The sequence below is a fragment of the Mesoplodon densirostris genome, chromosome 12, assembly GCF_025265405.1.
Source record: "Mesoplodon densirostris isolate mMesDen1 chromosome 12, mMesDen1 primary haplotype, whole genome shotgun sequence".
Classification (NCBI taxonomy): Eukaryota; Metazoa; Chordata; class Mammalia; order Artiodactyla; family Ziphiidae; genus Mesoplodon; species Mesoplodon densirostris.
The window spans coordinates 29,959,415-30,031,503 of record NC_082672.1 but is presented as its reverse complement, the minus strand read 5'-3'; the positions used below and the strand labels follow the sequence as shown (position 1 = coordinate 30,031,503).

At 38.9% G+C, this 72,089-nt stretch overlaps 1 protein-coding gene and 1 long non-coding RNA gene across 3 annotated transcripts; one reads left to right on the top strand and one right to left on the bottom strand.

The window, feature by feature from the left end:
- Positions 1-25,672: 25,672 nt before the first annotated feature.
- LOC132500030 (uncharacterized) lies at positions 25,673-63,603 on the bottom strand. Its single transcript, XR_009533956.1, has 3 exons — positions 63,426-63,603; positions 32,021-32,098; positions 25,673-26,425 (listed from the first exon to the last, which is right to left on the bottom strand). It is a non-coding gene; the product is annotated as an uncharacterized LOC132500030 (long non-coding RNA).
- On the top strand, positions 62,739-65,771 carry TCF21 (transcription factor 21). 2 transcript variants are annotated; one of them, XM_060114821.1, is made up of 3 exons: positions 62,739-63,437; positions 65,210-65,307; positions 65,441-65,771. In XM_060114821.1, the coding sequence occupies exons 1-2, from the start codon at positions 62,988-62,990 to the stop codon at positions 65,297-65,299; spliced, it is 540 nt and encodes a 179-aa protein (XP_059970804.1). In that variant the 5' UTR covers positions 62,739-62,987; the 3' UTR covers positions 65,300-65,307; positions 65,441-65,771. The 2 variants fall into 2 exon arrangements, with proteins under 2 accessions (XP_059970804.1, XP_059970803.1); XM_060114820.1 differs by having other exon boundaries at positions 65,210-65,771.
- The last annotated feature ends 6,318 nt before the right edge of the window (positions 65,772-72,089 follow it).

The window sequence follows — 72,089 nt, the reverse complement described above, 5'->3', positions numbered from 1 at the left end:
AAAAACAGAACTATCATATAATCCAGCAACTCTACTCCTGGGTATACAGAGCTTCCTTGACTCACAACAGGGTTATGTCCTGAAAAACCCATTGTAAATTGAAAATATCCTAAGTAGAAAATGAATTTAATAAACCCAACCTGCTAAACATCATACCTTAAACATGCTCAGAACACTTACATTAACTGACAGTTGGGCAAAAGTTATCTACAACAGAGCCCATTTTATAATGAAGTGTTGCATATCTCATGTAATTTAGTGGATACTGTACTGAAAGTGAAAAACCGAATGGTTGTATGGGTAGAGAATCGTTGTGAGTATGCTTGCCCTCATAATCGCGTGACTGACTGTACTCTGTGGTTGCTGCCAATGCTCAGTATCACAAGAGAGTGTCACTCTGCACATGGCTAGCTGCGTGTCTTCTTTGAAAAGATCAAAATTCAAATGTGAATCACTTTCACACCGTCATAAAGTTGAAAAGTCTTAAGTGAAACCATTGTAAATTGGGGACCTTCTATATATCCAAAGGAATTCAAATCACCACCTCCAAGAGATATCTGCATCCCATGTTCATTGCAGTGTTATCTACAATAGTCATGACATGAAAACTAACTAAGTGTTCACTGACACATGAGTGGATAAAGAAAATGGATATGTATGTGTGTGTATATATATATGTATATATACAGATATATATATACACAATGCAGTGAAAGGTGGGGGAATTGGGTGAAGGTGGTCAAAAGGTACAAACTCAGTTATAAGATAAATAAGTCCTGGGGATGTAATGTACAGTCTGGTAACTGTTGTTAACAATGCTCTGTTGTATATTTGAAAGTTGTTGAGAGTAGTAGTAGGATCAATAACCATATTTTTTACTTAGGAATAAAACCCATTTTTAATTTCAGAAGTGACTTGTTTGGAGACTTCCGGGTAAGATGGCGGAAGAGTAAGACGCGGAGATCACCTTCCTCCCCACAGATACACCAGAAATACAGCTACACGTGGAACAACTCCTACAGAACACCTACTGAACGCTGGCAGAAGACCCCAGACCTCCCAAAAGGCAAGAAACTCCCCACATACCTGGGTAGGGCAAAGCAGAGAGATTCCCGCACAGAGGAGCGGTGCCGAGCGGCACTCACCAGCCCGAGAGGCTTGTCTGCTCCCCCGCCGGGGCAGGCGGCGCTGGAGCTGAGGCTCGGGCTTCGGTCAGAGCGCAGGGAGAGGACTGGGGCTGGCGGCGAGAACTCAGCCTGAAGGGGGCTAGTGTGCCACAGCTAGCCGGGAGGGAGTCCGGGGGGACTCTGGAGCTGCCGAGGAGGCAGGAGACTTTTTCTTCCCTCTTGGTTTCCTGGTGCGCGAGGAGAGGGGATTAAGAGCGCCACGTAAAGGAGCTCCAGAGACGGGCGCGAGTCGAGGCTGAAAGCACGGAGCCCAGAGACGGGCGTGGGACGCTGGGGCTGCTGCTGCCGCCGCCAGGGGGCCTGTGTGTGAGCGCAGGTCGCTGTCCGCGCCGCCCTTCCGGGAGCCTGTGCAGCCTGCCACTGCCGGGGTCCCGGGATCCAGGGGCGGCTTCCCTGGGAGAGCGCACGGCGCGCCTCGGGCTGGTGCGGCGTCGCGCCGACCTCTGCCGCTGCAGGCTCGCCCCGCGCTCCGTGCCCCTCCCTCCCGCCCGGCCTGAGTGAGCCAGAGTCCCCGAAGAGGCTGCTCCTTTAACCCTGTCCTGTCTGAGCGAAGAACAGACGCCCTCCGGCGACCTACACGCAGAGGCGGGGCCAAATCCAAAGCTGAGACCCAGGAGCTGTGAGAACAAAGAAGAGAAAGGGAAACCTCTCCCAGCAGCCTCAGAAGCAGCGGATTAAAGCTCCACAATCAACTTCATGTACCCTGCATCTGTGGAATACATGAATAGACAACAAATCATCCCAAATTGAGGAGCCAGGAGTCAGTGCTGTGCCTCTGAGGTGGGAGAGCGAACTTCAGGACACTGGTCCACAAGAGACCTCCCAGCTCCACATAATATCAAACAGCGAAAATCTTCCAGAGATCTCCATCTCAACACCAGCACCCAGCTTCACTCAACGACCAGCAAGCTACAGTGCTGGACACCGTATGCCAAACAACTAGCAAGACAGGAACACAACGCCACCCATTAGCTGAGAGACTGCCTCAAATCATAAAAAGTCCGCAAACACCCCAAAACACACCACCAGACGTGGACATGCCCACCAGAAAGACAAGATCCAGCCTCATCCACCAGAACACAGGCAGTAGTCCCCTCCACCAAGAAGCCTACACAACCCACTAAACCAACCTTAGCCACTGGGGACAGACACCAAAAACAACAGGAACTACGAACCTGCAGCCTGCAAAAAGGAGACCCCAAACACAGTAACATAAGCAAAATGAGAAAACAGAAAAACACACAGCAGGAGAAGGAGCAAGATAAAAACCCACCAGACCTAACAAATGAAGAGGTAATAGGCAGTCTATCTGAAAAAGAATTCAGAATAATGATGGTAAAGATGATCCAAAATCTTGGAAATAGAATAGACAAAATGCAAGAAACAGTTAACAAGGACCTAGAAGAACTAAAGACGAATCAAGCATCGATTAAAAACACAATAAATGAAATAAAAAATACTCTAGATGGGATCAATAGCAGAATAACTGAGGCAGAAGAACGGATAAGTGAGGTGGAAGATAAAATAGTGGAAATAACTGCTGCACAGCAAAATAAAGAAAAAAGAATGAAAAGAACAGAGGACAGTCTCAGAGACCTCTGGGACAACATTAAACGCACCAACATTCGAATTATAGGGGTTCCAGAAGAAGAAGAGAAAAAGAAAGGGACTGAGAAAATATTTGAAGAGATTATAGTTGAAAACTTCCCTAATATGGGAAAGGAAATAGTTAATCAAGTCCAGGAGGCACAGAGAGTCCCATACAGAATAAATCCAAGGAGAAATACACCAAGACACATATTAATCAAACTGTCAAAAATTAAACACAAAGAAATCATATTAAAAGCAGCAAGGCAAAAACAACAAATAACACACAAGGGAATCCCCATCAGGATAACAGCTGATCTCTCAGCAGAAACTCTACAAGCCAGAAGGGAGTGGCAGGACATACTTAAAGTGATGAAGGAGAAAAAGCTGCAACCAAGATTACTCTACCCAGCAAGGATCTCATTCAGATTTGATGGAGAAATTAAAACGTTTACAGACAAGCAAAAGCTGAGAGAGTTCAGCACCACCAAACCAGCTTTACAACAAATGCTAAAGGAACTTCTCTAGGCAAGAAACACAACAGAAGGAAAAGAACTACAATAACGAACCCAAAACAATTAAGAAAATGGGAATAGGAACATACATATCAATAATTACCTTAAATGTAAATGGACTAAATGCTCCCACCAAAAGACACAGACTGGCTGAATGGATACAAAAACAAGACCCATATATATGCTGTCTACAAGAGACCCACTTCAGACCTAGAGACACATACAGACTGAAAGTAAGGGGATGGAAAAAGATATTCCATGCAAATGGAAACCAAAAGAAAGCTGGAGTAGCAATTCTCATATCAGACAAAATAGACTTTAAAATAAAGACTACTAGAAGAGACAAAGAAGGACACTACATAATGATCAAGGGATCAATCCAAGAAGAAGATATAACAATTGTAAATATTTATGCACCAAACATAGGAGCACCTCAATACATAAGAGAAATATTAACAACCATAAAAGGAGAAATCGACAGTAACACAATCATAGTAGGGGACTTTAACACCCCACTTTCACCAATGGACAGGTCATCCAAAATGAAAATAAATAAGGAAACACAAGCTTTAAATGATACATTAAACAAGATGGACTTAATTGATATTTATAGGACATTCCATCCAAAAACAACAGAATACACATTTTTCTCAAGTGCTCATGGAACATTCTCCAGGATAGATCATATCTTGGGTCACAAATCAAGCCTTGGTAAATTTAAGAAAATTGAAATTGTATCAAGTATCTTTTCCGACCACAATGCTATGAGACTAGACATCAATTACAGGAAAAGAGCTGTAAAACATACAAACACATGGAGGCTAAACAATACACTACTTAATAACGAAGTGATCACTGAAGAAATCAAAGAGGAAATTAAAAAATACCTAGAAACAAATGACAATGGAGACACGACGACCCAAAACCTATGGGATGCAGCAAAAGCAGTTCTAAGAGGGAAGTTTATGGCAATACAATCCCACCTTAAGAAACAGGAAATATCTCGAATAAACAACCTAACCTTGCACCTAAAGCAATTAGAGAAAGAAGAACAAAAACATCCCAAAGTTAGCAGAAGGAAAGAAATCATAAAAATCAGATCAGAAATAAATGAAAAAGAAATGAAGGAAACGATAGCAAAGATCAATAAAACTCAAAGCTGGTTCTTTGAGAAGATAAACAAAATTGATAAACCATTAGCCAGACTCATCAAGCAAAAAAGGGAGAAGACTCAAATCAATAGAATTAGAAATGAAAAAGGAGAAATAACAACTGACACTGCAGAAATACAAAAGATCATGAGAGATTACTATAAGCAACTCTATGCCAATAACATGGACAACCTGGAAGAAATGGACAAATTCTTAGAAATGCACAACCTGCCAAGACTGAATCAGGAAGAAATAGAAAATATGAACAGACCAATCACAAGCACTGAAATTGAAACTGTGATTAAAAATCTTCCAACAAACAAAAGCCCAGGACCAGATGGCTTCACAGGCGAATTCTATCAAGCATTTAGAGAAGAGCTAACACCTATCCTTCTCAAACTCTTCCAAAATATAGCAGAGGGAGGAACACTCCCAAACTCATTCTACGAGGCCACCATCACCTTGATACCAAAACCAGACAAGGATGTCACAAAGAAAGAAAACTACAGGCCAATATCACTGATGAACATAGATGCAAAAATCCTCAACAAAATACTAGCAAACAGAATTCAACAGCACATTAAAAGGATCATACACCATGATCAAGTGGGGTTTATTCCAGGAATGCAAGGATTCTTCAATATACGCAAATCAATCAATGTGATACACCATATTAACAAACTGAAGGAGAAAAACCATATGATCATCTCAATAGATGCAGAGAAAGCTTTTGACAAAATTCAACACCCATTTATGATAAAAACCCTGCAGAAAGTAGGCATAGAGGGAACTTTCCTCAACATAATAAAGGCCATATATGACAAACCCACAGCCAGCATCGTCCTCAATGGTGAAAAACTGAAACCATTTCCACTAAGATCAGGAACAAGACAAGGTTGCCCACTCTCACCACTCTTATTCAACATAGTTTTGGAAGTTTTAGCCAAAGCAATCAGAGAAGAAAAGGAAATAAAAGGAATCCAAATGGGAAAAGAAGAAGTAAAGCTGTCACTGTTTGCAGATGACATGATACTATACATAGAGAATCCTAAAGATGCTACCAGAAAACTACTAGAGCTAATCAATGAATTTGGTAAAGTTGCAGGATACAAAATTAATGCACAGAAATCTCTGGCATTCCTATATACTAATGATGAAAAATCTGAAAGTGAAATCAAGGAAACACTCCCATTTACCATTGCAACAAAAAGAATAAAATATCTAGGAATAAACCTACCTAAGGAGACAAAAAACCTGTATGCAGAAAATTATAAGACACTGATGAAAGAAATTAAAGATGATACAAATAGATGGAGAGATGTACCATGTTCTTGGATTGGAAGAATCAACATTGTGAAAATGACTCTACTACCCAAAGCAATCTACAGATTCAATGCAATACCTATCAAACTACCAATGGCATTTTTCACAGACCTAGAACAAAAAATTTCACAATTTGTATGGAAACACAAAAGACCCCGAATAGCCAAAGCAATCTTGAGAACGAAAAACGGAGCTGGAGGAATCAGGCTCCCTGACTTCAGACTATACTACAAAGCTACAGTAATCAAGACAGTGTGGTACTGGCACAAGAACAGAAAGATAGATCAATGGAACAGGATAGAAAGCCCAGAGATAAACCCACGGACATATGGTCACCTTATCTTTGATAAAGGAGGCAGGAATGTACAGTGGAGAAAGGACAGTCTCTTCAATAAGTGGTGCTGGGAAAACTGGACAGGGACATGTAAAAGTATGAGATTAGATCACTCCCTAACACCATACACGAAAATTAGCTCAAAATGGATTAAAGACCTAAATGTAAGGCCAGACACTATCAAACTCCTAGAGGAAAACATAGGCAGAACACTCTATGACATAAATCACAGCAAGATCCTTTTCGACCCATCTCCTAGAGAAATGGAAATAAAGACAAAAATAAACACATGGGACCTAATGAAACTTCAAAGCTTTTGCACAGCAAAGGAAACCATAAACAAGACGAAAAGACAACCCTCAGAATGGGAGAAAATATTTGCAAATGAAGCAACTGACAAAGGATTAATCTCCAAAATTTATAAGCAGCTCATGCAGCTCAATAGCAAAAAAACAAAGAACCCAATCCAAAAATGGGCAGAAGACCTAAATAGACATTTCTCCACAGAAGATATACAGACAGCCAACAAACACATGAAAGGATGCTCAACATCTTTACTCATTAGAGAAATGCAAATCAAAACTACAATGAGATATCATCTCACACCAGTCAGAATGGCCATCATCAAAAAATCTAGAAACAATAAATGCTGGAGAGGGTGTGGAAAAAAGGGAACACTCTTGCACTGCTGGTGGGAATGTGAATTGGTACAGCCACTATGGAGAACGGTATGGAGGTTCCTTAAAAAACTACAAATAGAACTACCATATGACCCAGCAATCCCACTACTGGGCATATACCCTGAGAAAACCATAATTCAAAAAGAGACATGTACCAAAATGTTCATAGCAGCCCTATTTACAATAGCCCGGAGATGGAAACAACCTAAGTGTCCATCATCGGATGAATGGATAAAGAAGATGTGGCACATATATACAATGGAATATTACTCAGCCATAAAAAGAAATGAAATTGAGCTATTTGTAATGAGGTGGATGGACCTAGAGTCTGTCATACAGAGTGAAGTAAGTCAGAAAGAGAAAGACAAATACTGTTTGCTGACACATATATATGGAATTTAAGAAAAAAATGTCATCAAGAACATAGGGGTAAGACAGGAAGAAAGACACAGACCTACTAGAGCATGGACTTGAGGATATGGGGAGGGGGAAGGGTAAGCTGTGACAAAGTGAAAGAGCGGCATGGACATATATACACTACCAAACGTAAGGTAGATAGCTAGTGGGAAGCAGCCGCATGGCACAGGGAGATCAGCTCGGTTCTTTGTGACCGCCTGGAGGGGTGGGATAGGGAGGGTGGGAGGGAGACGCAAAAGGGAGGGGATATGGGAACATATGTATATGTATAACTGATTAAATTTGTAAAATAAAAAAAAAAAAAGAAGTGACTTGTTTGTGATTATTTTTTAACATAAGTTCATTGATTACTACCAACTTTTTCTAAGCCTTCAAAACTGCTTGCTGCCCTGGTGTTTCAAAGTTAACTTATATTTCTTTTTTTTTTTTTAGGTAAAAAGCAGGACTCTCTCCAGAGTTTAAGATGAACAGCAGACTCACATTTTTTGGTAGTCAAGTACCACTTGTCTCTATGCCTGATACCCACAACATAAAAATTAATGATTGTAATGATATTAGCCAATGTCTTAAGAATATCATTAATTCAATGGATGATGTTGAGAGTAATGACATTCCAAGACAATACATTATAGAAGGAGGAAATAAGCCAAATACTGAACAAATAACCAATTTTTAACTGTCTAATATATACAGAGGTTTTAACGAATGACTAGGTCATCTTTGTAGGAACCCATCTCAATTATTAAATAATATCCAATAAACTCCTTCCTTATTCAGTTTGGCTTTGTAAATGTTTATTTGTATAAATCTAAAGTAAGCCAAAGTGCAAGAATATACAATAGGGAAAAATCAGTTTCTCTAATAAAAGTTATTGAGAAAACTGGATAGCTACATGCAAAAGAATGAAACTGGACCACTTTCTTACACTGTATACAAAAATTAACTTAAAATGGATTAAAGACCTAAATGCAAGACCTGAAACCATAAAACTCCTAGAAGAAAACAGGTGGTATGCTCTTTGACATCACTCTTAGCAATACTCTTTCAGATATGTCTCTTCAGGCAAGGGAGACAAAAGCAAAAATAAGTAAATAGGACTTACTCAAACTAAAAACTTTTGCACAGGAAAAGAAACCATCAACAAAATGAAAAGGCCACCTAAAATGAAATGAAAAGGCAGCTAAAATTTCATGGCTGGTCATTTCAATTGTTCCCCTGAATATATTCTTAAACTTTTCATCCTCCTACGCTTTGTTAGATTTGCTAGGACAACTTCCAACTATGGTTAAGTGTATATTTCCAACATTTCAAACCACCCCACCTCCAGCTGAACATACATGGAGAAAAATACACAATTATGTCAAATCTCCAACAGCTCTTTACCCATCCTCACTCTCAGTGGGTGACCTTGGTTACTATTTTAATGAGAAAAATAGAAGTAATCAGAAGTTCCACAAGCTGTCACTCCAACTGTGTATTTCCATCATATATCCACATACTTTCTTCTATCCTGTTTTTATAAATGAACTGTATGAGGTCCTATCAAAGCTCAACATCCCCATTTGTGTACCCTTCTCAACTATTAAATGTGGTCTCTCCAGCAATTCTCCCCTCTCTCTTCTGCCTCATCAATTGTTTCCCTCCATTTTGGATTATTCCCATCAGCATATCAATAAGCTGTTACTTCACCCAACATACTAGAAAACATTTTTGACCCTATTTCCCTTTTCAGCTATCATTTCTCTTCTCCTCATTATAGGAAAGCTCTTTGAAAGAATTACCTACACTTGCTATCTTACTTTTCTCCTATCATTCTCTCTTGAACCTGTCTTATTCAAGCTTTCCTCCCCACTTAAACTGCACCTGTCAGGGTCATCAGTGACCTCCACATTGCTGCATCCAAAGGTCATTTCTCAGTCCTCACCCCCACTTGACTTACAAGCACTGTAGGACACAGATGATCATCCTTGAAGGACTTTTTTCACTTTGCTTCCAGGACACCACACCTCTTGGTCTTGCTCCTATTTTACTGATTACTCCCTCTCAGTCTCATTTGTTAGTTGTGGGACTACTCCAGAGCTCAGTTCCTGGACTTCTTATCTTTTCACTCCCTTAGTAATTTTGCTCAGTCCCAGACTGATGACTCCCAAATGTGTATCCTGAGTCTATATCTCTTCCTTGAACTCTAGCCCCTTATATCCAACTGGCAATTTGAGAGTTCCACATGGATGTCTAATATGCATCTCAAAAATCTTACATACCAAAATTGAACTCCTGGTTACTCCATACACATCCAAAACTTACAACTCTAGCAAGTGTCCCCAATTTAGTTATTGCCAACTACATTTGTATTAGTCAGGCTAAGCTGGCTTATGCTGCAGTAATAAGCAACCTGAACATTTTGCTGGCTTCCAACAACAAAGGTTTATTTCTTGATACATATCCTCTGTGTGTATCCTGCAGTTATAATGCACAATGGCTTTGTTCTAGGAGCCAAACTGATAGAGCGTGCTTTAGTTGGAACATTGCTGGTTTTGTGAAGAAGGAAAAATGATGTGGCAAGCCAAGTGCTGGCTCTTAAACCATCTACCCACTTATTATGGGTCAAGCAAGTCACATGGCCTCCCAATTTCAATAGGACAGAGACGTATTATTCTCCCACTGGAAGAGACTCTACATTTAAAGAAACTGAAATATTTGGTAAACAGTGAAACAATCTATCCCACCAGTCCTCCAGTTACTCCAGCTGAAAATTTGGCTACTCTCTTTTTCTCAAATCCAATCCATCAATAAATCAACAAATTTATAAATCACTTAGTGCTAGCATCCTGGCTCAAACCACCATCTATTGATTCCTTACTGGTCTTCCCTGTAAGACCAGTAAGAGACAGAGAACAGGGACTTCCCTGGTGACACAGTGGTTAAAAATCTGCCTGCCAATGCAGGGGACACAGGTTCGAGCCCTGGCCCGGGAAGATTTCCATATGCTGCGGAGCAACGAAGCCCGTGCGCCACAACTGCTGAGCCCACGTGCCACAACTACTGAAGCCTGTGTGCCTAGAGCCCGTGTTCTACAACAAGTGGAGCCACAGCAATGAGAAGCCTGTGCACCACAACGAAGAGTAGCCCCCGCTTGCCACAACTAGAGAAAGCCCGTGCACGCACAGCAACAAAGATCCGATGCAGCAAAAAAAAATTAATAAGTAAATAAATAAAATACACAACAGAAAAAAAATAGAAAGAGAGAACAATGACTGGATTAGTTAATAATCAATAAATGTTTATTTAATGAATAAATTAACTAGTGAGACAAACCAGGGAAAGTTGAAGAACTCCAGCAGGGCTTGATGTAATTTAAAGATGTAATGAAAACTATGGTAGACATTAATAAATATTGTGCAGTCACACAGACTCAAGTGGCTTGCCAAGTTATTTGTCTTGAGTTAGAGAAAATAAAAATAATCTAAGTGGAAAAATAAAATAAAAAACACCAAAAGTGTTATTTCTAAAACTATTTTATTAATGATCAAGGCAAAACAGTAAACTTGCCTATTTGATTTAATACAGACTGCTTAATTTAAATCCAAATTTGAAAGTGTATATATTTTAATCCTTTATCTCTACCAAAGCAAAAAGGTAATATACCATTTCATAAATAGCTGTACCATTCTTGGTAGAAATCAAAACTCATTTTACCTCTGACTCCACATTAAAAGGAAAGCCTTTCAGCCAGATTAATTACCTGCTTTCTAGTGTGACTTTGCCCTCTAGTAGGGTTTCTCAACTTTGCCATTATTCACATTTGGGGATGAGTAATTCTTTGGTGTAGGAGGCTAACCTTTGTATTATAGGGTGTTGAGTGGTATCCCTGACCTCTACCCACTAGATGCCAGTAACACATCCCCAGTTGTGACAACAAAAAATGTCTCCAGACATTGCCGGATATCCCTGGGGGGAGGAGGGTGTTCATATCAGTCCCAGTTAAGAATCATTGCCATAGAGCTGTGATAAGACTATAAAGTGAGCACTCCTGTATGAACTCAAGCTCTAACCCATGAAATGCATTGTGGGATTATTATGGAAATATTAGACCAAAGCAAGAGAGCAGATCTTACATATATGATTTAAGGAAATACTGAAAAGTCTTCCCTTGAAAAAAAGCATCCCTGATTTTTTTTTTCCATAGCATTACTTTGCTTTGGCATTTTAGAAAGAAGTTACCTGGAAAGTAAAAGTTATTATTAAGCCATTTTGGTCATAATGCTTTAATGACAGTCTGGGAACAGAGCTCAGGATGAAGAAAAAGACAAAAAAAAAAAAGTTTTAACAGGGAGAAAGAAAGGAAAGTCCACAACATGAGAAGAAGGAGGCTCTGCAGTAGGGAACCTTATTTATTTAAGGAAATACACAAGGTCTTTGTTAATGGTGAGAAATAGAGGATGAACCTCGGAGGGAAAATTCTATTTGTTGACAATATTTAGAATGGTTCTGCACAGTAGCACCTACTTAGGAAAGAGTAAAACTGAAATAATCAGTTTAAAATAGCATGACAGTTTTGAACGACATTAAATAAATTTTACCATTATTATGGTCTGTGCTAATACTTCAAGTTTAATAACTGAAAATGAAATTATTAAAAAGTAACTGGAACTCAGACATAAAAGCATTAGTAAAGTCTGAAATACATTTTTTGTGGTAGTTTTTTTTAACATCTTTATTGGAGTATAATTGCTTTACAATGGTGTGTTACTTTCTGTTGTATAACAAAGTGAATCAGCTATACATATACATACATCCTCATGTCTCCTCCGTCTTGTATCTCCCTCCCACCCCTCTAGGTGGACACAAAGCACCGAGCTCATCTCCCTGTGCTATGCGGCTGTTTCCCACTAGCTCTGTATTTTACATTTGGTAGTGTATATATGTCCATGCCACTTTCTCACCTCATCCCAGCTTACCCTTCCCACTCCCCGTGTCCTCAAGTCCATTCTCTATGTCTGCATCTTTATTCCTGCCCTGCCACTAGGTCCTTCAGAACCTTTTTTTTTTTTTAAGATTCTATATATATGTCTTAGCATATGGTATTTTTTTCTCTTTCTGACTTACTTCCTTCTGTATGAAAGTCTCTATGTCCATCCACCTCACTACAAATAACTCAATTTCGTTTCTTTTTATGGCTGAATAATACTCCACTGTATATATGTGCCACATCTTCTTTATCCATTCATCTGTCAATGGACATTTCAGTTGCTTCCATGTCCTGGCTATTGTAAATAGTGCTGCAATGAAGATTGTGGTGCATGTCTCTTTTTGAATTATGGTTTTCTCACGGTATATGCCCAGTAGTGGGATTGCTGGGTCATATGGTGGTTCTATTTTTAGTTTTTTGAGGAACCTCCATACTGTTCTCTGTAGTGGCTGTATCAAGTTACATTCCCACCAACAGTGTAGGAGGGTTCCCTTTTCTCCACACCCTCTCCAGCATTTACTGCTTGTAGATTTTTTGATGATGGCCATTCTGACCAGTGTGAGGTGATACCTGATTGTAGTTTTGATTTACATTTCTCTAATGATCAGTGATTTTGAGTATCCTTTCATGTGTTTGTTGGCAATCTGTATATCTTCTGTGGAGAAATGTCTACTAAGGTCTGTTGCCCATTTTTGGGTTGGGTTGTTTGGTTTTTTGATATTGAGCTGCATGAGCTGCTTGTATATTTTGGAGATTAACCCTTTGTCAGTTGCTTCATTTGCAAATATTTTCTCCCATTCTGAGTGTTGGCTTTTTGTCTTCTTTGTGGTTTCCTTTGCTGTGCAAAAGCTTTTAAGTTTAATTAGGTCCAATTTGTTTACTTTTGCTTTTATTTCCATTTCTCTAAGAGGTGGGTCAAAAAGGATCTTGCTGTGATTAATGTCATAGAGTGTTCTGCCTATGTTTTCCTCTAAGAGTTTTATAGTGTCTGGCCTTACATTTAGGTCTTTAATCCATTTTGAATTTTTTTTGTGTGTATGGTGTTAGGGAGTGATCTAATTTCATTCTTTTACATGTAGCTGTCTACTTTTGCCAGCACCACTTATTGAAGAGGCTTTCTTTTCTCCATTGTATATTCTTTCTTTTTTTTTTTTTTTTTTGTGGTACATGGGCCTCTCACTGTTGTGGCCTCTCCCGTTGTGGAGCACAGGCTCTGGATGCACAGGCTCAGTAGCCATGGCTCACGGGCCCAGCCACTCTGCAGCACGTGGGATCCTCCCAGACCAGGGCACGAACCCACATCCCCTGCATCGGCAGGCGGACTCTCAACCACTGCGCCACCAAGGAAGCCCTCCATTGTATATTCTTGCCTCCTTTATCAAACATAATGTGACCATATGTGCGTGGGTTTATCTCTGGGCTTTCTATCCTGTTCCATTGATCTTTATTTCTGTTTTTGTGCCAGTGCCATATGGTCTTGATTACTGTAGTTTTACAGTATAGTCTGAAGTCAGGGAGCATGATTCCTCTAACTCTATTTTTCTTTCTCAAGATTGCTTTGGCTATTCGGGGTCTTTTGTGTTTCCATACAAATTGTGAAATTTTTTGTTCTAGTTCTGTAAAAAATGCCATTGGTAGTTTGATAGGGAATGCATTGAATCTGTAGATTGCTTTTTGTAGTACAGTCATTTTCACAATGTTTTTTCTTCCAGTCCAAGAAGATGGTATCTCTCTCCATCTGTTTGTATCATCTTTAATTTCTTTCAGCAGTGTCTTATAGTTTTCTGCATAGAGGTCTTTTGTCTCCTTAGTTAGGTTTATTTCTAGGTATTTTATTCTTTTTGTTGCAATGGTAAATGGGAGTGTTTCCTTAATTTCTCTTTCAGATATTTCATCATTTTTATATAGGAATGCAAGAGATTTCTGTGCATTAATTTTGTATCCTGCTACTTTACCAAATTCATTGATTAGTTCTAGTAGTTTTCTGTTACCATCTTTAGGATTCTCTATGTATAGTATCATGTCATCTGCAAACAGTGACAGCTTTACTTCCTCTTTTCCTATTTGGATTCCTTTTATTTCTTTTTCTTCTCTGACTGATGTGGCTAATGCTTCCAAACTATGTTGAATAATAGTGGTGAGAGTGGGCAACCTTGTCTTGTTCCTGATCTTAGTGGAAATGGTTTCAGTTTTTCACCATTGACAACAATTCTGGCTGTGGGTTTGTCATAGATGGCCTTTACTATGCTGAGGTAAGTTCACTCTATGCCTACTCTCTGGAGGCTTTTTATCATAAATGGGTGTTGAATTTTCTTGAAAGCTTTTTCTGCATCTATTGAGATGATCATATGGTTTTTCGCCTTCAATTTGTTAATATGGTTTATCACATTGATTAATTTGCATATACTGGAGAATCCTTGCATTCCTGGGATAAACACCACTTGATCATGATGTATGATCCTTTTAATGTGCTGTTGGATTTTGTTTGCTAGTATTTTGTTGAGGATTTTTGCATCTATGTTCATAGTGATATTGGCCTGTAGTTTTCTTTTTTTTGTGGCATCTTTTTCTGGTTTTGCTATCAGGGTGATTGTGGCCTCGTAGAGTGAGTTTGGGAGTGTTCTTCCCTCTGCTACATTTTGGAAGAATTTGAGAAGGATAGGTGTTAGCTCTTCTCTAAATGTTTGATAGAATTCACCTGTGAAGTCATCTGGTCCTGGCTTTTGTTTTTTGGAAGATTTTTAATCACAGTTTCAATTTCAGTGTTTGTGATTGGTCTGTTTATATTTTCTATTTCTTCCTGGTTCAGTCTCAGAAGGTTGTGCTTTTCTAAGAATTTTTCCATTTCTTCCAGTTTGTCCATTTTATTGGCATATAGTTCCTTGTAGTAATCTCTCATGATCCTTTGTATTTCTGTAGTGTCAGTTGTTACTTCTCCCTTTTCATTTCTAATTCTATTGATTTGAGTCTCCTTTTTTTTCTGGATAAGTCTGGCTAACGGTTTATCAATTTTGTTTATCTTCTCAAAAAAACAGCTTTTAGTTTTATTGATCCTTGCTATCATTTCCTTCATTTTTTTTTCATTTATTTCTGATCTGATCTTTATGATTTCTTTCCTTCTGTTAACTTTGTGGTACTTTTGTTCTTCTTTCTCTAATTGCTTTAGGTGTAAGGTTAGTTTGTTTATTTGAGGTGTTTCTTGCTTCTTGAGGTAGGATTGTATTGCTATAAACTTCCCTGTTAGAACTGTTTTGCTGCATCCCATTGGTTTTGGGTGGTCGTATTTTCATTGTCACTTGTTTCTAGGTATTTTTTGATTTCCTCTTTGATTTCTTCAGTGATCTCTTGGTTATTAAGTAGTGTATTATTTAGCCTCCATGTGTTTGTATTTTTTACAGATATTTTCCTGTAATTGTTATGCAGTCTCATAGCATTGTGGCCAGAAAAGATACTTGATATGATTTCAGTTTTCTTAAATTTAGCAAGGCTTGATTTATGACCCAGGATATGATCTATCCTGGAGAATTTTCCATGAGCACTTGAGAAGAAAGTGTAATCTGCTCTTTTTGGATGGAATGTCCTATAAATCTCAATTAAGTACATCTTGTTTAATGTATCATTTAAAGCTTGTGTTTCCTTATTTATTTTCATTTTGGATGATCTGTCCATTGGTGAAAGTGGGGTGTTAAAGTCCCCTACTATGATTGTGTTACTGTCAATTTCCCCTTTTATGGCTGTTAGCATTTGCCTTATGTATTGAGGTGCTCTTATGTTGGGTGCGTAAATATTTACAATTTTTATATCTTCTTCTTGGATTGATCCCTTGATCATTATGTAGTGTCCTTCTTTGTCTCTTGTAGTAGTCTTTATTTTAAAGTCTATTTTGTCTGATATGAGAATTGCTACTCCAGCTTTCATTTCCATTTGCATGGAATATCTTTTTCCATCCCCTCACCTTCAGTCTGTATATGTCTCTAGGTCTGAAGTGGGTCTCTTGTAGACAGCATATATATGGGTCTTGTTTTTGTATCCATTCAGCCAGTCTGTGTCTTTTGGTTGGAGCATTTAATCCATTTACATTTAAGGTAGTTATCAATATGTATGTTCCTATTACCATTTTCTTAATTTTTTGGGTTTGTTATTGTACGTCTTTTCCTTCTATTGTGTTTCCTGTCTAGAGAAGTTCCTTTAGCATTTGCTGTAGAGCTGGTTTGGTGGTGCTGAATTTTCTTAGCTTTTACTTATCTGTAAAGATTTTAATTTCTCCATCAAATCTGAATGAGATCCTTGTTGAGTAGAGTAATCTTGGTTGTAGGTTTTTCCCTTTCATCACTTTAAAGATGTCCTGTCACTACCTTCTGGCTTGCAAAGTTTCTGCTGAAAGATTAGCTGTTAACGTTATGGGGATTCCCTTTTATGTTAATTGTTGCTTTTCCCTTGCTTCTTTTTATACTTTTCTTTGTATTTAATTTTTGATAGTTTGATTAATATGTTTCTTGGCATGTTTCTCCTTGGATTTATCCTGTATGAGACTCTCTGTGCTTCCTGGACTTGATTGACTATTTCCTTACCCATATTGGGGAAGTTTTCAACTATAATCTCTTCAAATATTTTCTCTGTCCATTTTTTTTTCTCTTCTTCTTCTGGGACCCCTATAATTCAAATGTTGGTGCATTTAGTGTTGTCCCAGAGGTCTCTGTGACTGTCCTCAATTCTTTTCATTCTTTTTTCTTTATTCTGCTCTGTGGTAGTTATTTCCACTATTTTATCTTCCAGATCACTTATTCGTTCTTCTTCCTCAGTTATTCTGCTATTGATTCCTTCTGGAGAATTTTTAATTTCATTTATTGTGTTGTTCATCATTGTTTGTTTGCTCTTTAGTTCTTCTAGGTCCTTGCTAAACATTTCTTGTATTTTCTCCATTCTATTTCCAAGATTTTGTATCATCTTTACTATCATTACTCTGAATTCTTTTTCAGGTAGACTGCCTATTTCCTCTTCATTTGTTTGGTCTGGTGGGTTTTTACCTTGCTCCTTCAAATGCTGTGTATTTCTCTGTCTTCTCATTTTTCTTAACTTACTGTGTTTGGGGTCTCCTATTTGCAGGCTGCACATTCGTAGTTCCCGTTGTTTTTGGTGTCTGCTCCCAGTGGGTAAGGTTGGTTCAGTAGGTTGTGTAGGCTTCCTGGTGGAGGGGACTGGTGCCTGCATTCTGGTGGATGAAGCTGGATCTTGTCTTTCCGGTGGACAGGACCACATCCAGTGGTGTGTTTTGGGGTATCTGTGAACTTTTTATGATTTTAGGCATCCTCTCTGCTAATGGGTGGGTTTGTGTTCCTGTCTTACTAGCTCTTTGGCATATGGTGTCCAGTTCTGTAGATTGCTGGTCATTGAGTGGAGCTGGGTCTTAGCATTGAGGTGGAGATCTCTGGGAGAGCTTTCACCATTTGATATTACATGGGGCCAGGAGGTCTCTGGTGGACCAGTGTCCTGAAGTCGGCTCTCCCATCTCAGAGGCTCAGGCCTGACACCTGGCCAGAGCACCAAGACCCTGTCAGCCACACGGCCAAGTACGTGGGGAGTTTGTTGCCTTTTGGGAAGTCTGAGGTCTTCCGCCAGTGCTCAGTAGGTGTTCTATAGGAGTTGTTCCACATGTAGATGTAGTTTTGAGGTATTTGTGGGCAGGAAGGTGATCTCTATGTCTTACTCCTCTGCCCTCTTGAAGGCGCCCTGAAATACTTTTAAAATCTACTTTTAAATGAACTCCTCAGGTCTCAAAACTTTTTAAAAAATACCTTCTTAAGCCATTTATGATGAAAGTTTTTTTGTTTGTTTTCTTTTTTCCGGCAATTGTTCAATTCTCGGATTTAATGTTTTTCTTAAAAAGTAGTAAGATAACTGATTATGCCAGAGAGAAACACTTACTATGTAAACAGAACAATCAGCCATGCTGGGTCACGTCTTTGGAAATCAAACACAAGAGTTTTTAGACAGACATTTTAAAGCATTTGATGATTTTCAATAAATTGTCTTTTAACTACTTATAAAAAATTATCAACTTATTATACTTTATATTTCTCTCCAAAGAAAAGCATTCCAGCATTGAAATACATATGGTTTCTATGATTTAAATATATTTTTTAGTTATAAATAGTAATTGGGGCCTGGAATAAAACAATCTAAATGCACATATCATTAGATATTTTATTCCAGTTTGTGGAGTAATTTAAACCTCCTCAACTTCATCTACTTTCGTAGTGAAGCTACATTCAAGGAGCAAAACTTATTCATCTGAGTTTCATTTTCTATCTTCACCCTGAAAAAAATACACAAACAAATTACAATAGGATCAAAAGGTAGAAGTTAATGGATAGTTTTAAAACTTCGTTGATCTCTTGGGTCTACAAATTGGATAACAATTCTCTAAAATTATGCCCCAGTCACAATTACATGTACTTTAAAATCCTCTTAGGCTGACATTTAAATATATATTGACCACCAAAAGAAGATGTGCCTTCATTTGTTTCAAAAACTCTTGAAATATGCATTTGTTTAATATGTCATTTTTACATGTTTACATTTTATACGATGACTTAAAAAAATAATTTTTAAACAAAATAAAAGAAAAAGCTCCTCCATCAGTAGTCTGAATTGAGGCTTTGAGTTGCAGAAGTAAACTGTGAATACAGCCCAAGTGCTCAAGTATCCGTTAATAGAGGATCTCCGTTTGTCTGCCAAAGCTGATTTTTAAAGAAACTGTGTTAAGAAATACAGCAAAAAGAAACGTGCAAGAGCTTCTTGCCAAACTGCTTGCAATGTGCATATTCTTGAGTGATTTTTAAAGTCTCAGCTTTTATTTAGCTGTATTTCCAACTGTTTAGTTAATCTTTATTGACTTGTGTATAATTCTCAGGAATAGGAATGTATTTGTGACTTGAGAGAAGTTTCCTGGTGTGCTAAAATGGCCTGTTTACTTTCCTTTGCTAATTCTCATGCCTAGTTAGGGATCTGGAGGTTTGGAAGGACAAAAACAGTCACCTGGAATACTGTTCCCAGGGGAGGGGGTTACATCTTCTACACGCATGTCCTATTCGAATCCTAGAAAGAGTTGTTTTTATTTTATTTGGGTTAGCACTGGTCAATTCTATTGTTTGTCACTAGAGTTAAAAACCAAGAGCTCTGAAGACAGCCTGTAGGACAGGAAAAAAATGAGCCAGAGAAACCACGAGATGCATGACACAAGTGCAACTGTAAGTTAGGACACTGTGATGAGTTGAACACAGAGATAATAGGGTAAGTGTGGTTTTCGATTGCACAGTGACAAAATATTCAAACTAAAACTATCTCAATCTGAATTATCAGTACATACATTCTTGCCAAACAAAAGCAAAAACAACAGAAGAAAACAAAAATCTGTGCTGCATCCCCATCTCAGTAATGTCAAAAACCCAAGCCATATCATCTCCAATTTTAACCCCCCTAAACATGAGCATCAGTCATCAAGTCTTGTTGATTATGCCTCAAAATGTCAAATGAATCCTCTCCTCACCATTTTCATTGTCACTGCCTTGCTTAAGGTTCTAGCCCTTTTTCAGCCACATGTATCATGACAGTCTCTACATTTCAACTCATACTCTTGCTTCAACAGACTTTGTGCATGGACTAGAAACACTATGTACTGTTTGGCTGCTCCTTCAGTTGAAGCTTAGTTACCTCTATTCATCCTTCAAGGACGCCTGCACCCCATACTTGCAGAAGAATTAATCCCTCTCTTTTTAGCATCTCCCTAGTAATATATTGCTATTGATACCATAGTATTACCACGTGCATTATACTTAGATGAAGATAATTTGTATTTCTCTCATTAGACAATGCTTTTTACTGAGAACAGGACTATTCAATTTTCTGTATCCAACCCCTGTAACAGTGTCCAACATCTGATTAGTGGTCCATAATTTATTTTAGTTTAAATAACCAAGTGACCACAGAACAACTGGTTAAACAACAAAGTATGAAAAGTAGCAACTTGAGGTAAATGTATTCATTGATAATTTATTTAGGATTTAGTTTGGTTTCAGTGCTTTTCACAATCTTTATCCATGCTTTAAAATACTTGTGTAAGCTAGGGATCAATTCATGTTAGAAGAAACTCAAGGAAGAAAGTGACTTAGAGTGAAATCTTCATTCTTAGTAGGTGTGCTTGATAAAACATCAGCTCCTCCATCCTAAAACGTGTGCAGTTCTTGGGCATCGTGTTACCTTATGCCTTATGTTATCTCAGAATGCAAATGAGAGCTATTCCATGAAACAACTTCACTCAGCATTGAAGCAGCATCACAAAGAAAGCTGATGATAGAAAAAATTAATAGAATTCACTTCCTGTATGTTAAACCTGCTCTTATTTTACATTGAATTTATTTCCCTAAATAGAAGAGCTTCCCATATGCCATTTACATGTTTCATCAGAACAAGAAATACTGGTTGGCTAGAACTATAATGGTGTTTTCTTTTCCTCAATGTGATAGGAAATATTTAAGTACCTCTCTATGGATCCTTTTCTAAATACTGTACATAACAGGTTAAGAAACCACGAAAAATCTTTTAAGTATTTATAGTGTCTATAAATAGTAACAATATTTAACATTTAATACTATTATAAATGTTATATGTATTTACTCAAACATTACTAAAGCCCTTTTAGTGAAGAATTATTTTTAGCTGCACTTTAGAGATGAGGAACATAAAGGTCAATAATTTGAAAGTGCTAGGAAGTGGCAGAGCCTGGAATCCAACCCAGCGTGTGTGGATCCAGAGTCTATGCACTTAATCGCCATCTGAGCAGGGGGAGTTGAGAAATGCTACCAAGTAGTTCTGCCAAATTACATTATTCAGTAACAACATGTGTACCTTTAAATGCCTTTGTTGTTTCCACTTTTAAACTGTCTGGTATATAAGTATATGTGTATATACATACATATATATGTTTTACTCTGAATTATCTAGAATCTTTTTCCTAGGATGGAGAAATATACAAAACATATCAATACGTTTTGAAGAGGAAGGGAGTAAAAAGACACTTTTAAATGTTCTAGAAGTCTTAGATATTACAAGTTTAGATATCATGAGATTAAAGAAAAATAACCATAATTTAAAAAACTGTCCTAGGAACAGAAGAGGTGGGAGTTCACTACACTAACATTTTAATTCTCAGTCTTGGGGGGAAATTGAGTTTTCATGAATGCTGTGAGTCCTTCTCCATTAGCCATGAATCCTGAGCATCCCCTGCCTTCTCTTATGCCCTCAAGTGAGAACTGAGTTATGACTGGTTGTCTTCGGAAGAAAATGGCTATTCCAGGACATGAGATGGGGCGGGCTGGAAGGGTGGCTAAGGAAAGGCCTGACATGTAGCTTGTAAATTGCAGCAGCTGTGGCCTGTTTTCACTAATATCTGACATGTTTCTTTGGCCACTCGCCAAATTGAGCTGTACCCAGCACTTCTCCCATCCTTCCTGTGCCTCCAGGATCCTTTGTAACTGCTACTTGAGACTTCAGTCCACTCCAAATCAATTCCCTCGGTTCCTTCCTCCCCTTAATGTGCAGGCATCCCACCCTAATTAATTAACCCAACACCAACTTCATCCAGGACCTTCCCACACTTTGCCCCTTCGTGCAGCCCAGAAACATCAGCACATTCCTTACTTCATCACTTGTCAACTCCCTTTCTGTTAAAGACCAGTGTCCCCTTTCCCTGACCTGGCCTCTGATTTGATCTCACTTTAAAGTATCCCACTTTAAGAGACAGTAACAAAGGCTGCCTTTTTCCTGTTTGGTTTGTTTATTCACGTTCACCCGACCTACTATAATTAAAGACCAAGAGACTTAGAAGAAGAGCTCAAGAAGATACTTTATGCATTTGATATGTGGATAAGCTCCAATACTGGATTTGTAATGAAGCCTCACTTTGCCTATTACTAAATGTGTGACCTTTTGTGAGTGCCTTAAGCTCTTGTCACTCACTTAAATACTTATCGGGCACCCATTACTATACTGGGTTCTGTTCTAAATGCTGGTGCTGCATTTTTTTTAAATAACAGAAATAAAAATACCTGTCCTTGGTGAAGCTTATATTTGAGAGAGGGGAGATGACCCCTCTCTAATGAGTTTTATAATACAAACAGACATTCAAGAAAAAATACAAAGAATAAGGGAAGATGAACAGAGAGTGTCAAGAGTCGGGGTGGGAGGAAAAGTGGCAACTTGCAATGGAATAGTCAAGAATTACCTGATGTGACATTTGACTACATCTAAGAAAGTTAGGGAGTGAGCCAAGTGGATATCTGGGGAAAACAAATGCCCAACAGAGGAAAGGCCTGAGATAGTGCAAAGGCCCTGAGATAGGACAGCCTTGTCTGTGCAAAGTGCAAAGGCCCTGAGATAGGACGGCCTTGTCTGGAGTGTTGAAGGAGCAGCAGAGAGACAGCTATACCTGGTGGAGAGCCAGCAAGCAGTAGGAAGTGATGTCAGAGTAACAGGGGACTAGAACACGGAGGGCTGTGGATGTGATGATAAGGACTTTGGTTTTTACTTTGATTGAAATGGGAAGTCGCTAAAGGGTATTGATTAGAAGAGTAACATGATTTGACTTACCTGTAAGAAAACCTCAACTCATTCCTCTATAAAATGGGAAAAATAATGTGTGGTTAAGAGCAGAGTGCCTGCTCCAATCCCAGTGCCACCACTTACTAGCAGTGTGACCTGTAAACTAATCATTTGACCTTTCTAAGCCTCAGCTTTCTTAGTTAAGGTAGAATTGATAGTACTTCCTATTTTCTAAGGTTGTCATGAAAAACAAATTTAATAGTACATGTCGTCAAGGTGCTGAGCACAGGGCCAAGCACATGGAAAGGCCTGGTACTTGCTACTATTCTCAGGCTGGTGAGGATCAGAGGAAGTGATGTGTGTGGAGTACTTGATATGTTGTCCACATAATGAGCACTTATCCATCATCCTAGCATTATTGATTACTAAATCATTGGCTATTTTGAAATAACTCTGTATATTTTAAAATTTTATAATACCATCCTTAAAAAGAGAATAGCAAAAGTTCACGGATAATTTTCAGATCCCTCAGAGGATTGATATAGCATTAATTGAGTGCTTCTGTGCAAAGTACTCTTCTAGGCACTGGAAAGTCATATGTACTCAGGTGAAAAGGAATATATATAGATAGAGTTAGAGATAGATAGAAAGATATAGGTAGGTAGGTAGATAGATAGATATCTCACATTTATATAGCTCTTAATATATATATAACTTTGAAAGGAGGAGCAAGAGTTAATTGAGACAAGTTTCTATGTTTGTTGACCTCTATCATGTGGAAGAATAAGAAATGAAAGTAAGAAATGTGATTTATCAACTCCCTGGTCACATACCGGACCTGGAACCTACTCTTGTCCATCGCAGAGATTCCTGCCTTGGGCTGAAGTTGGGGGTATTGGAGGCCTAGTGAGTCTTCACAGCCCTGCTTTATTATCCCAAAGTTATGGGGTTCACACCTCATTTCTTTCCTAGGACTTGGGCCACCTTAGTCTGAGGGAATGTATCTGGTCTCCCTCTCCCTTGCCCACCACACACACACACTCCCAAAGCAAACACACATCCCCAAAGCAGAGGTTTCTTTGGAAGCTCAACTATATACCCTAATGTGGTTTTAACAGCTCCTCATGAGAAGAAACAAAGATCAAGGCAGAAGCATGCAATAGAGTGAGTTCTGGTTCTTTCCTCCCCTTCATATATCACCTTCTCAATGGACAGACAAAATTTCATGTTTTTATTCTCATTTTATCTAGGGAAAAAAAACCTCTTAAAATCAGGTGGGAAAATATCCTTGTCTTATTGCTGCTTTTTTCTAGTAAGCTGTTCTGCACAGGGCCAGGTAATGCTTTCAGAGGATTTAAGCACCTACTTACTTTGGTGCCCAGCTTAGCTGGTGCCCTGAGAGGCCTGTCTTTATCTGTTGAGGAATCCAGCCCTGATTCTGGAGAACCAAAGTTTGTGCTCTAGAATGCTCCCTTGCTGACTCTTCCCCTAGCAGTGATCAATTGCACTAAAAGCCAGTTATACTCCATCACTTTATTTTAATGGGAACCATCAAACCATCAAACGAGGTAGATAAGAGCAGGGAAAAGTGACATTTAGACTTCTAAAAGACAGAGATGCATGATTAGAATAATAAATTGCAAAACGTGAAAAACATGGGTGCTGTTTTTTAAAGACAGCCTTAGAAAGGGCACAGTTAGGAATGTTAATTTCGGGGTAGTTCACTCCTAGATATATTCCATTTTGTTTATGCAAAGGCTTGACCTTGTCTGCAGGGACAAGTAGGGGCGGAGGATGAGAACATATAAGGCAAGAGGCTCAGTCGTCTTGATCTTCACTTGAGAAGAAAATGTGGCCTCTTTAGATCTCGGGTAAGGATCCCTGCAGTCCATTTTTCCTAATACACTCCCACCCTGGGAGTGAGGTGTGGTGTGGAGGGAGAGGATACTAATTTTAACTTGACTATTCACAGCTCCTCCTCGTCTGCAAGTTTAAGTCATCTCTTTTGCATAAACATCCAAGCGTTGCTTTTGCTTTGTCTCTTCCGGGCAAGGCGGGTCTCTTCTATTTCTACCCCTCTCCTCGTCTCCTCCAGAGGGCGCCATTTCCACAGGGACCTCGCTGTGAGTTCTGGGTTTGGGGTTTGTTTTGGATGGGGAAGGAGCTGTCTTGCATCTGTGCCAGGCGCCTTTGTGCTGTCTCTGGTCCCTTGTTCCCTGGGCACCACGCGCGCATCCTCTGCCTAGTCGGGGCTGGATGGGAGTGCACGGTCCTCTGGCTCCCGCTGTGTTGAGATGCGGGGCGCTCCACGAGGGCGCCTCTCCCCGGCCGAACCTGCAACCCGCATCGCCCTCTCCTCATCAGCTCTCTCCCGAGAGTCTAAGAGGCCCGGACCTGGAACTACTACTCCAGGAGAGAAGCTGGGACATAGATGCCCAGTCCCTTGCACCTTTTTCCTCCTCCTGTTACCCTCCGAGGATGGAAGGGGCCGACTTTCCTTCCTTCCTGGTAGCTTCAGTCAGCCTCTTTCCTGGATCCAATAAGACGTGGAAGGAGCAGGGAGGGAAAACTTGGCTAGCTGATAAGGAAACATTAATTGGGACATATGTCCAAAACATCACACTTGGTAGCATACTAGAGTACTGATGGCCTCTGTAATGAGGTCGCCGCTTATAGGTCTTATTCTGGCACTATGCTGGGAACGCCTTGAGAACAGGGCTGCTTCTATTCTATTTTTCAATCCTCAAAAGGTACAGCACATAGCCTAGTACTTGGCACAGAGTGGAATGATTGATAAATAATGATCTAGGTCGAGATTTGGGTGAAAGTTTTCATCTTTGTGTTCTGATTTTTGTTTGGGTTTAACCCTATAATTGAAAGTGCGGAAGACAAATATTTACTATTTTATTGAAAATCTCTATTTCATAACCCTATTCATATACCCAAAAATATTAGTTAAGACCATGCTAGCTAAAGCATCTATTTCTTGTTTGTTATCAATAACATGGTGGAGCATTTTTGCTTTCTAAAAACTTTAAAACATTCCAGAGAAATCTGTCAAAGTAACTATTACAGTGTCCTAACATCCTTTCGGGTGCAGGTGGGGGGAGCTTAATACAGCAGAAATTCATTGTCTTACAGTTCTAAAGGCTAGAAGTCTGAAATCAACGTGTTGGCAGGGCCATGCTCTCGGAAGGGCTTAGGGAAGGAGTGTTTCTTGCCATTTAAAGCATTTGGTGATTGCCAGCCGACATTCCTCAGCTTCTGGCTTCATATCTCCAGTCTCCGCCTCCATCTTCACATGGCCGCCTTCCTTTTGTGTCTGTGTCCAAATTTCCTTAGTCTTATAGGGACATCAGTCAATGGATAAGGGCCCACTCTTTTCCAGTAGGATGGACCTTATCTTAACTTGATTACACATGCAAAGACCCTATTTTTAAATAAGGTTACATTCACAGATTCTAGATAGACATGGATTTGGGGGAGAACACCATTCAACCCAGTACACCAATTATGTTTGGGGATTTTAACATTCCAGTCTCAGTAATTGAGAGAATAAGTAGATGAAAATCAGTAAGGACGTTATCGACCAACTTGACCTAATTGACATAAATAGAACACTGTATCCAACCATGGCAGAACGCCCAGTCTTTTCAAGTGCACCTAAAACATTCAACAAAATGGGTCATATAAAAACCAAGTGACTAAAAATAAATAAATAAATAAATAAAACCAAGTGACTATCAACTCCAAAGGACTTAATTCATACACAGTGTTTTCTTGTGAAAATGGAATTAAAATAGAAATCAATAACAAAAGACATATAAAACCCCCAAATACCTGAAAATAATGAACACACTCTAAATAACACATTTCTAAGTAATTTTGGAATTATACAGCAGGCTTCTAAATTTTTTCTGTGTCCAAAGATGGAATTACAAGGAAAGTTAGAAATATTTTGAACTGAATGTTACTGAAAACGTAAGGAATCTAACATCCAATTTTTACAGACTTACATAGAAAATGGGCATCTTATCAACATTTGAAATCAAAAACTGTTAAAGGGATGAGGGTAAGAAGGTATTACCCAATTGCAGTTAGATAAATTACCTTTATATCACTTGTTTTCGGCATACTCTTTTATTCCATTAAAATATTGATTTTTAAAAGTTAGCATCACTACCTGTGTCTTACTGAATTAAACATTCCTTTAGACAGAAACAACAAAGATTTCCAAGCTTTCGACTACTTGGGGAGTTAACTTCATAACTACTTAAAGGAATTTTTTTAAAAATTAGACTATGTACATCTTAGCACATATGTGCATACATACATAGTCTATGTTGTGTGTAAAATATAACATATCAATTTGTTGCAGGGGTTTCTAACCTGTGATCTCCAAGCCCAAAGTCATGAGGAGCCTCACTGAATATTCAGATTTTGCAAGTATATGTACATTTCTCTAGAGAGGGTTCTACAGCTTTCATTAGATTCTTAGCAAAATCTATGAACCTGGGCTTCCCTGGTGGCGCAGTGGTTGAGAGTCCGCCTGCCGATGCAGGGGACGTGGGTTCGTGCCCCGGTCTGGGAAGATCCCACACGCCACGGAGCGGCCGGGCCCGTGAGCCATGGCCGCTGAGCCTGCGCGTCCGGAGCCTGTGCTCCGCAACGGGAGAGGCCACAACAGTGAGAGGCCCGCGTACCGCTTAAAGAAAAAAAAAAAAAAAAAATCTATGAACCCAAAACTTTAAAATCCAGTTTTTAGAGATTAAAGCGTATTTCAATGCTATTCTTTACTCTCCATATTCTTTTCCCTCTAGTGACCTGTTGGCGTCTTGGTCTGTTATTGACATTTTGGATGTCCAAGTAGTGAACAATGCAAACCAGGGAGAATAATCCTTTTAATGCAAAGAATGAGCAGATGTGATAACATAACACAGCCCTGCTTGAGATTCTTGACTTGTTTAAAATTTAAGTAGCATTACATCTCTTTACAGAACTGGCTTAGAATAAGCATGGAAACTGCTCTTATGTAGTCTATGAGGCCAAAAACTAAATGCAACTCTGCACATTTTTTATTTGAAAGCATTCACAAATGACACGCAAGGCATAAACGTTGGCCAAAAGCCACAGCTAAGCATTGTGTTAAAAAATACTATTTTGTTTTTCAGCCAAAAACTATTTAGGAATCAGTTCTTCATTTCCTAATTATTAAATTAGGAATAAAATCAGGAAAAAAATATATCTAAAGGGATGTGCTTTAAGTATTGCCTTTCAGTTTAATAGCCATGACAACTTTTAAAAATCCAAACAAAATTGATCAACGGCCTAGGTAAACAGTCATGTAGGACTGAAGAGGACTCTCCTATTTAGACGAACAAGAAAACTGTGCCAGAGGTAGCTTGGTGAGATGTTGAGAAATAAAATTAATGAAATAGATGTGTACTAGGAGAAATGATTCTACACACATGTTTGAATGTTTCTGCTTAGATTAATGTTTTCCTGCAAATAAAACTGGTTATCATCTAGTTCAGGTCAAATAATGTAGCTATGAAGATGAATCTACAATAAGCAACGTATTTGGTCATTCAGAGCCAAGAGATGAGAGTTATTCTAGAAAAATATTAAATGAGCAAAAACACTTTGCAATCTCTAACTGCAGCATATCTCTAACTACAGCACATAAAGGTTTAACCTATGTGACAACAGATAATGAAACCTCAAAACAAATCCAAATTTTCAATGTCCTCAAGGTATGTGTCATTATTATAGAGCATGAAAGAAACACATACCTTACTTGACATCCTATTTAAATATATATGACTCTCCTCTTTCTCTGAGTAAAATGTTTTTGCCACTTACCCTTAATTATGATGCTAATGTCAATCTTAGAATCCACTTCCATCTTGGAAAGGTTTAGTAAGATGTACACAAGTAGGTATCTCCATCTAACAATTTTTTTTTTTTGGCCATGCCATAGGCTTGTGGGATTTTAGTTCCCCAACCAGGGATTGAACCTGGGCTCTCTGCAGTGAGAGCGTGGAATCCTAACCACTAGACCACTGGGGAATTCCCACTAACAAATCTTAATAATTTACTTGCAGAAGGATAGTCTGGAAATGACATCACAACTAAAACATCCTCTTTGAATCCAAAGGTCAAGATTTAGCAATGCATTTTTCCCACTCTGTGCTTTGCTTCAGGGTGCCATCAGAGATGTAGTTAAAATTAAGAACTTTATAAATGAATATAAGTGGAAGAATTATGAGTCCAGGACAAAAGACACTTAGAAGGCCGTGTCATCTTCTCCTGCTGTCTAAAATTGGTCTCAGGAAAATCCAATGGACAGTGTCATTGCCTCTGATGTTTTCTCTTCCCCACCATCCATGTGTCATAGAGTTAATAAACCCATATTCTCAAGCCATGTTTCCTAACTTAGTCTGACTCTTAAGTACTTCAAACTGTGAGTTAGGTCCATTTGTTTTTTTCATTTCCCATTTGGTGATTCCCAAATAACATAGAAGTACAAGCAGGAAAACTAAGGCAGCCTGAGAACTGGTGTTTGGCAAACCTAATTATCATCAGTGAGGAATCACTTTCTCACGGTTTTATATTACTTTTGACTAATGTATCGAAGTTGCAAACTCAAAGGCCTGAAGGGCCAGGTGGTCCATAGGAAGTCAGTCAAGAACAAAAGTGTGTGGCCCTCATAAAATGGGCAATCACTATTCCAACTCACCTGTCACCTATGAAAAGAACTCTAAGTTGGCCTTTTCAAGGTTACTTTCAAGACAGCCTAGATATCTGAATTTTTATGTGAATACTCCTGATTGCTAAATGCACCTACTAATTCCAAATTTCTTAACTATTGTTAAGAAATAGAGAAGACCTGCAGACCTGATATGGCAGCCAATATTTCATGAGTCTGTGACCTCTGGAAAAAGACTTCCTGAAACCAGCATTGGCTATGTGGCCATGTGAATTGGAAAGTGACCACGTCTGTAGGGTGGATGAGAAGGCTGCCCTAGCAGCAGCCACTGGGGTCCCCTTCAAGGTGAGAATTCATTAATTCTGGGTTATAATCATCCTCCCCACATCCAGTACCAGCTCTCAGACAAGAGTGTGGCTTCTGACTTAACCACAGAACAAAGGATCAAGGGTACCACAATCTGTCAAGACCCAGTGAGACTAGCTTTCTGGATCAATTCCACTATACTGATTTTTTTAAATTTAATGTAAAATATATTTTTGTACTTCTAAGTAAAAAATCAATTAAAGTTCACTCTAGAAAAGTTAGTAAATACAGATAAACAAAGGGAAATCTCTTTAAAACATTCATATTCCCACTAAGTACCTTGATATAGATCTTTTTAAGTCTCTAAGTGTATATCTCTTTTAGAAAAATGACATCAAATCAAGTGCACTTTTTTGTAGTGCATATATATGTATCAAAGAAATACTGATTTTTTAAAGGAGTATAAATGCAATTCTTATAAGATTAATTTCAATTCACTTTATTTAACATAAGCACAAATATGTCCATTTGTCAAGAGTATAGTGTTGATGACCAAAAAAAAAAAAACCCAAAATAAGAAACAAAATGCAAAGCAACCCTCCCCTGCAAAAAGAGCTTTCCTCAAATCACTCACTAATTTAATAAAAGAATTCTCCAAATGTTAAGAAATCTAGGATTATTACTATGTAATGATAAAGCCTTATAAATCTAAAGTGAAAATAGATCAAAATACGTTCATTATATCATGAGGGATATTATTTAGGTATAAGAACAAAATCTTGGAAAATATAAGGTGTTAATAGTTTAAATAATGAATCTAGAGAGAATGGGAGTGAAAGACAGGAGAGTCACTGCAATTAACTCTGAAAATTCTATGCTGTAGTGCATATGTAATTAGGATAAGAAAAAACAAATACAATTCATATATAGTAATATATAATAAATGTATTTATGAATTATACATTAATATAGTCAAGTGTACGTTAATAATATAAATAAGTAAAATGCCAAGTATTTTTAACTCTCTTCTTTACTAAATCTCTTGCTAATTAAAACTAAGGTAAATTTTTTTATTAACTTGGAATTTAGCAGTGGTAAAAATTTCTGTTCACCTTTTCCAAGAGGAGGCTAATTAGTGAAATAAATGACCAGCAGATTAATTGATAGCTGAGAAATGAAAAATCAACATTTTCTAAGGTTGTTTCTGTGTTGAGTATCCCTCCATTATTTGGCCTTCTCTTGACAAAAACTGACTATGTTACAAGAGCACATAGCCAAGAATGAATGAGTTAAAAGCAAACAAGAAAAAAAAAAAACTCATATAATACAGCCAGACAGAGAAATGCTTTTTTAAGAATAGAGTCTTCTCCCTGTCAGCAGCTCCAAATACTAATACAGTCTTGATTTCCAAAAAACTTTCCTTCTTAGATCTGTTTTAAATAAAATCTGATCACTCTAAAAGTAAAACTTTGCAGAAAAACATATATTATGGAATTGATATATCCAATAGTCTGACAGTTCCCTCTCAGTCATGTGCACCACAGTATTGGGTTCCACTGGCCTAACAAAAAAGACCCACAAAAAATCTATTAAAGATGCTGTATCACTAATCTTATACTAATATTCAGAAATTATTAGGCCCATCTAAGCTGATATAGCTTTCCATATTTTCATTTGCTTCACATATACAACCCACTGATAAATCTCTTTCCTGCTAAGCATTCTGTTCCCCAATTTTGAGATTACATAAATCAATTTTATGAAATCATCTTGCAATACAGATGCTCCCTTTTCCCATCCCCACATATTCTCATAAAAATTTAACAGGAAAATTTTAAAACATCTCGTCAACATTGTTTTTACAAAGCAACCGTTAGTTATAAACAATCTTTTAGGTCTCAAGGAGATTTAAGATACTTCAAAGACTTGCTCTAAACCCCCTAAATCCAGGTTGCTCTTATGTATTTTCTAAAACATGGTATGTTAAGTTTAATGCTTAAAAATTTTTAAGCGTTTTGTTATGCCCTGGAAAAATTTAAACTGATCTCATTCTAAGAAACAGACATTTCTGGAATTTCCATTTTCACTAGTTCTTCTCTCTTCAAAAGATAAAGTAACGTGCCTCTGTTCACTGTTTTTATATAAACGTCTTTGAACTTATTTAAAGAAATCATACATCTCATCTGCCCAAGGTAATGTATATTAACATATTTTGATGCATGTTAAAAAAAGAAATTACTCACGACTTAGTTCTTGCAGATGGCCTTCTTGGTTACTCTTCTTATCAGGAAAGAGGCTGATCTGTTTTCTTTTTGTATATCCTATGGGTCAGTGGCAAGAAAAAACAAATAAAGGCCATCTTGATAATTATTAGAAGTTTCTGCAAATATTAACCACAAGAGTCATGCTAATCTGAATTGCTCAGTTAATATTCAGTGGTACATAGTTCAATTTTTGAAATTCTGACTTAAATGACTTATAAAAGCATGCACAATGGTGAGTATTTATTTTAAATTAATAGTCAGGGTGTATGTTTTCCCCCTAAGCTTTAGGTGATAATGTAGACCACGTTTACCCTGGCAGATTTGGGTTATTTGAATTTTTTTTTAAAAAAATCACAGTTTTAGAGGGCAGTATTTTTTATTTCACAACAAAGATTCAGTTGGATCTAATAAATAATTCCTCAGCTTTCCACTGTTCTTTGCACTAGTAAGAAAGAACTATAAGCAACAATAATTTATTATGTCTTGTTTTAGTACATATTTTGAAATTTTTACAACTAAGAGGAACACAGTTCTTTAAAGGTTTGTTTCCTCTAAATAAAACAACATGTATCTCTTACCACTGACTGGACAGATTCCCCTTAGTTTCAAAATTAGAGAATAAAAGACACAAATGTTTGTCTATTTGTTCTAATGCCAACTCTGTTTATCCTTGCAAAGTAATGGAAGCTTTAGAGGATTTATTTTCATGCCTATTTTGCCCAATGAGATGTGTAGTCTTCCCACCATATGTGAATACACAGGAAGTGATAAGTGCTCAACCAGACACTGAAAGGTCATCTATAAAAAAGATAATCTTATTGTAAGATTAATTCAGAATCAAAACATGGCTGTAATTATCATTTGCTTTGCGTTTTCTGCATTTTCAAAATTTTCCAAAGTGAAGAAAATGCAGCTATTTTTAAAAAAGAAGAAATTTTGAATCATGGTTTCCCAAAAACTTGTGGCAGATTAAACACCATCAGTTTCCTGGCCCAGCTCTTGAACATATGGAGACAGTAATAAAAACAAAAGGTATGATATCTCCCTCCCCTCAGAGGAAAAAAAGATTAAGTGGTACTCAGCTGACATTCTGTAACGATTGCTGCTAAAAGAACACCATATTTATAGTGAAAACTGAGTTTATTCTCTCTCCCATTACAAAATTAATATCTTAATAAATTTCTTTTTTTTTAATTTTATAATCCTGAACAAGAAACTTTCTTTTGAGCACTTGTACGCCTTGTATTGTTCGTTATTAAAGAGTAGCAAGTTCAAGATCTTTTATTTCTTCTCCTTCCCCTCCTCCTCCCACCTCCTCTTCCTTCTTCTCCCCTACCACACGTGCGTGTGCACATGCATGCACACACATACACACACACACACACACACACCAAGCACAGAGTTGTATGTCTGGGCACATGGCAATTATTTAAGCAATATTTGACACCTACTGGATAGTCATGATGTTAGTTAGGCAATGACACTCTACCATAGAAGATTCAACTAATAAAGTTAGAAAAATGATACTTTTTATAGTTTATAAACACTCAGAGCCCAGGTTCCTACAGTTCCTACAGGAAAATCAGTGTTTACTCCAGTTGCTTTGTCATTTTCTCAATATTTTCTTCAAGATTCTGCCCCCATCCATCAATAGAGTATCTTTAAAAGACTTACATAAGCATTTTGAAATTCCCATTGAGATACATGCTAATTTTCCAATTTCTCATTCCCTTGATGACCTATACAGTATAGTAGCCAAGCTTTTTAACTATCCAGATAATAATCGTAACTAACATAGTGCAAGAAGAGAGAGAGAGAAGGTGATAAGTATCCTTAGAATAAAATGCAAATTACTTAACTAGATTGCCAAAGACCATGCTATCTCCTTCCCTCTTACACAGACAACAGATGCCTATATTTTATCCTGTATTCATTACATCATTCATTCTCTTATTTATTCACTTATCTTTGTGTCTTTTAAGTTTAATTGGAAGCCAGTAGACAGTCTATACAATGGTTTTAGAGAGTGATTTTTATGGTACTAATATCAATATATCTATAATAAGATTAATTACTGTATCCTATTCTGAAGACAACTTGTCAGGAGGCCACCTGTCCTGCAATAAGTAAATACCATGGAGTTATAAATCTGTGTATACTTAAGAAGATAAACATATAAAGCTACAAGAAAGGCTAAGTTTGTTCATATCCATGAAAGGAAGTCAGGTCTCATTTCTTTTCTTGCAAAGAAGATTATCAGAGAATCATTCTGTAATGAAGAATCCTAGGCCTGGGATACCCAGGCTCATCAAATTAACATTTTTCATTGAACTGAATCACCTTTCTACACTATTTAGCACCCAAACATGTTTTGTCCTGAGCAGTACACTTGGAAACAAACTTTCCAAAGCTCAGGGGGATGTTGACTGTGCAGGACCTCTTTTGAAATGCTGGAGCAGGAAAAGGGAGTCAAAAGTTTTGAGCAATTAGAAGTTAATGGAATGGAGTGTCTTCATCTGAACTTCATACCCCGGAAGTTCATGCTGCCACGTCTAAAACCCCATTCTCAGGCCACGAATCTCATCCAATTCCAAAGCCACTTCTTGCCTATACATATTTTTAAAAAGAGACCTTAAAATAAAGGATATAGCTTGTGTCTGGATTTAAAACATAAATGCACTTAATCAAAATGACACAAGAGAGAAAGGGAATTGGAAAGCAGGGAAGTTCTGTTGAATCTCATTGCATTAACTCTAAACCTCACATAGCTCAGGAAAGCCCGTGTTTTAGGTTATAAAAGAGTCAATGACATCTTTTGGGGGAATCATGATTTTAACCCTACTGCCACTGCTGAGTCTCGATAACTAGAATCTACCTCTTTAAAAGCCTTCTTGCAAATTGAGTGAGATCTACTTTATTTCCTTTGAAACCTCATATACATTGAGATTTTTGCCAAAGTGTTGCAGATGCTACCAAAGGGGATTTTCTTTTTCAGAGTTATCTACAATGATTAACTATTAATAACTACATAGTAACAACCACCAGCTCTATACTGTAACTGATGCTACACAATGTAAACCTTAATTCAGTTGGAATTAGGGTAGTTACATGGTTTCTTAACAGAATCAACTGAATTTCAAAGCTAGTGAACTGTTGTGTGTTACAAATTTGGTTCCATGAAATGTTTGGTTCCAAAAAGGTTTCAGGTATTCCAGCAGGTGCTATGTGGATCTATGTAATAAATCTATGTAATAAATAATATCCTAAAACAAAAAGATTTTAATATTCATGTTTGGATGTTATAATTAAACATATTATGCAAGTTAGTCTCTCGCAACTGAGGCCACAATCAACGAGTGCCCCAGTCTTGAGCAGTACTTTATCTATTTTAGTGCGAAGAATGTAAATCCTTAGTTACATAAAAAACAAATAGAAGAAACTCATCCGCATCAACCATATCAGCACTGTGTTGAGAGGCAATCAATAAATATCTGTTGGACGACACTTTTTTACAGAGAACATGTACAAGTTCTAACTGTTGTCCATTCAATCTAATATCATGCCATCTGTTCTTCTTGGAGTTCTACTGTGCAAATAATGAATGTTTTAAAATACACGTTGGAGCCAGATTCATCACAGTTGCAAGGCAGAACACCATAAGTATTCTACCCAGCCCCTTAAAAATGGAAATGAGCCTGCTGTCATAGAAATCAAGTGCTCACTGATAAAACCAAACCAAAAAAGGCTAAAGAGGCTCTTTTTACCCAATGGAAGAGAAAACTAAAGTGTAAAATGAATATTCTGTGGGAATATGAGAATTACAATAGTAAGTAAGCAAGCATACAAGACTTTAGGGTTAGCACAATCAACAACAACAAAATCAACTAAATTGCACCAGATGGAAAGTCCATAAGCAAATATAGCTAGATCCTAATACTTACATATAGTTTCATTTGGATAACTTTATTAATTTGACTATCTGCAAACAAAAACAATTTTTTTCTGTTTTTCAGTGCCCTTTTTTCTACCTGGTTCAAATGAACAGACAAATTAAATAACTCTTTACTCCTACAGTGTTTCTTAGAGATAAATTGTATGACTATGTCATGGAAAACAATTCACAATCTGGTAAATGGGCAGTAAAAAATGGGGTTAGATTTCTATTTCTTTCAAGATAGAAAGCAAATTTCCATCTATCTATCACATGAACATACAGATCAAGCAGTGCTTGACACTATATACAATCAAAGCAGAGTGGAGCACAATAACTTATACACAGGGCTTCGCTGGTGGCACAGCAGTTAAGAATCCGCCTGCCAATTCAGGGGACATGGGTTCGAGCCCTGGTCCAGGAAGATCCCACATGCCGTGGAGCAACTAAGCCCATGCACCACTACTACTGAGCCTGCGCTCCAGAGCCCGCAAGCCACAACTCCTGAAGCCCGGGCGCCTGGAGCCCATGCTCTGCAACAAGAGAAGCCACCGCAATGAGAAGCCAGCGTACCGCAACGAAGAGTAGCCCCTGCTCACTGCAACTAGGGAAAGCCTGTGCACAGCAGCAAAGACCCAACGCAGCCAAAAATATATTTAAAAAATAAATAATAATAAAATTTTTTAAAAAAAACCTTATACACGTGTCCATAGCAGCATTATTCACCATAGTCAAAAAATGGAAACTCTAATGCCCATTAACTGATAAATGGATAAGTAAAATGTAGTATATCCATTCAGTGGCATATTATTCAACCATAAAAGGGGATGAAGTACTGATACATGCTACAATGTGGATGAATTTCAAAAACATTATGCTAAGTGAAAGAATCTAGTCACAAAAGACCACATATTATATGATTCCATTTATATGGAATGTCCAGAATAGGCAAATCTGTAAAGAAAAGTAGATTAGTGACTGCCTAGAGCTGGGGTGAGAAGGAGGGAGCGGAAGTGACTAATTGTTGGGGGTTTCTCTGTAGTGAGGAGGGGAATATTTTGAATTAGATTGTAGTAATGTTTGCACAATCCTGTGACTATACTGAAAAACCTTGAATGGTACACTTTGTGTTGTATGGTATGTGAATAATATCTCAATAAAGTTGTTTCTTTTTTTTTTTTTTAAGCAGAGGGGAGGTTTGAGTAATTATCTGGGCTTAGATTTGTTATTTGGAGGCACAATTGTCTACTTGCTTTTCTAAACAAATTCTATCAAATTCACTAGAAAATTACTGTCAACTCTATTTTTTTGAAAGGATAATTATTGTATTTCAAAACTATTTTAAGGAGTTTTTTAAAATCTCCCTTCTTAAAAAAATCTGAGAAAGTTATAAAGTATGACAGACTTTTAAAAAAATTGTGTCAAAAGATAAAAATCAAAAGTGATACAATGATCAGACCGGCATTATTTTTTTGTCTTAATCTTTTATTCATTCCTTTTTTGTTGTCATTTTTCTGTTCTACTAGGAGAACAATTTGCTTCAACTTAACCCAAATGAGGCTTTGTTCTCATATTTGTCAGTGTTACCCTGAAGCTAATCATTTACCTTGAGTGGTGTCAAAAAATGACTTATTTTCAGGATAAGTTAATAATATCTGAAATAACACTGTTATGCTCTGTCACCCACCAACATACTCTGGAGTGAGAAAAGAAAATTCAGTTGGTTAACTGACCTTGCACAGTTTAATTGTCAAATAAATTCCATAATGGACAACTCAAAAATCTAATTTGGTAATCCTGAGAAACTCCCTCCTACTCCTTGTCCCTCCCTCATGCTCTCTAAAAGGTTCAAGAAACAGCAATTATAACATTGACATCTAGCTCTAATTTGTGGAGTATTTCATATGTCTACCTTGGTATTCATAAAATTAACCTAGCTTTTCTAGAACCTAGAAGATGTTGTCTTTAAATTACAAATTTCATACATTGATATATTCTGCCATTTCTTTTTGGCAGAGAAACAAACTGGAAAACCTTGTAAATGAGAAATACCTCAAGTAACAAAAATCGTATGTCACTTTTGGCTCCATGAAGAACTCCAAATCTCTGAAATATGACAGATCTTTTCCCACAGGAAGATCTTAATGAACTCCCAGTGTAGATCTGTACCTTATCTTTGACCACTGTTTAAACTCCGTCTCTGACTAACAAATCAGACGAGATCTCCGAAAATGATTTATGAAACGGGAAAATCTCTGCTCAACAGCATTCCAGAAGTTCATGACCATGGGAGTGATGCCACAGTAGAAAGTAAACTATGAAGCGTCACAGATCTTGACTGAAAATTGCACTCCACGACAGCTGAGCTAATCTCAAGGTGTTTTAGGTGACAGGGAAATTGAAGTGAGGGCCTTTGGATAGGCTCTCCTCTTTAGCTATCAACCAAAATGAGCTCTGTGAACATTTACTGAAGACCTGAAGCTCTGCTCAGCAGCACAGAGGCAGGGCCAAGCAGAAAACAAATCCAGACAAAGATCTTTGAAAGACAACAATTTTCAGATGAATTTTCAAATAAAATTACCTAAAAGTATCTGCTATTTCTCCAACAAACTTAAATGTTTAGAAATATAAACACAGCACATAGTTCTTCAGTGTTTATAAAGCTCAGGAGCTTTACATAATAATCATAGGCATGGCAAGTGATTCATAAAGAGTAAAATTTGAAAAATAAATGAGATATTAGATAGAACTGAAAAGCAAAATTTTATAACAGTCACAAAACATTATTGGACTATTAGGTTTTGCTTTTGTGAAAAGAAATGATATAATAATGCTTTTACTTGTTCAAATAAAATACACTTGATGCTCTTACAAATGTTTAGGAAAAGAAAGTCTGTCTTTCAACCTCCTGGTGGTAAACATTCATAAAACATCGCTATATTCATCAATGATTCACCTTATACATGAAACGTAAATAATATCTGGGAATAAATCCATTGTAAAATTATGTTGCCTAAATCTTTCTAGTTTAACACCAAAATAAAATGAGTGAGATTTTCTGCTTTCCCCAGCATTTTTTTTTTTCCAGTAAGGGTTTTGGAAGCAAATGGAATAGTTCACTTTTACTTTACATATTTTGAAGCTTTAAGACTTGCTGGATCCCTTTATAAAAGCTACCTGTGGACCAATCCTGGGCCTCATGTTCATTTCACAGATGCCAAGAATCTAGGGCTGCACAAAGCAGTGTCCCTGAGACAACGTGTTAAATAGCAATCATCGGGTCTATTAAAGTGGTTCCAAATTGTCCAGCCCTGCACTCAGGATTCACAATAATTCCCGGTGTTGGCGCTGGCTAAGCGACAAGTTGATGGGGCAGAAGGTGGGGAGGAAAATGACCCCGGAAGCAGAGTGTTGGTTTTACACCCTCTGAGTATCTGTTACAAGTGAATTTCCTCTGGCGCCAGCAGGTATTTTGAGCAGGCATCCAGAGGGATCCCAGAGGAGAAAGGATGGAAGTGGGGGAGATGGAGCTGTAAGTTTGGGGATCAAAGCTTTAAAAATCTCGGAGGAAACCGGTAAAGATCCTGACTGACTGGCCCAAAAGCTTCAAACGAGATGCGGAAGATATTTCGAATTTCTGAGGCTTAGAGCAGCAGCGAAAGAGGTAGAAAGGTGGGGAGTAAAGAAGATCCCAGAGGAGAGATCTTCAAACCAGGTCAGGGGGGTAAAATTCCAGACAAGTCCACAGGAGGATGAGAGGATTCACCCTAGCTTTTCACCCCGGGGACCCCAAAGGGCAACTCCAGCCGGCAGATCATGCCAGCGCTGCTGGCGCTGGGCTGCCACAGCTCTCATTGGTCCCAAGTCGCGGGAGAGAAGGCTGCGGCTCCCGGGCGGGCCAGGGGCGCTGAGGTGTGCGCAGAGGCCGCGGCCAGTCTTCCCTGGAGGTCTGGGAGGCAGAGCCTTTAAAGCCCGGCTGCCCGCTGAAGCGCTCAGGAAAAGTGACTGCGATTTATTTGGATTAGTCACTATACAGGTCTGGGGGAGACAGCTATTTATCCGATGCGGGTCCTTGACAAATTGACTGGGCAGTGCTAGAGAGGACAATCCCTCTGACCCCGGGCGGTGCTGGAGCGGAAAGCGGGATCCTCCCACCTGCTCCCTACCCACAGCTGCGCGCACCTCCGCGGAGATGCGCATCTCCACCTGCGGATGTGCTGCGGCCAGCTACCCGCCCCAGCCCGCCCGGATACCCTCTCCCTGTTGGAGGGGTTTGGGCTGCAGCCGTCAGGCCCTTTCAAGGGAGATTTCCGCTCCCTCTGCGGCGGAACCTTCTCCCCAGGTTCCGGGAAGGTCACCAAAGCTGAGATCTGCCCTGCAGGTGACCCAGTTCTAAGCCCACGCTGGAGGGCCCACTTTGGTAAAAATTGTTTGGTCTGGCAACATCCGGGTCATATATCAGAGAGGTCGTTTGGGGTTTTTAGAGCGCTGACAAACGATTTGAACCCGAAATTTAATTCCACCCAATATGGAATGCAACCTAATGTACTCACTGGTCCCTAATTGAAGATAACTTAGACCCTGGTGTCGCAGATTCTGCAGTGGATTCGCTCCAAAAGCCTACAGCGTTTGCTTTTACAGTTAATACACCTAACGAGAAAAGAACAAACCAATTCATTCATTCTCTATTTCTAATCTTAATTTATTTCTTAGAATTTATTTCTGTCGTTAATATATGAAGTGCTACATTAAAATCTTCTCAAAACAAAGAAGTTTGTACTAAATATCGACCGGCAAAGATAAATAGGTAATTTTGTAACTTGAAATACAATCAAAAGGATTTATTTTCCCAACAGTATATGCTTTTAATGTAATTTATTGTTGCCTCAGCTTTAAGGCCAACAATGTATTATAGTAACGCAACGATGTAAGACTAGACATCTAAAATACAAAATTCTGAACAGGAACTTGGAGTACTGATGACAAGTAAACACGATCACTTTGCTTTTAGAATCTGAAACAGCACTTTTTGGACAATCTCTAAAAAGCTCTGCGTCAAGTGGTGTTGTTAATTTCTTTCATCGTTTGCCTTTATTTTGGTTAAAGACCTAACACTGACAGAGTCATTTGAATAAATTCTTTCTTATTCAGTAAGAGAAATCGGATCCCTTCAGTTAAAAAAGATGAAAGTTCAGTGTGCCCAGAAGATGAGGGTTTTCGCCCTTTTGATAGAGACTATTTGAACCTGAAAATTTTGCGTGGCTATCTGTCTTGCTAAAAGTCAGGGCGAGGAGATAATGTGTAATCTGGCTCTGATTTCTTCTGGAAAGAAAACATTGAAATGACTGCTCATTTATCACTGTGCCCACCCTCCCCCTCTTCCACCTTGGTTTAATTGACTATGTAACACCGAGCTGTTTGTGTCTTCCCTTGACTGTTGGAAATGAAAGCAGCTCCGTTGAAGGGAGAGTTTTAAATTATCAGGTTTATTATGGAAAGAAATCATAAGAAAAACGTATAGGAAGTGGTTGAAAAACTCTACCATCAGCAAAAACACTGGCGAACCATCCAAATTTTGTGATGACTCATCAGGTTTTTCTTCTTGTATGACTGCTTGGTGAATCTGCATATGTAGGTTCCCTGACTAATAGTAACTAATTAAGAGTTAAGGTACTGTTTGTGACACTATCCTTAAACTGATTGCAAGAATACCTACTACAGTGGCTATGGAAATTGAAATGATCAGATGATTTGTTTCTAGCCCGGATAGTTATTTTAGCCAAATAGGCACAGCATTTATTTTCTCTAAGTAGATGCCTAATATCACAAGAGAAAAAAAAAAAGTCTGTATGTATATATAAGATTCAATCTCATTGTAATCATTTATATAATATTAAAACAATAATAAGATACATTTTTCAGTGATCTTATTAGTCAGGATTTCTTAAAATGGTAATCCACAATTTTGACAAGAAATCAATGAAACAACTACTCCCAAATACTGTCTGAGAATGTATAAATTAGAACAATCTAAAAATGTTCAAAATTATTATTTAAATTATTTAAGAATACATATGCCCTTTAACCTAGCAATTCTATTTCAGCGAATTTGTTCAACATAAAGAATTAATTAATATCATATGGGGTGTGGATAAGGATTCTTATTTAAGGAATGCTCATAATAACAAAAAACTGGAAACAAATACGTACAACAGGAAAAATGATTTTGCCATTCATTTGTGTCATAGAACATTTCGTGACATCCAAAGATATTTATAACATGTAAGATAACAAAATGAATTATTATAAAATACAATTCAATGTTTTGTAAAAAATATATTTATAGAAAACATTTCAGAAGATATATATGTAGGTGGTTTATCACAGGGTAATTATATTCTACTTTTTTGTTCAAAAGTTTTATATTATATATATGAAATTTTAAACTACAGAAAGATTATGTGCTAGAAAGCAAGTCTTCCCTTTTCATGCTTTTATCCATGTTGCTACTGGAGTTGTTGGCTTTTTCCATATTGGTTCACAAAGTTCTTAATAGATTAAGGAAATAAACCCTCTTTCTAGCATGTACTTCCAAGTATTTCTCCTATTTGAAATCTGTGTTTTGATTTTGTTTATATTTAAAATATGTATGGAAGCATATTTATCAGTCTTTTCTTTCATGGCTTTCAGGTTTCATGTTTGTTTGGAAAGCCACATTCCCCCTGCCTCCCCCCCACACACACTAGAATTAAATTTTTAAAAAGTTTCTCACTTTTCTTCTACGTTTCATAGTTTTAATTTTTTACTTTTAAATCGTTAGTCCATTTAGAATTTGAGTTCAAGCAGTGAAGTAAGGATACAGCCTATTTGTCCTAACAGAGTTTATTAAGGAATGTATTTTTCCATTGATCTGAAATAAGACCATTTTCAAAAATTAAATTTTCATTTATATTTGGATTTCTAGATTCCTCATATTGTTCCAACCATGTGTCTGTTTACTCAGGTGCCAACACACAATTATTTAAATTAATATAATTTTATAATATATTTTAATATAGGGTACCATTCCTCCCTTATTACCTTATTATTTTTTATATTATTTTTTGGAATATATCTAGCAATATAAAATCCAGTTTATCTAACTTAAATTTTTTTCTTTGTATTTGTATTGATATTACATTATATTTATTAATTAAATAGGGAGACTTGATGTCTTCAAAATATTGAGTCTTCAGACCAAGAGCAATATAAGTTTTCATGGTGGGTTTTTAAAACAAATGCTCCTCAATGAGTATTACACTGCCCAGAAGGAATTGTATTCTGTGAATTAAAAGTATATGTTCTTAAACTTATAAGATCTTGAGCAAGTTCCACGAACACTTTGTACCTCCTTTTTCTCATGAGTAAAACAGAAATAATAATAGCACCTACTTCAGAGAGTTGTAATGAGAATTCAACGAGAAGCTCCTCAAAGCACAAACTGTGTGCAGCAGTAGTAAGTGTTCAATACATATTTCCTATTACTAGATACTGAACATTGCCTTTTGAATTTTTTCCTAAGTGTTTAATTCTTTGTTGTTATTATTGTTGTAAATGGAACCTTTTCCTCTTTTTTTCTTTTCTAGCAGATTGTTACTTGTATTAAGAAAATTGTTGATTTTATGTATCAATTTACAAACTGCCATCTTTATTAATTCTATTATTCTTTCTGTAGCTTTTCAGTAGGTTCTCTTCAATTACCCAAGTATGTAATTTTATCATCTGAAAACATTTATAAACAATTATACATTGTTCTCCTGAAAACAATTGTAAATTGTCTCTCTCCAATGAAGTTTTACTAACCCATTTCTTCCTCTTGTATAATTGCCTTGGCTAAGACTACTAGAACAATTAAGAATCATAGTAGAGATAATATAAATTTTTTGTCCTTGGCTTCAATGAGAATGTGTCTAGTTCCTTGTCACATTACAGAAGCTTCTATTTAGTTATGCTTTTTTTAGTAAGTCAATGTTAAATTTTATCAGATGACTTTAGCACATACAGACGTGACTCTGTGGGGTTTTTTCCTGAGACCAATTAACATAATGAATATATTGATGGATTTCCTAATATTAAATATCATTGTGTTCATACATATAAAAGTGTATAAGTACACTTATGTGTATCATATTAGTCTGTTCATATGCTGCTTAGTTCTATTTACTCATATTTTGTTTAGGATCTTTGAGACGATTTCCACAAAAATAGACTAGAGTTCTTGGGCATGGTGAATGGCTATTACAAGTTCAAGTATAATAGCATTTTAAAAATTTGGTGTCAATATTATACTCGCTTCATAAAAATAACTTAGAAACGTTTTTCTCTCTACTCTCTGAAACTGCTTAAGTAAATGCAGTTATCTGTCCTTTAGAGACTACAGAATGATAAAATCATCTAGTTCTGTTGTTTTTTTGGTGAGGAGAGTGGTGGAAAGTCTTGACAACTTTTCATTTTTTCTAAGGACTATTAGTCCTCATCTGCCTCATCTGGTTTGAGTTTTACTATATCATATTTTTCTTCAAAATTATGCATTTTTATCTCCACAGCAGGACACAGTAAATTTTCATAATGTCAAGCTATGAGAAAAGGCATGGAAGATACTACTCCTTTCTATATCACCACATCAGTGAAGATGCCATATTTAGATCTACCTCCCACCAAAAACTACTATTAGTCTTTAGCTTAAAAGTAATGATAAGCATGATATCCTGGCCCCACCAAAAAAAAAAAAAGGAATGAGAAAAAAAGGATTTTAAACAGAGAACTGAATTCATTAGATTCATGTTTTCAAAGGTCACTCCAGCAGCATCATGAAGAATGGATAGAGGGGGGCAAGAAAGGATGTGGTAGGACCACTTTGAACAAATCCAGTTGCAGCTATTAAGGTGAGGGGTGGTGGTACCTTGAACAATAATGTTGGTTGGGAAGATGAAAGAAGTGAATAGATTCCATAGCTTTTTAGGAGGTAGAATCAACAGAACTTGTGATAGATTATCCTCTATGGAAGGTGGGAGAGAAAGAAATGTCGAGAATCAGTCCTGAGTTTCTGGCTTCTGTAGTTGATGCTGTTCCAGAGGAACGAGGCTCACATGATCTGTGTCCATGGCTTGGGAACAGAGATGACCATGGAAACAGGAGTATCTCAATTTCAAGACTCATGAAAATGTGAGCATAATTAAGAAGTTAGTATACATATCTAAGAAATTAATATAGGCATCTGCAGATATTACAAAGATACCAAACCATGTCCCTGAAATAGTTCAAACAATTATAAAAAGATGGATCCCCAAGAATCCACCTCTGAGAGAATACCATCTTATCTGACAAGGAAAGGCATCTGGCAATTACTCCACTGAGAAAGATTTCTATCAGAAAGGGGTAATTAGGAAGCAGTGTGAAGCAGTGGAGAAATACCAGTCAGGAAAACCTGGATTCCATCAACTTCTCCCTGCTGCTGAATGAGTGAACTTGGGTGGATAATCACTCTAAGTATTAGTTTTATGTCTGTAAAGGGAGATGATAACATCTACCTAAAAATGTTATTATGAGGATTTAACATGATGACACATGTCAAGCACTCAACCCTCCTGGTACACAGTAGCTCTTTCCCTTCAAATCAGAAGTCTTTCAAATTATTACTACATTTGCTTTTAATAAACAGGTAATTCCTGAGTAAATCAGCCAGTCCTTCACACTTTAGTGCAAATTATTTACTGCCTTTTAAATAAAAATATCACTTTTGGAGGCTAATATTGATGAAATGAGTTTGTAATCTTATAAATTCTTAATAATGAATGCAGAAAGAATTATTACAAAGGGTATATAAACCTGTATTTCTATAAAATGACCAAATGCATTGAAGGAACGTAAAACACAGTACTGTCACAGTGAAATTTGGTCTTTTAAAAGGCAGAGGACATTGATTTTTCTAATATATTTCTTTGCTTTGAACTTCTTTAAATGTCATATGGGAGAAAGGTACTCTTATAACTGTATAACACAGCTTAAAAGTTTCATCAAAATTATAACAATGATACAGTTCTAATTGTGTTATAAAGATATTAAGAGCTCAAATATTTTAACTGCCTTGAAATTGTTGTGTTAGTCAATGCTTATTAAAATGCATAAATTAAAGCCATGGCTTTATAGTCATTTTGTTATACAAAGATTTTCATGGTACGTGGGTTTGCTCAAACACGCAGCTTATAATTCACTAAAAGTTCACATTGCAGACTATAATGATTAATTTCTCTAGAAACTTTAGGTTAAGATATACACCTAAATGACCAGAGAAGTAGCATATTTTACTTAGAGAAAGGGGAAGAAAAAGAACCGTAACCTGGAGCATGTAAGAAACACAAGATAGAATATGTAATAGCAAGAGGTCATGCTCATAGAGAATTTCGAATGTGCTAATTTCTGTGTGTGTATGTGTGTGTGTAATCTCACTTAGTCCTCTTAACCACCCTATGAAACTAAAAGAGGTTAATCATGCCCAAGCTCATACAGCCAGAGAGAAGCAGAACTGGGAACAACCCATCCATCTGGCTCCAAACCTGGCTGTGCTAGTCTGTCTCTCATAGGTACCCATTTCTCTCGAGCAGCCAGTTCATGGAAAGAAGACAAGGGTCACAATACACTAAGGATCCCTTTCTGCTTCAGACCTGTCTATTTTGTGGTCAACAAACCAAACTCTTATATTTGGAGCACAGACCTAAATCTAAAAAACAGCTTTAGTAGAAAAATGCCTTAGTTCAAAACATGTGTGAAATGAAAGGAAGAAAAAAGAAATCGAACATTGCACCTGCTGATTGCAGTTTGCAGCTATAGCCTGCTGCCCTAAGCAGTGTGCTGTAGCTAACTAAGCACCTTGCATTCCAACCTGATGAATAAGATGGCGATAAAGATGAACAAGGTAAAGTCCACAGGGCCTTGTATGTTACTTGACACATGGAAAGTTCTAATATATATTTGCAGACTGGAAAAAGGAGCCTGAGTGTTGGACAACAAGAATGGGTTGTTACAGGTGTTGATAGCGTTATTTTATATATTTAAGAAGAGTCCTTCTGAAACAGGGATAATCCCTGTTGTTTGTACATTGTATTTGCTCAGTTTATTGATTTTACAATTTTATTAGAAGCGAACACTATTATACAACTAATAAATCAAAAGCTATAACTTAACAAAGTAATTCAACCATTTCAATAATATTTTCAAATTTACTTAATCAAAATTCTCATTGAATTGAACTCCCAAAGCTAATATATTAGATATATATAAACACTTTGAAGAACTCACACAGATGATCACAATGATTATAAAACTTCCTATTACACTTAAGTGGATTAAAATGTATTAATACCTTGAATTTAAATTTGCTCCTTCATCTTCCCTATACTTACTCACATTAAAAAAATAATTTTCCAAGTTCTAAACAGATGATATTCAAAATATTTAACAACCTGTACTGTTAACTAAGGAGAATTGGGTGCCTGTAGTACTAAAGCAAGCTCCTAAGTGCCCCTACTTTCCTGGCCTTTCAGTTGTCCCAGGCATAAACCCTTTTAGATAAATCCGGGGAGATCTGTGGAAGTACAAGGCAGAATTGAGGAGGCAGGTGACAAGACTGGAGTATTTACTGACCTGAATGAAAGTATCTGAAATTTAACCAATGGCATGGCCATCTTTGTACTTACCAACTGAATATCAACACTTCTTACAATAATATTACAAGACTCAGAAAAGAAAGGCTATTTTTTCAGACCAGCCAAGGTTAATCTGGATTGTTGACCAACTGACCAATTGAATGGGGCACAGTGTCTGCTCACACCATCTACAATGACTTGAACCCTAACCAGAGATATCTGATTGGGCCCATTTTGATGGCTGGATTTTAACCACCATAATTTTTCAAAGAATACAAGGCTCTGACAAATAATTTTGATATCTCACAACCTTAGTTATTTTCTCTATTTGATGCTTTTTTTAAGGTTTTCTTTATCATCATTGTAAAAACATATTTTCATCTTGCATAACTTGTGCCTGGGCTGGTTTGATAAGGCTGGAAGCCTCTGAAAAATCTGGTTCACTGTAATCCCAATTATTCCTTCTTATCAGTAATCAGTATGACACAAGAAGTTAGTTTGAAGGAGAAAGTAAAGAGTTTAGTTTTGGATGTGCTGCCTGCAAGATATATTCATATGGAAATGACCAGGAGGCATATGAAAATTCATTCTTAGCCTTTAGAATTAAATCCAGAGTAAAGACTTAATTGGAGAACTACGTACAGAAATGGTAATAAAGATTTGAAAATGGATGTGATCATTCAATGTAAAAGGAATGAGAAAACCAGCAATAGAAATTTGAGAAATGTCCATATTTAGGTGATTTGTGTAAGAAGACAGTGAAAATAAAACAAATGATCAAACATAAACATAAAGTACATAGTGTCACAGGATCCAAACAAAGGGAAAATAATTTTAATATATACAGAGAAAGTGATGTAGCCTTGTTTGAAATAACAACAACAAAATGTTAATAACCTAAATGGATCAGTCAGCAAATAATTAAATTATGGTTCAGTAATACCATAGACTATTACACAACCATTGGAATGAGGTAAATCTATGCTTGCTACCTGGGAAAGATTTCCAAGTCATATTGTTAAATTTACAAGTAAATCACAGAAATATATATATATATTTATATATTATGATTTATGTATATTATGATTCCAAATAATGTAAGAGAAAAATGAAAAGCATTGCATAATACAAATGTAGGACCTATATATATATATTCTTGCACATATCTATAAATCTAGAGCTATCTATTGATCAATTGATTGATAGATATACATAGAATATAGTACTTGTAGGATTTTTAGGTTGATCACCACACTGAAAAATCGGGCTTGAGAAAAGTCTGAAGTAGGACTTTCTTATTTTGATTAAGATACTTCTGCTTTGTTTGAAGCTTTACAATAAAACTATACTTAAGCACTACTTGGGTAAATGGTAATAAACTATATATAATTTTTGTAATAAACCAACAATAAGCCAGCAACCAACGCTGTAGGAAGAAACCAAAGAGAATGAAAATGAAGGGAAAGGCCATTGTTTTATGATTAGCAATTTGATGGTGGACTAAAAAGAGCAAGTTCAGAATACCGGTAAGGAAAGAATCCTGATTACAAGGGTGAGAAGAGGTGAAAGGAGTTGGGGGGGGGGGGAGTCACAGATACCACCTACTCAAGATTTTTATCTGTGCCTTGGGGAAAGACTAAAGAAAACTGGTAACCAGAGACTTTCTCAGGATTAAATTTGGGAGATATTCAGTGAGCCCGTCAGAGCTGTTGAGTTGCCATGAGACCTTTTGCTGGAGCTTGGGAGAAGATCGTTCGCTCTTTCCCCCCACCTCCCACTGAGGTTATACATGGGAGGAGGTGTAACTAGACCTTCAGCCAGCAATTCTGATTCCATCTGGAGTCTGATAAAGAAATCAACCTAGCAGAAGGCAGCAGAGAAACATGGGCTGAATTCTGATGATGAAATTAGGCACCAATCCTCAATATGTTGAACCAACTATATCCTTGGACTTTTTACCTGTAAGAACCAATAAATTTCCCTTTGCTTATTAAATCATGATGAGTTTTCTGTCACTTGACACAGAACCCACCTAAAGGCTTATTTTTATTTGGGACTCTATCTAAATAATTTATGAAAGAACATCTTAAAGTGAATTTCACAAATAACCAAAAAAAATTAGTATGGCCATTTATTTCAGCATCTGTCCTATAGCTCTTACCAGAAGAACTTGCTAACCAACACTGTAATAACATTGGGTGGTTTGGATTTCACCTCCTCTCCTTTCCTTTCCCTCCTCTCTAATGGAGCTGCTTAATGAGTAGTGAAAAGTCCCAAAAGGTGAATGAGAAAGAGAAGAGGATAATCAATCCCAAAGGCAGTGAACTCCAAAGATATTCAGCCGGTAAAAAATTGTTTGGCCTCACTGAAGTTATCGCCTTCAGCTAGTTCTTCCTGGCATACTGATGGAGAGTGGCTAGTAGATTTTCTTTTGAATGTAATATTTGAAATATTCAGAGCTATCAAAGAATGTCTTTCTTAGAAATATAAATCTGTTTCTGTGTTATTTGAGAAGACATAATAAGTTAATGAACTTCATAAAACTTAGGGGGTTGTATCCGGTTCATTTCATGGTTATATCATACAATGATATAATTGTACAATATTTGATCCACACAAAAGAAATTTGTGCAGTACATATGTAAGTTATGAAACATAGTAATAAAAAACATTACTATAATAATGAATGCTTGTCCCCCCCAAAAAAAAAATTCATATGTTGAAAGCTAATCCCCAGTGTGATGGTATTTGGCAGTGAGGTTTTGGGAGATGATTTGGTCATAAGGGCAGAACTCTCATGAATGGGATTAGTGGTCTTATAAAAAAGACCCTACAGAGTTTCTTAGCCCCTTCTACCATGTGAGGACACAGTGCAAACATGACACCAGGAAGCAGGCTCTCACCAGCCTCAGAATCTGCCAATGCCTTATCTTGGACTTCCCAAACTCCAGAACTGTGAGAAGTAAATTTCTCTTGTTTATAAGCCGCAAATTCTATAGTATTGTGTTATAGCTGACCAAATGGACTAAGACAAACACCTAGTACCACTATTCAACATAAAAACTAGAACACTGCCAACACCAGTGAATTTAATTTTGCGTTCCATCAGTCACATCCCTTTACTAACCCTAGATAAAATCAGTATTCTGAATTTTGTTTTCAACCTCCCCATATGTTTCTATATAATTTATTAAATATGTATATATTATATAATATTTTATATAATGTATATATATCCCTATACAATCATAGTGTATGTAGTCTTCTATGCTTTGATTTTTCATTCAACATTGTTTCATCCATAATGTTGAGTGTAACTGTAGTTCATGTAATTTTCCCTGCTGTATAATAGTAAGCATTTGTTTTCTGTATTGTTATTCAGTTTTTTCCTCTTTCTTCAAACCTAATGTAACCTGGGAGCTTGGGAGTGGAATATATCCCAGCCAGTGTCTGTGTAAATAGGAACATAGTTTCTCTCTCAGGAGTTATTTATATAGAGAAAAAGCTGCCGACTCTCTACATTACAGCCTTCCTAGAACAAATTGAGTGTAATCTTCATAAGAAACCTGAGTAAAAACTATGAGGAACTAGTCAGAATACTCCATTATGGTTTTCAAAAGTGAAAGGAAAGTTCTTACCTTGTTGCTTCTCTTTAAAACACTGAACATATATTTGTTAATACTAAAGTCAAAGTTATGCCCCTTAGTTGGGTCTGTGTTTCCATGCTATGCCAAATACCCAGTTAAAAATTAAAATGCAAGAATATCATTCACCAATTAAAAGGAATAAAATGCTAATACATGCTATATTTTGGATGAACCTCAAAAACATTATGCTAAGTGAAATAAGGAAGATGCAAAAGATCGCATAACGTTTGATTTATATCACTTATGGTTTATATAACATGCCTAGAAAAGGCAAATTTATAGACATAGAAAGCAGATCAGTGATTGCCTGGGGCTGGGGGCAGGAGTGAGGAGTAACTGCAAATGGGCAAGAGGGAACTTCTTGGAGTGACAGAAATGGTCTAAAGTTAGATTGTGACGATAGTGATGGCTGCATATCTCTATAAATTTACTAAAATCATTGAATTACAAGGGTGGAGTTTGTGGTATATAAATTATACTTCAATAAAGCTGCCGAAAATTAAAGTGCTGTCATAATATCTCTAAAGTATTAAATCTAATTCTTTGTTGTTGTTGTTGTTGTTGTTTGATTTCACTTAATTAATGCAATCTATAAATTATTTGGGCTTTTGAAGAAACAGCTTCAGTCTGTTAAATTTTAACATTTACACGGACTGTTTAACTAGTCCATTTTATTTTATTTATTTTTAAGATCTTTTTGATGTGGACCATTTTTAAAGTCTTTATTGAATTTGTTACAAATTGCTTCCGTTTTATGTTTTGGTTTTTTGGCCATGAAGCATGTGGGATCTTAGCTCCCTGACCAGGGATTGAACCCACACCCTCTGCATTGGAAGGTGAAGTCTTAACCACTAGACCACCAGGGAAGTCCCTTAACTAGCCCATTTTAAAGTAAAGCTAGAATGGGAGAGGTCCAGCAACTTGAAAAGACCTGCCATTGAAGATGGCAACTGAGTAAGAATGAGTTGGATTACTTGCTAAGGGGGCCTAAAATATGACATTGGGAAGATAATTACCACTCCACATACAGGGAGAGAAATCTTAAAACAGCAGCAGTTTCCCAAGGGATTCTATGTCATGATGAGGAGGGATTACAGGAAACTTCTACTAACACTTTATTTTCCTTCCTGGAGCGCCCGGAGAGGTTTCAGTAACTCGGTGGACAGGTCAATGGCTACTTACACTATAGAGTTACCCACAGCCCTCATGATAACTTATGCCTTGCCTACTCCTTTAAAAACCCTCTTTCTTTTTGTCAGAGGCATTTAAGTTTTGTGTTTCCACAAGTTTGTAACTCAGCTGAGTTTGGTTTGTGACCTGGTAGTTGTTAATTGAAATAGGACATCACCAAACATGCCTTGAAAGGAAACCAACTATAGAAAGCCAGGACTAAAAGGATGAGTTGGCCAAGTCGATCCCACTCTTTTGGATATAATTTTGAATGAAACAGCATTTTTATCACAAAATGGACAGACCTAAAGGTAAAATATAAGAAAAGAAAGCTAAAATATTCAAGAATTTTTTAAAATTTATAATTATGTTTGTGAAGCAGAGAAGGAAAGCAATTGGTTAGATAATTTAAGCATTTTCCCGAAATACCAGTTTTGTCTCAGTTATCTGGATATTTCAGGAGAAAAATATTGGCATGGATTGTGCTAAAGATGAAAATTCTTCTAATTGTTTTGCATATGTACAAACAATGTAAGTGAAGTATATTAGTGTAGAGTTTAACATTCTAGGAACAAGTAGTCAAAAAAAGACATTATCACTCTCAACATTTTCCTTGTAGAGAAAATTGTGAGATGACAGAGCACGTAGCCATCTGACAAATAGCCATCAGCCTAGTTTGCATGACTTTTGAATTTGTTACAAATTATTTTAAAAAAGAATCTTATTCCGGATATTTTGTTTCTCAACAGGTTTGAGTTTCTATGGCACCAAATACTTATTAAATAGACATCAGTTACTTGATTTAAAAATTCATGAGCTCTCTAGGATTTGAGAAAGAATGTTTTATTCTTACATGTCATTTATTTTCCATAGTGAAAGATATAATAATATCTACAGGGGCTTTAAGATAATATTATTCTTTTAACTAGTTTCACTTGGTATGTGTCAATACCACTGCTAGTATCAAAGATGGAAGTCTAATACAACATGAGTTGTTTTTATATGCCAATGTTTTATTTTAAACCACACACACATACATCTGAACCACATTACTCAATAATTTAGAGATGATAGTGCACCTAGAAAATTCATCTCAATTAATACACCTTTAACACTATGGGACCCAGCCCTGCTGTCATCAGGTTAAATAGGAGGGCTCTGAGACCCAGTGAAGTTAAATTAAGGGACTTGTCCAAGTTCACACAACTAACTGGTTCTATAAGCAGAACTTAGACCCAGTCCCTTAGTGTCATACTTGCCACAATAACTTAAGAGAAAAACATAAGAACAAAAATCATAATTCTATTAAGAACATTCACGTTTTATAATTTAACAGGATGTGATCATTACACTATACATCCAACATTTAGTTCACTCTTCTGCCCAAATTCATTTGAGAAGTGTTATACCCTACCCTTCCTGGGTAGATTGTCTCACTGTGGTCAGTTCTGCAATTGAGTTAAAAGAAAAAAGAACTTATTCATGTGAGGGGCAGTTTAGTATTTGCCTAAAATTCTGGCTGAAAATAATACTGGCTTTATCTAAAATATGTCACAGTGACCAGTTTAAAAAAAAACCAGTACAGTCAATCAACAGTTTGTTTTGTCTATTGAGTAACCCTCAAAAACACATTTAGCAAATTTCAGTACTGAATTGATCTAACCCATGTCTGTTTCTGTGTGGGAGCTATGTGGTATACTCAAATGCAATGGATGAAGAATTCCTAAATTCTTCTACTAATGGGTTCTTTAGAATTGATTTAGAGCTTCTAACTAAAGAATGTCCTCCTTTCTCTAGGAGGATTGCCCTTTGCAAATTTTAAGAATAAGTATCAGATGACCCTTCTTGTCATAGACCATGGATTTAAAGCTCTTCTTCCTAATGATTCCTCAGAAAAAGAAAACCAAGACAAACAAAGCCTGAGGTTTGTTGTTCTTATTGTTGTAATTGTGGTTGGTATAACAACATTGGATGCAGTAAACTCTCAAATGACAGAAGAGTCCTAGGCATATCCTGAGTAGATTGAAAGTTGGAAATAATAATAAATAAGAAAAACCATTTTCCAGCTGTAATTTCCAAAGATAACTGCTATGGGCTGATTTGTGTCCTCCCTGCCCCCAAATTCATGTCAAAGCCCTAACCCCCAATGTAACTGTATTTGGAGATAGGGCTTTTAGGACGTAATTAAGGTTAGGTGAGGTCGTAAATGTGGGGTCCAATAGCATCGGTGGACTTATAAGAAGAGGAAGAGAGAGAGACCGCTCTCTTTCTCTCCCTCATCAGAAGTACTCAGAAGGAAGACCATGTGAGGACACGGCAAGAAAGTGGCCATCTACAAGCCAGGAAGAGCGTTCTCGCCAGAAACCAACCAGGCTGCTACCAGGATCTCTGACTTCCAGCGTCCAGAACAGTGAGAAAACAAATGTTTGTTGTTTAAGCCACTCAGTCTATGGTATTTTGCTGACTAAGATGATAAACTATTAGCAAACCTTAAAAATATATCAGAAAAGTAAAACACTTTTAAAAAGCTTTCCACTTGCTCTAAACCCTTATAAATTTACCTGCTGCATGATCAGATTAATAGAAATTAAACAAGCAATTTACAGGGTTTCAGTTAGGGCCAATAGTAGGTAGTAAACAGCCTTAACAACCTGCACATTTTTTCTGGTCACTTCTCAAGAGCAGTAACTTTAAAAAGTCATTTTACTGAGAGTAAGTTAATGACAGCATTTGCTGGAACGGCTCATATTGATGAGTTTGCTCAGATGAGTAGTCAGAAGTAGATTGTTAAACATTTTTCAACTAATTCTGAGCTCCAAATAAGAAGTGAAGCCCACTGGTACTCTGAACAAATTGTAAACTTCATAGAGAACTTGTGATCTGCCTTTTCTATCCGAATCAAACAAAATATTCTACTCTAGCTATGGTTAACTTGATCCTTTATGCTACAAATACACTGGCAGAAAATAAATTGGCTTCCCTTCTTTCTACTAATGGATCCCCTTATATTCAGAGACTATATTTCCAAAATTTCCTTGTACTAAAGAGGCTAATAGAATGGAAGCAGAAGTGATATGTATAACTTCTAGATCCCATTATTATAAAGAACCTGCTCGCCCTCTACCCTCTTTTTCCTCCCTCCTGGGGGCTGGTGAGGGTAAGCTGACTTTACCTATGTATGTGAAGTCATCCAGCTCCCAAAGGATTACAGAGTAACAAGACAGAAGGAACCTGGGTGCCTGGGTATCTTTGTGAAGTAGAGTCACCCATCCACTCTGGACCACCTGCCAAGGTTTACACTATAAGAAAGAGAGAAGTAAATTTGTGACTTGTCTGAGCCACTGTATGTTGGAGTTGTGTTTAGTCCTCTAAACAGTGTGCATATCTTACAGTTTACAGTGTGCCTTCCATATGCTATGTTCTAGAACATCCATCCATTCAACAACTACTTTTTAAGTACATCTTATGTGTTAGTGCTACTCTAGGCTCTGAACACACTACTAAGCCAAGCACACAAAGTCCCTGAACTCAGGAAAACTTTCATTACAGTGATGGGGGAGGAAATGGGGCAGAGAGACAATAACAAAGTAAATACAAATAAACACAATAATTTCAAAACAGTAACAGTAGTTTAAAGTGAAGGCTCTACACTCAGATTAGCCCATGTTTAAACCCAGATTTTGCCATTTATCCCCTGTAGTGGCCAGCCTCCAAGAATGACCCTGCCAATAGAAACATGCACACTGAACCACACCTCCTCTTTTATAGACCCCTCCCCTTGAATCTGAGCAGGCTCTATGACTCACTTTTGACCAATAGAATGAGGCCAAAGTGATGCTGTGTGTCTTCCAAGGTTAGGACATAGAAGACTTTCAGCTTCCACCTGGATCTTATGGAATGCTCACCCAGAAAGGGGTCAGCTGTCATGTAACAAGATCAACTGCCTGAGACTGCCAGGCTGAGGAAGCCATGTGGAGAGGCTGTACAGAGAGAGATGTCCGGCCAGACCAACCCTAGCTGTCCTGCCCATCCTGGTGTGTGAATGAAGAAGTCATCTTTGACGTTCAGCCTAATCAAGCCTTCAGATGACTCAGCTGCCTTCTGACTGCAACAGCATGAGAGACCCCAAGTGAGAACCAGCCAGCTAAGCCCAATCAACCAGAGAACCAAGAGAAATGACACTAACTTAAGCCACCAATTTGGATTATAACACAACAGGAGCCAACTGGATCACCAGCTTCATGAATTAAGCACATTTCTTAATCTCTCTGTACCTCCATTTTCTCACCTCCAAGGTTACTATCTCATAAGGTTGCTACTAGAACTAAGTGAGTTAATCTGGAAAGTGCTTACAACAGTGCCTGGTTTGTGGTAAACATTTAGTAAACATTTAGTAAATGTTGGCTATTATTATTTATGATCAATAAATAAAATAGGATGATGGGACAGAAATATTCATACTGGATGTTCTTACCTAGAAGATGACCCTTGAACTTAGACCTGAAAAGTAAGGACTCCACCATGCAGAGAGCCAGAGAGGAGCCTCCAAACAGAGAGAGGAGTGAGGACAAGGATCCTGGGGTGGCAATGATACAGTGTTTTTGAGAGATACAGACATGGCCAGTGTGATTGGAGGGTGGCGAGCAAAACAGAATCATGTAAGCCATGATAAGGAATTTGGATTTTGTATTAAACACAATAGAAAGCTTTGAGGGATTTTAAGAAGGGGAATGACTTGGATCACTCTGTTGGAAGACGATTTTAGAAAGACAAGAATGGAAGCAGAAAGAGCATTTAGAAGACTTTTGTAGTCATCTTAGTAAAAGACTTTGGTGACTTGAACCAGTGTTTAGCAGGGGGGATGGAGAGAAGAGGGCAGATTTGAGGATGTGTTCATTGAATGAGTGGCCCTTGGGCTGCCCATCAGGTCCCCATGGTAGAAATGAGATTTATTTTAACAAGGCCACTTTGGAACTTACATTACTGTAACCCCTTAGACAGAGTTCAAATCATTATACCCCAGGACGGCTCAAGTTTGTCTCATTTTGTATAGTTCAGGGTTCAGTTGCTACAGATTCTTGTTACTAAATAGGGGATAATAGAATATAAGTTTTCTCACCCATTTCTTATTATTATTCAAACAGGAAAAGCAATTCAAAGCAATCTGGCTTAGTGGAAGGAACATTACAAGGCAAATCAGGACACAGGTTCAAGTGGCAATACTGTAGCTGACCACTTATATGAGCCTGCACAGAATTCTTGACCACTTATGGGCCTTCTTGATTCTCAGCCCCTTCCAATTCTAAAAGTCTATCACTTTGGAGCTCTATTTTAAAATACTACATTACCTGGACATATTTTATGCTCATGAGGTCAGGAGTCACATTCTAAGTACTTTCTTGATGGTCCCAGGATCTAAACTCCATGACTCATGATTTTTGGTTCCTTGAGGCTAAAAGCACCTGCCACAAGGACGTAATTACAAGCAGATCATCACCAGAAAGAAGCTTTGATTTTATTTTTTGCCCATCTTACCCTAACCTGACAGGAAGGGGCCTGACAGTAAGTTGGTCTCTTTGTTTTATTGCCATCAATAAGCCATATTTAACATAAAATGCTTTATAGGCATCTTTCATATAATCCATAAAATTTATTCTTTTTAGGAAAACTTGGGAGGTTTTGCTCAGGCTTTACACTAAGACACAGAAAAGTCATCACTCAAGCAAGTTTTTCTAAAACTTCATTGTTACGGGTGGAAAGCCTCTGGCACACATTTCTACTAGGATTTCCATTTCATAGACTCACAGACATAGAAAACAAACTTAAAGGGTGGGGAGGGATAAATTGGGAATTTGGAATTAACAGATACACACTACTATATATAAAATAAATAAGCAACAAGGACCTACTGTATAGCACAGGGAACTATATTCAATATCTTGTAATACCCTATAATAACCTTGTATAACCTGTAATGGAAAATAATCTGGAAAAGAGATATATACTTGCTGTACACCTGAAACATTGTAAATCAACTATACTTCAATTAAAAATTGCAAATATAACTTTTTAAAAAGATTTCTATTTCATATAGCAGCTCTTTCTTTAGTGGTGACAACAGAAAGGAGAGATTCTACATAAAATGGGAGAATGGAGGCAAAGAACCTCACATGGCACCTGACAGGAGAGTTGTTCAGTTTCTCCTCTCTTCTCTCCTAATATTGAGCAGGTCTAATAAAATATGCTAGTGTTAGAAGACTTAGGATGACATCAAACTCGATTTGTAAAAATTTCACTTCTCACTATCTGCCTGAGTTTCTTTCAGCTCACTTGCTCCTTAAGGTAAAATCTGTCTTTCACGTGCACAGGCCTTGTTGCTTTCAGAGTTACATTTTGGAGCATGTGGGATGCAAGGTTAACTCTTGGATCTGAAAACCATAATGAGTCTTTCTTTGGACTTTATTGTTGCTGTCTGCCAGCTTTAAGTTTTAGTGCTGTAGCATTGGATCTACAGTTCATTGAATTAAATGAAAAGGAGGGGGACAGTAAGGTGAACACCAAGAGGACTTCTGAACACTGATCATAAGTGGTGCCCCATAGGAAAAGAATATGAAAAATAATGTATATACAGTATATGCATAACCGAATCACTTTGCTGTACAGCAGAAATTAACACATTATAAATCAACTATATGTCAATAAAATAAATTTTAAAAAATGGTGTCAGGTAAAGATAATAGCATCACCATCACTGATGTCCTTACATAGCCCCCAATCTCACTCACTAGTGCTGTATTCACTTTGGCCATCAAAATATAACAGGCCAGCATCATTATAATTTGAAATCAGTAAGGGGAGATAATGCTCACCTGACAACATAAGTTAAAACTTAACAAAATAGAGTCAAATTTCACTAGTCTTATAAGCTGAAGATGGAAAATAATCAATTAGCGGCAAAGGATACAATGGCAATTATGTCCAATGGATAAAGAGGTGTTAATTTGCATAGAAGGTCAGCACATCGTTGAAGTGGTGTTGGTTACCATCAAACAAAGATAATAACACATCTGGAGGTGTTAATTAAAGGTGAAGAAAGAAAGATAGAATTGGCAGTTTCGCCAATTTGTCAGCCTGCGTGCCTCCTGGCCAACTAGTAGGGAGTGTGAGAAAAGGACTAAAATTCAAGTTTAAAGACATATTTCCCTGCCCCCTGGGAAAGAGAATGTGATGATGGTAGATGAAGTCAGTTCAAAAGAAGCCCTGATGTTTTTCTTCTCATAAAAAAGGAAGCAAATTATCCCATCCAAGTGCAACTGAATCAAATTTGAACTTCCTGAAAATTTATCAGTTGATAAATGAGGATTTACGTTCAAGGATACATTCCATGCCTAATCTTCATTTTACTACTTTTGGAGATAAATCTTCCGTAGCATTGAAATCTTTCAAAGATAGCCTTTCTTGCAGAACAAATTGTTAGAAGTGTGCAACAAATTGGCCAGATGTCTCTGAGGCACAAATTCTCTCTTAAAAGTAAGGTAAGAACTTTTAGTAACTACCTCATGCTCTCACACCACTAGTTTTCTACTTAGTTCTTTGAAATTGTAATGTTCAAAGGATTTCTCTTGTTATTGAAAGAGTTAATACAGTTTCTCAAAAATGCTTCTCTTCTCACAGAATTATAGTTTATATTTTGGGAGAATCTGGCACAGCTTAAGTTACAGCTTAACTGATTTTCTCAGTAGAATCCAACAATAAGTCATTTCCCCCACCCATCTGTCCCTAAGTGTTTATTAGCTGGGTAGACACAAAATGTCAAGAGGAAAAAGTATTATTCATCTTAATCTACTGTCTTCAAGACTGAACATCAGGTACCTAAATAACAGCCTTCTTCATAGCTTGCTCCCAAACAGGTAGCTATTGCTTAGAGGGTTTTTACAAATACCCCAAGTTCATTATCAACCCACTAGCCCTTCCCAGACTAAATGTATCACTGCAGGGTAAGTGGACTTAATTCTCACTTATCTAAAAAATAATACTCATTGCTAGGCACAAAAAACAGCTTGTGGCATGAAGCTAGTTTTGCTCCTTTCCAGAAATTGCTGTTTTTAAGTTTCAAACCTTAGAAAAATCAGAGAGCAGAAATCTATTCGGATGTATACATTACTATGATTGTTGCTATTCCCCAAACAGCCTCAGCAGCTTACCAACTGAAGGGTAGCAGAAAACCAGACCTTCTCCCTCCAGTAGGAAAAGTACTCTAAGCAAAATCTTCTAGCTTACTAGCCTGGTATGTGGTAAGGCCATAGTTCTGATTCTTAATTATCATCCCATTCCAGAGCCCAAATAAATAAATTACCTGTGGTGATTCTGCAGATATCTCAGTAGCTACACACACACACGTTTCACAAAGTATTGGCCAATGCCCACTTTCACATAGCTCTTTGAGTCTAAAAATAACTGAAACTTTCATGTCTTACCAAGATTGAGAAAAGGGAGGGAAAATCAAAGAAAACTAATTTGGGAATCAGAGGGGAAACATTTAACAGGCCTGTTGGGTGTTCTCTTAATGCTGTCTTGGATCTCAGATTAAATTATTACACTTTCTGTGTTGTAGTGCTGGGTCATTTGTGCATGAGGACAAAGGCAACTTCAACTTGATATTTCTATCATCCCTGCTGTGTGAAGAGTCCTTTTCCTGGTTTATAACATCAATCACTCTCGCAATAAATCTTGGTAGTGGATATGGTCATTTAAATCTCCACCTGCACAAACAACAGAAAATAAGAGAGCCCATAAATCTCTACACCGGTGATTAACAAATTTTGGATCCTGGGCAAAGATATTATGGGGGCGGGGGTGTCTCACTAATTCATTAATAAAGACTGATTTGCTGACAATCTGTTTAGTTTACAGCATAGGGGGAAAGCAAACAAGACCCTGCTAACAAAACAAAATGTTAGAGGTTAGTGAATTCCCAGCTGAGCCCAGGATTAGAGATATGGTATCTTAATGTAGGAGAGGGGTGCAGATTCCGAGCCAAAAGCTCAGAATCCGCTCTTGCATTTTGTTCTAGCCCCTCATCATCAATGCTTAATTGCAAGGAAAGAAAACCTGGAGAACTAGTAAGAAAGATTCATGCATTCTGTCTCTCTGATTTCATTTCATCGATGTCATTCAATCCCTTGGTTTCTGGTTCCCTTTGCTTTTCTACTGACTCCCCAGATTTTCTTCTTCTACAGGAAAGATGGTCGAGGCTGGAGTTAGAGATGGAAAAAAGAACCTTCTGAACAGGACATTTTGCTTAACGTTTTGTAATGTCAGCTTTACATGCAGAACCCTGGTAGCCAAGAGGATGTAAGGAGAAGGCGAAGGCAGCAGGCAGCACTGGGAGGGAGGAAACCAGAAGTCCCGGACAAGGTGATATCTGAGAGCAACTAACATTCTTAAGACAATATTAACTGCACTTCTAGAAAGAAATTTAGGGGAAAGTTTTAATTTCATTAAGAAAAGATTATCGACTACCAAAATGTTTTCCACACACCAGTATTACTCTATCTCATTTCCTCCACTCCCCCTAAACTGTGTGTGGTTGTGTGTGGGTGTGCAATGGTCAAGTCTGTTCATGTACACACCGGCAGTTCCTCGATATCTTTAAAGTGACCAGGTGTAGATGGATTCTTTGGTACTTTCTCTGTCATCACCCTAATGATCCTAGAAAGCACTTATTGTCTTAATTCACCAGAGTTAAGGTGTGAAGATATCTTGGGAAAGCCACAGAGCCTTATAGGGTGTTGGCAGGAGGTGGTTGATCCCTGCCTGCATTTTAATTGGTGTTTTCTGGGGGGAAGCGGGGAGCCAGAGGATGCTAGTGAGATTTGTGGGTGGAAGGCCCAGAAAGAGCAAAAGGATGTGCTCGTTTTCCTAAAGTTCTCAGTTTCAGGCAGCTATGACCTGTTAAGAAGGAAAGCGGGCCTTAGGAGATGGGCCCCCCCGGAGAAGGAGCTTCAGTAGGGCCCGCTCCTCCCCAGACCAGCCAAGAGTGGGAGAAGGTGACTGGTATTTGCGTCCTGCAATGGAGTTGATTCACATTGCAAGCTGGAAATCAGGGGCTGTGCGTGAGAGTTTCCCTCCGGTTGTGAAAGGGGTCTAAGAGAGTTGCTGGGGCCTGGCAGGCCCCTCCCCTGGGCTGCAAGGATCCGCCTCTATTCCCCAGATAAATTCCTAGTGTCCACCAAATTCCTCAGCGCTCTCTCACACTCCTCTACGGCCACGACTCCGGGGGTGGGGAAACAGAGCGTCGGCTTCCTGCCCGCAGAAGCCCTCGCGGCTCCTTCTCAAGACTCTGCGGAGGGGAAAGGGGTGTGAGACCCAACCAGACCCGCAACTCCCGGCTCCCAAGCCGAGGTGGCTACCCCACACTCCACGTTCGGGGGGTCCACTGGTTTCGGGGTCTGTCTCCTCTCTTCCCTTTCTCCTCTCTCCCTTCCCTGTCTCTCTCATCCTCTCTCCCAAACATGTCCACCGGCTCCCTCAGCGATGTGGACGACCTTCAAGAGGTGGAGATGCTGGACTGCGACGGGCTGAAAATGGACTCGAGCAAGGAGTTTGTGACTTCCAACGAGAGCACCGAGGAGAGCTCCAACTGCGAGGCCGGCTCTCCCCAGAAGGGCCGCGGCGGCCTGGGCAAGAGGAGGAAGGCTCCCACCAAGAAGAGCCCCTTGAGCGGGGTCAGCCAGGAAGGGAAGCAGGTCCAGCGCAACGCGGCCAACGCGCGCGAGCGGGCCCGGATGCGGGTGCTGAGCAAGGCCTTCTCCAGGCTCAAGACCACGCTGCCCTGGGTGCCCCCGGACACCAAGCTCTCCAAGCTGGACACGCTTAGGCTGGCGTCCAGCTACATCGCCCACTTGAGGCAGATCCTGGCCAACGACAAGTACGAGAACGGTTATATTCACCCGGTCAACCTGGTAAGTTCTCCGGTGCGGCGGCGGCGGCGTCCCGGGGAGGGGGGCGGGGGCGACCCAGCGCGGTGGCAGTGGGTCCCCGGTGAGAGGGTGCGCGCCAGCCTGGGAGCCGCGCATCTCAGTCACCGCCAGCCAGAGTCTCTAGGGAACCGGTGCAGGCGATCCCCACACGGCCCTCACTCTCTGCCTTTCAAGCCGCGGGAACGCGTTGATTTATGCGAGTACTTGACGTGGCAGCCCAATTAGGAGTTCGCACGAGTATCGAGCTGGCAAAGAAGAGGGATCCCTCCGCACTCGCGCCAGCGCCTCCAGGGCCGGTGCGGGACAGCGAACGCAGACAAGATGCTGCGCGCTGAGGCGGAATTTTAGTAATCCTTTTATTCTTCTTTCAGCTGAAGAGTAGAACTTGATTCCCCTCCCCCTCTAATTCCTGTAAATAAGAACAGCCAACTCTGTTTCTTTCCCAAGGATATGTAGAACCTTTACATATGGACACATCATGCCCCCCCATAATTGTCACATAAGTCCCCAACTATTTAAATATTCTGCCCTTCTCCTATAGGTGGATTAACATTTTCGAATCCCAGAATTTCTAGCAAATACCAGCATAATCAGAACATTATCACGAGTATTAGTGTAATAAGTAATATTAAAATAGGTCACTCTCCTTCAAGTTTAAGAACATGTTACTTTTTATCTTAAAAAATAATGCTCATTTTTCTCAACCGCATTTTACTGTTTAAGAACTATATTTTAATTCCTTTTTCATTTGATTTAATTTTAAACCTTCCAGGGGCTAAAGAAAAACAAAAACTAACTACCACCTCTGTTTATATATGATAAGAAGGAGAGGTTTTCCTCTTAAAAGTCTTCTTATCGGTGGGCACTAGCGAGAGAGGTTTGAAGGTTTGAATTGTCTTCTCTCTGAATTGGTTTCAGGAATTGGGGGTGGGGGGGAATGCAAAACCACATTTTGCTGTGAAAAATATTTTTCCTTCTAATTAAAAGTCAGGGTTTTTGAATGAGTAAACAGCTTTTAAAAATCTGGAACGAAAATGAAAGCAGTGCCTTCATTTACAACTGCTGCTGCCTTCATCTTTGAATAAGAAACTTAAGTGAGCTTTATTATACACAGAACGGAGAAGGGAAGAGAAAGCTATGCTTGCTCAGCCCAGTAGGAACACAAGTGAAAATACACGGTTATATTCTTTTATTAACATTATTTGTTTTTAAGAGCTGGCGATTAATTTAGAAACTGTGGTTAAAACCGGCGTTTGTGATGGAGGAAACCAAAGATAGAAGTAGGGAAATCCATGGGGGTGAAAGAGAGAGGGCTGGGAAGCCTGACCAGGACGTCAGAAGAGGGCCAGCAGGGCGCTTCACCTTGAACCCGGTGCCCAGTGGTGCGAGGTCCTTCTCGGCTTCCCTGCTCCGGTTCACCCTAGCATCTGCCTCCGGGCTGTGGCAGGGCAGGAGCCACTGTGGGCTTTCCAAGGGTCTCCTCTCTTGGGTTTCACTTCGAACCCAGGGCGAGCCCCTCTTTGCTCTACCACCTCGAGCTGTGGCTTGGCGCCAACGCTGCTTTCTGCTTTACCCAGCCACAGGGCGCACTAGGTCACCGGGAAAACTGCAGAGATAACGGGCCTCTCCAACTCACTGCCTGCCCCCCACCGCGCCCTTTCCTTTGGGCGCCCTTTCCTTTGGTCTCAGGCTCCCGCCTCATCCCACCCCTCCTCCATGGCCACTTACCTCCTCCACCCTCTTCTCTCCTGCAGACGTGGCCCTTTATGGTGGCCGGGAAACCCGAGAGTGACCTGAAAGAAGTGGTGACCGCAAGCCGCTTATGTGGAACCACGGCGTCCTGACCTTGGAGGTGCGAGTCTGGGAAAGGCGCGCTCCCGGGGCGGGGGGTGGGGAGCGGGCCCCGGGAAGGCGACCCTTGCCCTCCCTGCTCTCTGTCTCTTCTTCCCCCTTGCAACTCTCCTCTCCCTTTCCCACCCCTCGAGAACACTTTACAGCGACGAGGAGATTCGTTTCCAAACCAGAGGACATCAATTGTACTTACAACGATTCCCATCTATTTAACTTTATTAACTTCTACCGTGAATGACTCTGCGAGCCTTGCTGGTCCAAGTGCAATATGTAATTATAAATATATAAATAGATAATAAGAGCCTATCAATGTGTATCTTTTGTACAATATGTTGTAAAATGTAGATCATAGAATAGCTGACTTTGACAGTCACATTTATAAAGTAATTCACTTAAAGATATATATTTTTTTTCAAACAAGTTTTTGCTACTTTCAAAAATAAATCTTTCTTTATATTGCTAAAAGCCCTGACATTTGGTGTGATTTTTTAAAATATATATTTGGAATAGAAAGATGGGGAACTATGGGGGAGCTATATAATAAAAGTGGTTCTTTTGAATCTCAATCCAAACTTCTAGAGATAGACAAGGACTAAATACGATTTCCACTATGAAGATGCAGATCATATTTTGCACTGAAACCTCAGAAAGAAACTAGTCCATCAAGTTTGCACGTTACTTTTCAGACAACTAGAAATAATGTAACTGTAAACAAAGAAAGGGAAGGATTCAAGTTATCAACAGCTATACAATTCAAGAGAAAAACACACCAGAAAAGAAGAATCTGATTTTCAGTTGTTCCACAGTTTAATTGCTAACATGAGCAGGAAGGTAATCTCCACATTCTATAACTTTCCAGGCGCGTACATGAACCCAAGCAACCCATAGCTGCAAAACAGTGAAGAAATACTGGGAGCGATGAAAAACGTAAATGCCATACCTTTGGAATGTGTTTTACGATTTTCAAAGGGCTGCAACGTGTATTATATATTTCTTATTAATAATTGACGATTACTTATAACAACGCGCATGCCTGCCTTTCGGTTACATTAGCCAGCGCGTTCAGCTCCTCTCCACGACTTCCGGTGGATTGGGTTTTAATTTAAACATCTTCCACGCTACGGAACAGCTCATTGGGGAAGATTAAGTTGAGATAAACAGAGAGGCGCGTCCGAGGAGCCTGGGACCGGGTTCCCTCGCTGCCCCAGCGCAGCCAGCGGCGGCCGATGCGCCAGATGCCACCGGGGCTGTTTAATGTTCGGGGTTATGACCGCAGTGTTTACAAGACGTCTTCGGTTATTTATACTGTTATTCCTCGCAGAGGGCCTTGAAACTTCCGCTTCATTTGCTCTTTCTTTTCGATTTTTTTTTTTTTTTTCCTTTTTCTCGGCTCAGTTAGGTACCTTGAGTAAGGGCTCCCCCGCTCTTGCACTTACCTTCAACCAACACCAAAGGCCGCTTAGGGGGTGGAGCCCTCAGCCTGGACAGCAGGGAAGGAGCCGGCGATGCTCCTGACCCGGGGAACCGCTGTGCCAGGAGGGATGTTCTCTGCCAGAGATAGTTACCACGTTACCAAGTCCACATCTCCATTCTCCAAGCGCTGGGAACACGGGTGACTCTTCATCCACGTACCTGTCATTCGCACGTCGGAGGACCTCTCAGGGTTGTCAGGCTTTCCTCCCAGCCCCTTACCCCCCTACCCGGACTTGACCCTCAAGAGAGCATTTTAAGCTCTGGCCACCTCCACCTTTCCCAAATTCGCTTCTACCAGAGGGATGGGCCGTCTACCCTCGCCTCACCGATCCAGAGTTCAAGTCAGAGATGCATCCCAACGTGATTCAGTTGTCTGCGTTTCACGTTCAGCAAATTTTCCAAGCTCCCACTCACGTTTTTACAATACTCAAAATTCTGAGCACTCTATGCAGGCGGCCCCCTAGAGAAGAAATTTCTGCTTGCTCATTCTTTGACGACCCCCAACGGCAAAAGTATTTGTTAAAAAAAAAGTCCTCATGCCTCCCACCGACAATTTGCAGCCTGTGCTTTCAGCATAAGGCCTGAAGCTGTGCACATGGGACATGCAAGTTAAGCCCTAGTTTTGCGTCCAGTTCTTTCCTGAAAGGGTTTGGATTCCCAGTTTTCTCATCTCCAAAAGTGGGGATAAACGTGATTATAATGATAATAATAATCGTACTCAAACATTTCCTCTTTCACCTCACAAAGCCTTAGTGGTGCTCAAATGAAATTATAGTTTTGCAACTGCTTTGTAATGGAAAAGATCCGTGCACATATTGGTCACTTGTACTAAGTGGCTGGCGGTGAGCTGCCTATACTAGACCCGACTAGACCTGAAAGTACTCAGGCAGGAAGCTCAAGAGCATGCACAAGGGAGGGTCTTTTTATTGCAGGAACCAACACACCCCTTCAATGCAATGTTGAGGTTACAATTTCTCTCTCTCTCTCTCTCTCTCTCTCTCTCTCTCACACACACACACACACACACACACACAAAACCCTTTACCCCTCCTCGCTGTTCTCCCATTTTGTCCAGAGCTTTATACCAATGTGACTATTTCCTAGAAATCCAGAGTCCAGAAAAATTCAGAGAACAAAGATAGGGACTGGGACCAGCAAACAGAAGGGCTACACTGGTGCCTGGCTGTCAGGAAATCCTGAGCACAGGGCTCTCAGCCTTTGAGCCTGGGCACACTAGAGGACCCAAAGGTTGTCCACGGAAAGGAGCAACATGGTGGGAATGACTGGGTTGTGGCTACCACTAGCCCTGGCGCAGGACCACCCCCCTCCACACACACATCCACAGTCTAAACATCTCTCCTTCCCATGGACCCTTCTCTTCTGCCAGGTCATCAGTCCTCCCACACCCACCATGCCCTACTTCCCAATGTCTGGTGCTCTTCTCAAGCCTGTCCCAGCGGGGTGTGACTTTGAGCCTACCGTGCCAGCACAGGTACTTGGCATGTCTCGATTTTAAAGGAGGCAAGCGGTATCGGAAGGAGTGGGGGACCCCCTTTACCACAAGCCAGATAGTTACGGGTGAGGGAGGCGTGACCTCTCAGTTATAAAAAATATCTTAGAAGGTGCTTTCTAAGATAGTCTAGAAGGAGAACGACCAAAGCAGGTTGTAGAAGCCTGGAAGGAAAATGAAATGTTTCAAACAAGCATGTCTGCAAGTTCTCAGGAGGAGGACACAGATACTGAAAGTGGACCGAAGCTGGGGAAGCCCCTTCTCCTCCCTTCTCTCTCTCTCTCTCTCTCTCTCTCTCTCTCTCTCTCTCTCTCTCTCTCTCTCCTTCTGATTGCTTCTATGACTTCTTATAGGCAACTCACTGTGCTTCCAGCAGTCTTCTCCACTGTCAAGTCAGACTTCTTTCTAAACAGATAAGTGGTAAACAAGGTTGGTACCCGCTAGTTATATTTAGTGATCAGTGGGAAACACTGCCCAGGGAGGCTTTTGAGCCAGTGATTCCTGGGCGTGTGTGGGAATCACAGGGACAGCTCCTGGAAGTAGAATGTTGGGCTCCATCCATCCAAGTTCCAGATTCAAGAGGTGTGAGGTGGAGGTGAGGCCCCAGAATTTCTACTTCTAACAAGTTCCCAAAAGATGCTGAGGCTACTGGTCGGGAAACCATAGTCAGAATCACTGTTTGGGGGATCTGTCTCATTAAAGAAACAAAAGACATTGAAGCGGAGAGAAAGAAAATATTGGGGAATTACTTTTTCTTAAGAGGCTGCATGTTCGGGGCTCCAGTTTCATTTACATTTCTATTCGCTCCACGGTGGCCTGCAGTGTATTGTTAACGCTTAAATGCCAGTCAAGACATCAAACCGCTCGTCCTCAGAAAATATTAATAAAAGATTTGTGCAACCCTGGTGTATGGAAGTGTGTGCGCGTTCGTCTTGAGCTCTCAAAGAGATTTCAGGTGATGGATTAAAGGCCTGGATGGATTAGGGCCCGGCTGCTCTTGGCTCCGTTGCGACCCCTAAGCGGGGGAGAAATCCGAGCGCCCGGGACTCATGCCCTCTACAACTTCTCGGTTGCGCAGAGGGTCCCGCGGTCCAATCCAGGTCAGCAAAGCTTTCCCCTTCACTCCAGGAGGAGTAGGAGGGTTTGCTCTGGGCTGGGGCCCTGTGCTTCCGGCTGGTGGGACGCCCTGGGGTTGAGGTGCAGGGTCTCGGGCTGGTAGGGAGAACGTGGCAAGCGCCGGGTGGGGCTCTCGGGCAGGAAAGGGCCCCGAGCCAAGAGGCGGAGTAGGGAACAGCTCCTCTGAGGTTTTTCTACCCGGGAGACAAGTTTCTGGAAGTGGGCGGGAGGAGAAGGATGGAGAATCCGATTTCGAGCCCCAGCCTACACCGCCTCCTGGGTCCGCATCCCTTACCGGGCGCCGCCTCCGAGACAGCCGGGTGCGTGTGCCAATGCGGACTGGCCCAGCGCAAAGACACCGCCCAGGGAAGGTTCTAGGGTAATGACCCTGCTCAGCCACCAAGGAGAGGCTCAGACTCCAGCCAGCTGGCGAGAGGAACTTTCTTTCTTAGCTTTGCATCCTTTTCTCCAAATTCTGGCGATGCCCTAGGAAACTCGCGCGGTGCCAGTGGCATTCTTGAGAGCCAGGCTGGCTTCCTCCAGGCGTCGGGGTTCCAGGCGCCTTTCATCTTTCTATCTGGCAGGCTCAGCTGGTCCACCTCCAGCCCGTTCATGGGAAGATTAACCACCCCAAGGACTAGGCTACAGATCCCTTCCCAGGGCAGAGGGAGGAGAAAGGGGTGGAAAGGGCAGAGAGAACAGTTGAGAATGTCTTCAAGTTATGAAACCAGACTCCTCGAGGCGACGTCATCTCACCCATTGTACCCAGCATCCAGCTTAGCGCCCGACACCTCAATACATGTTGAACCGCCAGTGAATCATTAACTCTCTGAGGCTATAGTGAAGGAAGAAGTTAAAATACAGGGCAGGTGGAGCAAAGAAATTGACAGTGGGGCTGTTGCCATGGTTAAATTGAAACATACCGGGACGTCCCTGGTGGTCCAGTCGGTAAGACTCCGGGCTCCCAGTGCAGGGGCCCAGGGTTAGATCCCTGCTCAGGGAACTAGATCCCACATGCACGGCACAACTAAGAGTCCTCATGCCACAACTAAAAGATCCCGTGTGCTACAGTAAAGATGATGCAGCCAAAATAAATAAATAAATATTTAAAAAATAAAATTTCTGAATAAAAAAGAGAAAGAAACATAACCTCTTAGTTGAAATCTGGGTGTATATTTGAGAAAAGAATAAAGCAAGCAGACATCTTGGGACCAGATGGCATCAGCTGGGGATGGGTTGTTTGCATTGCCCTTGCCCCTGACACTCAGATGAAGTCTGTTCTTTCCCCTCCCAGTAGAAGATGACATTATTAGTTTTGAATTTATATGGCCCTTAGGTCAGAATCATTAGCTTAAAAGGTGCTTTGAAGAGTGGAGATACGTTGAGAGACTTTATAGGATAAAATGTAGACTATACAACTAAAAGGATCCTTATTTTAAAATTAATCCAGGTGGTGATAAGTAAGTAACTCGCTGCCTTTTGTGCAGGTTAGATCTACATCTAGTGGAGGCTATAGCGGGAAAAGCTTTTGACTGAATCCTTGGGCAAGAAACTTGACCATTTAGGACCTTAGTTCTTCCACCTGAAAACATGGGTATAATAATGAGTGCTTTGCAAATGCTACCCAAAAGGCAAAGATATACGAAGCAACCTAAGTGCCCATCAACAAATGATTGGATAAAGAAGATGTGGTATACATATACAATGGAATACTAGTCAGCCATAAAAAGAATGAAAATTTACCATTTGCAGCAACATGGATGGACTTGGAGGGCATTATGCTAAGTGAAATAAGTCAGAGAAAGACAAATACTGTATGATATCACTTACATGTGGAATCTAAAAAATACAACAGACTAGTGAATATAACATAAAAGAAGCAGACTCACAGATATAGAGAACAAACTAGTGGTTACTAGTGGGGAAAGGGAGGAGAGGAGGGGCAATATAGGGGTAGAAGATTAAGAGGTACAAACAATTAGGCAGAAAATAAGCTACAAGGGTACACTGTACAACATGGGGAATATAGCCAATATTTTATAATAGCTATAAACAGAGTATAACCTTTAAAATTGTGAATCACTATATTGTACATAATATTTACATAATATTGTACATCAGCTATACTTCAATTTTAAAAATTATTTTTAAAAAGGTAATGACTGCTTTGGTAAGATAATGTATGTGGGCGATGTCTGGTACATCATGGGCACTAATTAATATTGGTTTTCTTCCTTTCCTCGCTTCTTCTTCTGGTCATTAAGTTATAAAAGTGCCTGAAAGAATGATATGCATCTCCCCTAAATAGTTATCTACCCAGTAGTAATTATTGAGTAGAATAATTATTATATAGAATTAGTAAATTCTCAGGGGAACCCAGTTGCTTCAGGTCATCTTGAATGTGATCAAAACAGACCTCACCACCTTATCCACAGTGGATCCTGATCCTAATTTCCCCCCTGACCCTGACCAGGGATCGAAGCCATGCCCCCTGCATTGGGAGTGTGGAGTCTTAACTGGATCACCAGGGAAGTCCCCGGTTCCTAACTCTGTATGTCAACATTTATAACATTATCAATAACAGGTAATCATTATTTTCTTTCATTTCTCTGTTTCTTTACTTAGTTTATACTTATCCTCACTAGCTCCATGAGGGCAGGGACCATGTCTGACTGATCCACTTT

What these genes read in the sequence shown, in the direction of transcription:
- TCF21 (XM_060114821.1), top strand. Translation starts at nt 62,988, where the DNA reads ATGTCCACCGGCTCCCTCAGCGATGTGGACGACCTTCAAGAGGTGGAG. An exon ending in ATATTCACCCGGTCAACCTG is followed by an intron (nt 63,438 to 65,209) that starts GTAAGTTCTCCG and finishes TCTCTCCTGCAG; the next exon opens with ACGTGGCCCTTTATGGTGGC.